Below are 57,814 nucleotides of genomic sequence, written 5' to 3' on the forward strand. Positions count from 1 at the left end.
CGAGTCTTAGTGAAAGAGTGTGGTGGAAAATCAAATAAACAATGTTAGAAACCTAGTTAACTACAGGACTAATGAATACTGAAGTTTAATCTTCAGCTCCGCTGTTTTTACAGTGAATTTAACAGCATCACAGGACGGCTCTGTCCAGCATTTTGGTGTGACTGAAAAACTTGAAGTCTTTTAACTGATGTCTCAATAATTTTATATTATAAAATCTTTGCAGATACCTTGCACTGCTGATTTACTCTACATAGGTGCTACCTGCAGCCCATTATTTTATACCTAACACAAAACTCCACAGCTCCTACACTGGCCTACTTTACTTGTAAAACTAAGCAGCAACAGCAGCAGTAAACTGCATTTGGACTGACAGCACAAGTGAGTGTAGGAGGTGTTGGCGACCTAATAGAGACCAGTGTGTTTGTACCCCGAGGGCTCAGTCTTAAGTTTAAATCAACGTGCTGTGAGTTTTGTTTTATTTCAGCAGCTTTTAAACACTATACAGTTTATTATTTTTTATTTCAGCATTAGGCCTGCATCAAAGACACACCGTTTTCTAAGAAAAAGCAGTTCACATTTTTCTGGTATTTCAACCGAGCAAGCAGCACATCAGCACGCTTTCAGCATTGATTATTTTTAGAAGGAACGCCATCCAGCTCTGTGTGTAAGTGGGACGTTTTACAAAAGATGACGCAGCCATCACAGCTAATGATCCCTCCAGCTTGCGCTCTTGCGAAGGCCAATTGGCAGTGTTCATAGGTGGGAAGCTGGGTTTCGTTGTCTTACTGATGGCTGTGGCACCTGCACAGAGCCTTAACAATACTTTCTTTCAGGCAATTATCAGAGAGGATCATGCTTTAACAATAGCAGGTACTCCTACACACAGAAGTTCAGCTACATCTGTGACTTAAGGAGTAAAACACAAAGAGGCTGTTTCCCTTCAGGAAGGGGGGTTAACAGGATAGAATAATGCTTTGATCCAAACTTGTCAGAAAACACCAGATGAGCATTAGTTTAGGTGCTGAGTAAATTCTTCATCCCCAAGGGGTCGAGCACATGAAGTAAGTAAAGTTTGTCTTTTGCACCAAACTTTAAGTTTGGTGTAAAAGTCATTATTTATTCAGGATTTATTCAGTTCAGTTTTATTTAATTTATTCAGTGCCAGTTCACAACAACAGCCACCTCAAGGGGCTTTATATAGTATGGTAAAGACGGTACAATAGAGCAAGATTACAGGAAGGTTGAGGATTTTGTCTGTGCACATTTGATAGCTGGCTGACTAATGCTTTCTGACATTTTGCCATAATAGATGCTTCTTGATGACTACTTAATGTCATTGCCTGTGTCTAAATTGCATAATTGTACTAAAAAGAGAGCAAAATGATTGGTATTGGATTTGACCTTTCAAGTTATACACTTTTACACTCTGAGCCTCCACTTGATGACAGCTTTACAAAAAAAGTCAGTATTATGAACTTTTATCTATTCATTTGTCCTCAGTTTCAAAGCCCTATTAAAAATCATTTTGCCCAAATGCAAAATTTTTGACCCATTTACTGTAGACCTATTATGCTTTGTCTTTTAATATACAATATATGCATACTACACATACTACTAATACACATTCATGTAAAAAGAAACGGTTTGCAGTCTTGTGAAAAACCATATGATTCAATAGGAAGCATAGGAATTAAGAGGGTAATGTGCAGCCAGGGGCTGGTAATCAAATGTACTTCAGTAACTGATCATCATGTAGAACAATGTTCTTTGAACAGATAACACCAAAGCAAAGCTTTTTAGTCATAATTTACACTGCCACGTTTGGCAACTGGAAAAAAAGACTTAACAAGTATGACTTGTTCAGAAAGGTTGCCAAAAGAAAGTCTCTTCTCTCTACAAAGAACATAACAGCATCTGAACAAATCACAAGATTTCTGGAACTGCTGCATGCCTTTTGAGACAGACACGACCAAAAAAGAGATGATAAGCCATAATTCACACTTCCATGTTTTGAGAAACCCAAACACAGCATATCAGCACAAACACTTCGTACCAACTGTCAAGCACAGTGGTGGAGGGGTGATGGTTTGGGCTTGTTTTGCAGTCACTGAGTCAACCATGAACTGTCTATAGCAAAGTATTATACTACTTCCACTTCCACTTCAGGTTTGAGGACAATGGTCCCAAACAGCAAATCTACAACAACAGAATCATCCAGACTTTAACCTGATTGTAATGCTGTGTTGGGACCATAAGAGCTTTGCTTAAACAAATACCTGCAATCCTCAATGAACTGAAGCAACATTGTACAGAAAAGTGGGCCACAATTCCTCCATAACAATGTCAGAGACTGATAAAGTCATACAAAAAACAACTGATTGATGACTGCATATGAAAACCCCTTTTTTCACATGACTATATATGTTATACTGATACAATGGTTGATGCGTAAGTTAAACAAGGCCAAACTCTGAAATAATGAGGTCAGTGTACAAGTGATCCTGATGTGCCACAAGCTGCTCGAAATAGTGTTTCAGACTTTCATTTAAGCTCCTTGATCTGTATGATGTCAGTAATCTTGGAGATCCTTCATATGGTTACCTCAGTAACAACTGTTGGGTGTAACGTATTACAAAGTAATGTGATACTGTAATCGCATTACGTCTTTCAATAACACACTAATGTAACATGTTACTGTCCTAAATTCCGTAATTCACTAAGCTGCAGTACCAGCAGAGGGAGATGTTTTATTTCAAGCCAACATTAAAATAATCACAGGAAAGCGTTTAAAGAGACATTACATTCAGTTCATCATAAACAGATTTACATGTAAATACATTTTAGCCACCTAGCCTAATTGTTTGTGACATAGAACAACGTTGGAATGTACTGCTTTAAATATATTATCTTCCTCTTCTGGTACTGCAACTTCTGCATGATTGTCCATTTCATGCCTCGAAGGGGCAAAGCGTGAAATGGACATGGTGGACCAGCGTATCTATTACATGCTTTGTCATGATATAGGGTTGGTCAAGTAATAATAACATACTCCATTACTTTTAATAAATAATTTTTCTTGAGTAACGACCACGGCATTGTCGGCTTACAGCTCCACACGGGCAGGCAGTCAAAAGAACGTTGACTTAAAGGGGATCATACGTAAAATGGCTTGTTGTAGATAAGGGATGCACAGAAAGGCTGCAATAAAACCCAGCATAAGATAAAATTATTTTGAAAAGTAGATCATGTGAAGCTACACTAGCAGGAATAGAATTAGACATTTTGAGCTGAAAATGAGCAAATTAGAGTCAAGAAAAAGAAAAAGAAAAAACATGCAAGGGGACTTTTGTTAAATGCTAATATTTCCACAAGATGATATATTACAAATCACAATGCTAAGATCTTGATTTTTTATTTTGTCTTTATTTTTCCAGCATTAAAGTAGAAATACTTGAGTCATACAGATGATTGCCTCATGTCACTGGAGCTGTAGTTGTGCAACTTGATATGGTGAACAGACAGCAGTAGCCAAACAAAGTGACTGAATCTAAAGCAAGTTTTGGTGAAAAGTGTGGCACTTCCTCTGTGATTACATCACAACCTGGATTAACTTTAATGTCTCATTAGCTTTTTAGGAAACACCTCACTCACATGCCACACAGCACTAGCAACAAGCAGGTAACATGTGCACTAGAAACCTGTCTTCCTCTCTTCTCATCCCATCCTCAGACGGTGGTGATCTGGTCGACAACTCTGGTGCTGTCATTCATTTCAACACACTCCACCTCCTGTCTCTGTCCTTCCCCTCCAGGTCCATGGCCCCGGCTCTTGGAGGGGGGCAGGAAGGTGAGGAGTGTGGGCAGGAATGCCAGCGTGTGCAGGGCCGAGCAACCAGCTGTTAGGGTGAGGCAGCGAAATAGTGTGCGTGTGAGGTTGGAGCGTATGGAGCCAACGGGTACCAGGGCAGCGCCGTAACAGATGAGAGTCTGCAGAGAGGGAACCCCGTGTCTCTCCAGTGCCACTCTCACCCAGCGAGTCCTGCTTTCACCCCGACCTGCAGCAAAGCCACAGAGGAGAGGGCCGCTGCAGTCTGCTGAGTGCCCCAAAGCTGAGATCAAACATAGCACAGACATGCAATCCAGCTCTACACCCCATAAGGTCATGAAGCCCAGGACGCCAAACTGGACAGAGAGCAGGGTGAGGCCCAGCCACACTGACACCAGGGGCTCCACAACAGCCAGAGAGGAGAGACCCAACAGGAAGAGCACCGCCAGCAGTGAGTGTCTAAGTGGGGAGCTGACCGCCGCAGCATAGCGGTCCAGGTAGACGAAAGAAGGGTTAAAGATTAAGAAGCGGACTCGTGAGGTCAGTGACAGGCGTCGCAGCGTGTCCAGCAGCACTGACATCTCCTCGCGCTTGTTCTCCGTTGTTTTGGCAACCAAGAATATGCGAGAAGCTGCCACATCAGGCTCTTCGCCCTGGCCGCGCTCTGCAAATATAATGTCATCCGCAAAGTGAGCAAACTGCGGCTCACGGAGAAAGGCGTGGCGTAGCGTGCGGGTGAAATTTTCCCGCGGCTGGCTGGTGGACTGGTTGCGATCCGACAGGTAGTTCAGGTAAGCTTCCAGCCAGCTTATTCTCTGGAAGCCTTTGGCATATTCCAGCAGATCCCGCTGCACTGAGGCATTCCAGTAAGGGGCACTTTCATAAATGTAGAATCCAATCACAGGAGAGTATGAGCTGAAGTAACGCTGCTGGGCTCGGGTGTACAATACTGTTGCGGTGTCCATTGCAACCAGTGCGCTGGGGTCAGAACCCTGGGTCACCTGTTGACGACAGAAACATTTTTATTACATGCCAAAAATAAAGACTTTATAATTCTGTAAAAGAGAAATCACCAGGTTTCTCACCTGTAGGAATCCCATCAATCCAAATGAGATGTAAACCAGATACAGCAGAACCACAAAGGGTTTAACATAAGTGTTAGTGATCCAGTCTCCATAGCAACGCCGCACACAGCCCAACAAAAGGTGTGAGTCCTGAGGATGAGGGTCCATGCTTGCTGTGGAATGTGGGTGAGGGTGTGGGTGAGGGTGTGGGTGTGGGTGAGTGGAGTTAGCAACATGAGCATGTCCACGAACAGCTGGGTTGTTCATTGTATGCGGGTGAGGGTGCGTGTGCGTGTGAGTAAGGTCAGGGTTTGGTGTGTGAGTGTGACCAATCCCGTGTGGAGGATTCGTCACTTGGGTCTCCTCCTGGTAACGAGTGTACATTAAACACCTGTACCAAGCCGGTTTAGAGTCCAAACGGTCCGGTTTGGGGACTCGCCGGCAGAAGCAGCCATGTCTGTACCCGGTCTCCAGGTAGCCTGTAAACACCAGACAGGAACTGTAGAAGGACAACATGTAAACATAGCTGATGGTAACGGCCAGAGCAGCGGTGCGGCAGAAGAGCCGGACGGCTTCCATGTTGGTGAGCGGGGAGGCGGCCAGGCCCAAGGTCATCAGGTGGATCATGGTGGAGCCAGAGAAACGCAACATAACATCCTCGAAGACACTTGCAACACGCTCTTTCACATGCTGGTCCTCACGGGTTCGTCTCCACGATGATAGCATCTCGAAGGAGCCGAACAGCCCATGACCTGAGGACAAATAGAACAGCAATGAGAATTTCTCTTGTATTAGACCAACAAATTTAAAAAAGGATTGTAATAGTATCACACTTACTTAGCCAGAAAAATTTACTTTAGCAGAACTTTGTTATTTCTGCTCTATTAGGCTTGTTTCTTATATAGAAACTAGAGAGTAAAACTTTAATAATTGTCAATGATTAAAAACAGTAGTCGGGTATAAACATACAGAAAAAGAAACGAGATGAGTAAAGAAATGTTCAGTGAATCACAGGAAACTGGTAGCTGGTTCCAAAGCTGGCCTGAAAGCTGAAGGCTATGCCTCACTATTTCTACATTTAAATACCCCAAGAACCACAAGGAAGCCTCCAATCTGATTAGATTGAGACAATTGCGGATAAAAAGCAAATCTGAAAATGAAGAATAAATAATATGTTTTGTTTTTTTGTTTTTTTTAAATCCCTTATTTTTTATCTAAATTATACAAATTAGATTCTAATTATTTATTTTAAATAAATTTACTATTTTAGTTTAGTAAGTTATTTTATTCATTTGCTGCAAATGATGTCTCTTGCCTTATCTGAAGAACCTTCACAGATCACCAGAGGATACTTAGCTCTCTGTTTTCCAAACTCCAACCTCTTTGTTTTTAATTCATGGTTCCCTTAGCAGAAAACCAAGGTAATTTACTGGGATGCTAGACGTCGCCTGTATTAAAGACAAATATTTTCTTGTAACTAAGCTTAAAAATAAAGCTCCTCTCTTCTTTACAAGGGGTCAAAACCATATAAGAACCTCCCAGGGATTTGTGTCTCCTCCCAGTCTCAAACTGGGGATCTTTCAGCCTTGTTGCTTCAGTTTATTCATTTCATCAAATCCCAATGTTGCACAAGGTAGTGCAATAGTGCTTCTGAATATTCCCTCTCTGTATGAGGCCACACCAAAATCCCATTTGAAGTGGAGATACATGAAATGACAGATGTAAGACACTGTGAAAATGCCGTTTTTTTTTTATTGTAACATGCCCAACGTGAGAAATACCAGAAGCGCCATTGCTCCTGCAGTAGCAAATACACCTTAGAGCCATTAGGCTTAACAATATAGAGACTAAGTGTCTTAAAACAACAGCACGATTTTCACATGATAAGTGAAAGGAATTAATCATTTTCAATTCACTAAAGCAAATTAGTGCCCATTTGCATGAATTTGTGGTTGTCCAGTCTCACGTGCTGCGCATACACATTGATTTAGGTGCAGCAGATGGTTTTTAAGGGGTTTTTTTCCTTCTGTGGTTGCCATAGCATCCGTGAGTCACCAGTAACACATGTACACCCCACCGCTACCACCATCACCCCCCTCTCCAGTGACCTCAGCATGGCGAAACACTTAACACCTAAGCAGAGGCGCATTGTACCGACACTTGAGGCGTGGGCGTGGAGTACAGAGAAAGTCTGCAGATCTGCGATGTGTGAGAGGGAATTACACAGAGGATGACGGAGAAAAGAGGTGCAGAGGTTAATGTTGCAGAGACAAGATGAGAGCAAAAAAGAGAGGCTGGAGACAGCACTTGTGCAAGGATATTTACCAGCATGAGACAGGCACACAAGCAGACACACACACACACACACACACACACACAGAAGCATTTAGAGGAACATAGAAGGATGTTTCTTTTTCCTGAAACTATGTCTGCCCTTGATACGACTACTGTGTTACAAAATTGGGTTTTTTTCAGATACTGAAAAGTCTTTGTCAGTTTGTTAACTATGGCAAAAACGGAGCAAACAGGCAGAAGAAAATAAAAAATCTTAACAAACGATCTTAACAAGTGAAGTAGTGCTGCTGGTGATCGTTGGGGGATATACTGTATGTAGAGTTGTGTTCAGAAGTTTACTTACACTCATCATAGTCATGAATGTCATGTTAATTTTGAACTCCTAAGAATTTAAGACATGAGAATTGGGTGCATAATTTTGGGTTTGTGTTGGATTTTCTCTAATCCACACAGGGTCAAGAGTATTAGAGATGGACCGATCCGATATTACGTATCGGTATCGGTCAGATACTGACCTAAATTACTGGATCGGATATCGGAGAGAAAAAAAAAATGTAATCCGATCCGAAGTATCACAAAATCACCTCACAAAACGCGTTACTTGGAGTAACCCAGCTCGGCGCATCAGAGCAGTATGTGTCATGTGATAGAGCGGCTGTTGTCTGCCAGACCTGTCGGTGGTCTGTTGGAGCATTTGGAGCCTTGCTACATGCTTCATTTCATCTCGGCGAAAACTATCCCAGAGAAGTAAAGCAAGTGTGTAAGTTCATCCCTGAATGTTTGCATAGTATTTCCACGTTAAGCTTAACAACTGATATATTGAGCCACAGCTGAACTGGCCTTCGGAGTTCCATATTGAGGTGAAAAGGACACGATTTGTCCCGTACTTCAGCTAGAATTAAAAAATAGACACAAAGCTGAAGTTATTGTCTTTGCTGCGCAGTTGCATCTACTTCTCTCATTCACTCCCCCTCCCTCTCCTGTTATTACTTCAAATATGAAACTGATCGACGATCAGCTGATCCGCTTTTCTGCCGCAAGTCCCGTCTCTCTTGTTTGTTTTTGGCCCACTTTGCGCTAGAAAGAGGAGACCAGCGGATAAACAACAGCAGCACGTTTAAGCGTGATAAGCTGTTGTTAGAATTTATTTAATATTACTTTCTACACCAGGATCTTTTTCTACGTAGCTGACGCTGGGAACTGTGCAGGGGCGGATCTAGCAAAGTTTAGCCAGGGGGGCCAATAGGGCACAAACAGGAAAAAGGGGGGCACAAAGACATACTTTTCTTTCTTATTCTCATTTAAAATATCTAGCTTTTAATAAATAATTATCTGAATCTTACACCCAGAATTTTAATCTGATGTAATCTGTGCAGTCTGCAGTTCTGTTAAAGAAAGATGTTGAATCTATTTAATTATTCTTGAAAAATAATTGATTTCTGTGCATTTTTTTTTTTACACTGCATCAAATTAAAGTTGATTTCGTCGATTAAGCATCATGAGGTGGGGGGTGGTTCCCTATTTTTTTTAATTATTTTTTTTGCTGGGAGTTTTCAACCCTATTAGTTATGTTGCTTACTCTTTAAAATACCAGAATAGGGAGGATGGAGTAGGTTTAAGTTTATTAGATTGATCAGTATTGCCGAACTATGAAAAATTTTGGGTGCAGTGTATTTTTTGCACACAGGTATAACAGAATAGCTTTAGTGTTTTGTTTTGTTTTTTAACTTGAGTTTGAACTTATACAAAATGCAGCAAGATATTTAAAAAAAACAAAACAGTTTTATTGATTAAAAAAAACACTATATCGGATTCATATCGGTATCGGCCGATATCCAAATTTATGATATCGATATCGGTATCGGACATAAAAAAAGTGGTATCGTGCCATCTCTAAAGAGTATACATACAGGCTCAGATATATGCATGCACGTTTTAATCTTTAAATAAGTGGTACTGCAGATTGTTCAGTGTCTCTTAAACTTCCCTTAGCCAAAGCTCATTAACTTCTCAGTAGGGATTATCATTTACTACAACTGGTAGTTTCTCTTTGTCAGCATGATGAATGATTTGTTTGACCAATAGTCATAACAATAGGGAAGTCCAAGGATCTCAGTGAAGATCTAAGAAGGAGAACTGTAGATCTGCATAAACTGTCCTTACCTACCAGCAATTGTAGGTAAGGACAAGTTAATTGGATTTATCAACACTTTGCCAAGATCTAGAAGAAGATGTAAATTTATACACCCAGATTAGAGGAAACTGGTTGTTGTTCAGGAACAATCAGGAACCACCAAGACTCAAGCCTGCCATGGCTGCTGGACACCCGTGTCACTGACCACAAGTTATCACGCTCCTGGGACGGTGACCCAGTGTTTTCTGTTTTGTATTATTTATCCTTGATTTCCTGATTTGTCTTTGCTAGTCTCTTGGTTTTGGTTTGTGTCTCAAGTATTCCTAGCTCCTTAGTTCTTTAGTATTTTCTATGGAAAGTGGTATGTCATCCAGATATGGGCCAGGCCTGGCGTAGAGGGGACTGTTTATGTGATGGCATGCCACATCTGGCCCAATTGTGGTTTGGTTTATGTGGCCCAGGCTCAGAGAAAACAGGTCCATACTGATCCGGCATCAAGCTGGCACCTCTGACCGACTGTTGTCATGGCAGGGTGTATGTCAACCAGATGTGGGCCAAGTCTGGCAATGATGGCACTATTTATGTGATGGCATGCCACATCTGGCCTGATTGTGGTTTGTTTTATGTGGCCCAGGCTCAGAGAAAACAGGTGTGGCCCAGATCCGGCATCAAGCTGGCACCTCTGACTGACTGTTGTCATGGCAGGGTGTATGTCATCCAGATATGGGTCAGGGCTGGCATAGATGGCACTGTTTATGTGATGGCATGCCACATCTGGCCTGATTCTGGTTTGTTTTATGTGGCCCAGGCTCAGAGAAAACAGGTGTGGCCCAGATCCGGCATCAAGCTGGTACCTCTGACTGACTGTTGTCGTGGCAAGGTGTATGTCAACCAGATGTGGGCCAGGTCTGGCAATGATGGCACTATTTATGTTCCTATTCTCCTAGTTTAGTTAGAAGACCCAAATGCCATGTTACAATACTATACTGCTATGGTAGCCAATGTTTCAAATGCAGGTTTGACAGGTTTGTGAGTGTACACTTTTCCAAACCCTAGTGAGGGTCTACTACCTCCTGGCTGTGGCTCAGGAGGTCACCTACTGATCGGAAGATTAGTGGTTCGATCCCTGGCTCCTCCAGTCTGCATGTCAAGAGTGTGAATGCGTATGAATGTAGTTAGGAAGCACTCAGTTTAGAAAAAGCGTGTGTGAATGTGGCATGTTGTATAGAGCACTTCGAGTAATCCGGGAGAGTAGAAAAGTGCTATATAAGAATCAGTCCATTCACTGTCTGAACAGAGTTTCGTCATGTCATGACGAAACTCTGTTTTGTCAGTCCTTTTGCACTGTTATGTTCCGGCACATGTTGTTATTACATGGCTTGATTAAGGTACACATTAGGCTGACATCTGGGGCCAGAGCTGAAACTGTTCTGGGCCAGCACAGGGCCAGCAGTGTGTCTGCAACTGGCCTTGTGCGGATTACCTCTGGCAAACCTGATCTGGCCCACCAAAGGGCCGTCATTCTTTGCAGTATATGGGCTATACGTAAGCACATTGTGTGGGCCAGATCCGGACCATACCAATTTTGCTATGTGGGTAGGTTTTGGTTCCATATTTCATGTATTTTAGTCCTCTGTCTTCCCCTGCTTGTTGTCACGTCGTACCCTCTAATGATGTGTGTAGTCTCCGTGCTTCCGATTCCCATTATACTTCCCGTCAGTGCTTAGTTTCTACTTTCCTAGTTTCAGAGTTGTGTTTCCTTGCTTCTAGTTTTATGTTTTGTTTCCTGCATTTGGTGTTCGTGTTTTTCCAGCAAATAAAGCTGCATTTGGGTCCTTCCTCCTGCCTGCCACACAGCGAACCATGACACAACTTTTATATCACCATGGACTAACAGGTTACCAAAAAGGAAGAAGCCCTTGCTCCAAAATGTAGCCCTTCAAGCTCAACTAATATTTTCAGCCGCCTATATGAACAAGCCAAATGTTTTATAGTCAAATGAGACATAGATTAAGCTATTTGACAACAATGAAAAGAGGAATATTCGGAGGCGTAAAGGTGAGGCTTATAAACCTAAGAGCACTGCTAGCTATTACGCAAGGTGGTGGGAGCATCGTGTTCTGGGGCTGTTTTGCTGGCAGTGATACTGGTACATTGTAGAATGTGGATGGAATAATGAAGCAGGAGGACTACCTGCAAATTCTTCATATCAACAGCTATATGGTTGAACCTTTGACACAACTCGATGTTCCAATGGGACAATGACCCCAAACACATATCTAAACTGGCTTTGAAATGGATAAATCAGGCTAATGGTAAGCTTCTAAAATAGCCTCCCCCAAAGCGCTGAGCTCAACCCTATTGAAAATCTGTGCGTTACACTAAAAATTTTGTGAAAACAGCTAATTTAATTGAACTCCACTACTTCTGCCAAGAAAAGTAGTCAAATATCCAGCGAGTATTATGCCAGAAGCTTGTTGATGGCTACTAAAAGCATCTGGTCAAGATGCAACTTGCTAAGAGTCATTTAGCCAAATATTTGTGGGAGTCTATGTATTTGAGCGTTTATGTATGGTCAATTATTGGACAAAATCCAAACCACTCAAACAGATATATGCTGTACAGTCATTCCACACTGGAAAAAGAACCGCTCAAATGAAAAATTAATAAAATGTGTAAAATTTTCCTGAAGCTCAGGGAGGCATTTTTTTTTTATATCTGCCAACTGTCTAAATAAATATGTGAAAAATACACAACTTACAATACTATAAAACAAATAAAGGCAATAGATTATCTCATGAGGTGCTTATATGACATTCTCTTAAAAACTAAATGATCCATTAATTTGATTTATACATATCAATTAATGCTGCTAATGATTGTAAGTGGACTGACTGAATGTGGAGATTTTTTTTTTTTTTTAGTAAAATTACAAAATAAAAGTAAATATGGGGAATTTAACAGCAGCTTGGTTTTATGAGTTTTCCTGTGAAATAGCAATAATTTCTTTATGACTTTACTAGTCCCCGACAGCATTGTGGAGTAATTTATGTCCACTTTTCTCTGCAACAGTGCTTCAGTTTATTTTCTCTTAAGGTTCTGCCACAGCATTTCAGTAAGGTTGAGGTCTGGATGTTGAATGGAGTGTGTCTTTTGAATGTAACACATTGATTCTTTTCTTTTTCAGCTTTTCTGCTTGGGATCATTGTTCTGGTGCCTGACTAAGTTTGCGCCCAGTTTGCTCTTGGATTGATGACCTCACATTTGACTCCTGAATACTCTGGAAAACAGATGAGTTCATGATCCAGGTCAAATCACCATAGTGTATGAAGTATTTGTCCTGCTTGTACTGTACACCTTTTTTCCCTGCAGTTTTGTCTGTAAAATAAAGAAAGCTTTCGATATAGCTGCAGTTATGTCCGGTAGGCCAATATTGGTGTCATGTACTGTGTCCAGGCAGGAATGGTGGACCCAAAGTGCAGACTTATGGAGGCAGAAAAGTGCACTTAACACAGGTATATTGCTAAACACAACAAAATAACTAAACTGAAAATACAAATAAACTAAACAGACCAGCAGACAAAACACACAGTACGGAATGAGGGAAATAGCAACACAGACCAAGGAAAACGCACAACGCACAGCTGGGACAAATCAGGTCTAATGAGACAAGGGAAGCAAAACTAGAAACACTGACATGAGACACGGACTTTCAAAGTAAAACAGGAAACATAACACAGAGACTGTGTTATGAGAATTGTATCCCATTGACAAGGGGATACAGCTGACAGGGGAGACAGAGCAACTATGGAACACAGACAGAAACCAGAAGACTAAAAACTCTAACACTGAACCCAAAAGACTAGAAATGATAAAAAAATGACAAAATCAAAGTTCAATAATCATGCAAAACTTCACCCACCAAGATACCCTAACATTTGGTCAACAAATACATCAGTAAAACTCTTCTGTAAAATGTCTGAAATTTTCCTAGAGCTCTGGGAGACATTTTTGTGCATCTGACCAACTGTTCAAGCATGAAAAATCCTTAACTGGCAGATTTATGAAACAGAAGAAAGCCTCAAATTAACTCATGAGATATTTTCTGTAAAAAAATGACGAAAATGGTCCATCAGTTATCAAAATGATTGCAAACTATTATCATCACTATCACATAAATCACTTGCAACTTTACTTTTTATAATACACGTTGTAATCCACGATAATTTAACTGATGACTTTTGAAAAAGTCCGTTTCCACCCCAAAAAATAAATAAATAACTGGTAATTGGGTCACCTGGAAAGTTAGTAATTTGGATTACTGAATTTACTTTTTGTTTTTCTGATAAAATTCTCAGTTTCAAACACTGCAGGAAGCTCACACTTGTCACACTGATGTACTGTGCACTGCGTCGCTTCTGTTTTGCGTAACTCCCCAAAGCTCCACAACAGAGGTGAAAAGTGCAAAGTTAGCAACACCCACGGAGCCACAACAGTGACACTAATGGCAGGCTGAAGCAGACCAGAAATATCCTTTACCGTTAACAATTTACCCTCGTTGCTACACAATCACACACCTGGTGAGTTAATGGCACAAAGTCATTACCCCGTCAATGTGCAACTTTTTCAATTAGCGAGCACAATGTGAAACATCTCTTGTGATTGATTTTAAAAGAGAAAGACACAAATCTCTGTCATTTTTAAGATATTACAAAAATACTGCATTCTTCCTTACTCCAAATCCAATCTTTCCCTGTAACAAAGCTTTCTCTCTTGGCTCACGCTGTCCTCCCACCTTTTTCTGTCTGCCCACTTGCATTCTGAGAAGATCCTTCTCCCTGCCTGCCTGTCTTCCTTCTAACTACAGTTTAACTTCATTTTCTGCTAAGAGAATCCTTATCTCAGCCTGCATTTGGAGTGATATTTCATATTTCATCCTCTCTGTCTGTTTCCCTGTACTTTCTGTTCACTCTGCAGTTGTTCTAAGCCTGACAGCAGCCTTTCCTCGCCCACTTTCTCGTTGTTCCTTCTCTATATCTTAGCCCTGCCCAACCAAATAAACGAATTTACGTAATTAATTTAGTGCCAAATGCAACACAAATGAATGCTCAAACACTGATACAACTTTATTGGCCCTTTCCACATGCAAGGTGCTGCATAATTAGGAATGCAGAGGCAATCCAATTACGCAGCTGAAATAGTCACTGATCAGTAGCAGAGGTTTGTTAAACTGCTGATTGATTTTTTCACTTTAGGAAATACACAGTAGTATAAATACTACTGTGCAGATAATGTTTGACAGAAACCCCAGTTACAACAATGAATGCATGTGGAAAAGTCATCACCAAATCAAAAATATGCTTGTATGTCTTTAAAATTTCCAGTTAAACAAAATCTCTGTTAATATTAGTAGTTGTTTTTAGCAATACCCCAAAGAAGTATTTATCCTTAAATTATATATATATATAAAATTACATTAATACCCAAGTTTTATACTATCTGTAAATCAGTGTTTTCACTGGCTTCCAAAATCAATTGCATGTTGGGGCTACCCGTCTAATCAACCTTAAGCTCTTTCGACACTTACAGAGGGTTATAAATTGCAGTGTAAATGTTTTTCCTTCCATCACTAGAATGTGGCATTTTTATTCATATTATATATAACCACCTTATTACATTAAGCAGTGTTGTTGCACAAGCAGTTTTTAAAGTGTCTTCATTTCAGCTGTACTAAATTTGATCCGACATAAACAAAGCACAGCAATGTCTTTTCACAGACTATAAACTTAAACTGTAGCAGGTTTAATTACAAGGAACTGATCACCGACTGGTGATGTATTTAAATTTAAAGGAATTTTTACCATTGGCTACCATTTTACTCCTTGAAACGAGTCCTAAGTGCAAGGTAGATCTTACTGAGAAACAAAGGACAACTGTGCACTTGTGCAGGGACTTCTCAATAACACGGCAGGCCCACCCTAAAGCAAACCATATTTTATCATCCTTCTACACACTAATTGGTGCCATAATTTAGACATCTTGTAATAAACAAGGCTTGAAACATTCATGCACCAATCAGGAAAGTGTTCACGTTGATCGCACATCAAGTGAACAGTAGGGTTATTTTCCTATAGACTTCTACGCAACCAGACTTGTTCCTGCAAAAAGAGGGGGCGCCTCCTGCTGGCCATTAAAAATTTAAGGTTTAAGGCATGGGCTTCACTTTGAAGATCTAGAAGATAGTCTGTGCACAATGTTATATACAATGTGACTAAAATCTTATTACATATGTGTGTATGTATCTGTCAGAACCGGGGTTAGGGAGTGACAGCCATCTGTCATTAATGGTTTGGGTGAGTAGAAAAGAAGAGAGCAGAGGGAAAGACACACAAAAGACACACTCTGAAAGAGAACCAGAGTTTAATAACAACTAATGATTAAATGCAAAGTGGTGAATAAAGACCTACATGGTGAGTTAAGTCAATGTTGTTAAAGTCAGAGGTCTTGTTGACATGTAAAATAACTTCCTGTTGCATCTCACAACTCATTCAAGACTCTTCTTCAGCTGCAACTTAAAACTTTTTTGAACCTTTAGTTTTAGTTTTTGCCACTCGTCAAAAAACATGTTGTTGTTACCATCATCCTCTCTATCAGTAAGTCAAGTTCATGCCCTACCACTTGTCAGTCATTTTGAAGACCTGTCTACTCTGAAATGGCATTCAGCCTGAGGCAGACATGTGAAAAATCTATTACAACAGGTACTGAAAAAGTAGGCTGCGAGGTACAGGCAAGCAAACTGCGAAGGAAAAGCAATGCCAATGTTCTGTGCGGCTCCCACCTGCCATGGATTAGCATCAGTTACTCTTTGAAAACGTCCTATACATAAAGGTCAGTTCCTGATAAATTGGAAAAAAAATTTCATAAACACTCAAAAGGTAAAATATACTTTGTGATATTATTTGTTATTTCTAAAGCAAATATATCAGAGTTAAACCTACCAAGCATGACGAACGGGATCCCCAAGTACGTGGAGTTGTAGGTGGCCCCAGTCAGGTTGAGTATCCCAGCAGCAGTAAGGCCTGATAGAGTGATGGACAGCAGAGCTAGCAGTCCCAGCCAGGGTTTGGACCTCACACAGTCCCTCATGGAGCAGCAAAGGACGACAAGCACCCCACACACTCCCAGGCTGGCCAACAGGGGGCGACGTGCCAGCACTGAGGAGAACTGGAAGTCTGTCCTCAGAGAAGATGAAGTAGAAGGGTAGAGGCCCAACTTTGGGTGCAACTCTGTAAAGTGCTGCAACTCAGCACAGAAGGCCTTTTCCCACTGACTGGCCACCCGGTCCATCAGGCCGCCTGGGGCTTGGAGGTAGTAGGTGAGCTGCAGCGCCCGGGCAGATCGGACACCTTCTCCCCTCACTCCCATTCCCTGAACTCGCATCGCCCCCCCAGGACCCCAGCCCTGCACACCACCCATCTGGTGGCCAATGTACGCTTGCCGCCCATCTGCCAGCTGTGTGATGGGGTACCTCAGGACGGGCACGGAGCGATTGGAGTTGCGAGCTGACTGGATCTCCTCCATGGCGCGGATGATGTCATCGATGATGCAGACATTCTTGTCATCAAGAAGGCAAAGGTTGGAGAAGGAGTAGTTGAAACTGTTGAAGCCTGTTGCTGGCACGGTTACCTGCATCTGGTAGATCCGTCTGTGGAGCTACAAGCAGACAAAACAAAGAGAGAAAGAGCTTTATTTGCTCAGCTTAACAGTGGCTTTCCTGGATAAACAGTGTGGGAACAGTGAAAAGTTTCACTACGCAGCACACAAACCGAGTGTTAGCGACTCATTCACCTACTTTGTGTTCCTGTTTGCGCGACTACTAGGGAGAGAAATTTGGGGAAGTGTGTGTGTGTGTGTGTGTGTGTGTATGTGTTTATATATTACTCAACAGAGAAATAATAGTTGTCTCAGAGTACTCCTCCGTTTCTATGGCGAGAGGACAACAGTGCCAGCATCCACGGTGCTGGTTACTAAGCAACAGGCCTGATGCCAGTCTCTGCCATGGTGAACATGAGCAAAGCTTTCTCCTACCTCAGAGTGCTGCATTGGCTTAAGAAAGGGAGTGTGATTCTGCAGGAATGTCTCCTGAAAATGATTTTTGGTTTAAAAGTTACTGTCCTGCAGCAACCTGTCCTAAGATTTATTGTAAAATAAACTTTTACTGCCAAATTCTTCCACTCTGTCATCATTATTGTCGACAGCTTCATGGCAGAGACTTAAAATTCCTGCTGTAGATGCCTCAAGTATGTACATTAACTTCAGATGCCTACTCTTTAATAGTTGAATACTGCAAGTGAACGTTAACTTCACTTCCACTTGCATGCATGTTATCTTTATCAAGAGTAAACCTACCATGCTCTATCAACATAGATTCGATTGTTTTCTTTTGATTATTCAACACGGGTTTTTAGTAATCATCCTCAATATAAAATTCATGAAACAGCTACTGTGTATGTGGGTGTATGAAGTGTGTTTATGCATTATGTGTCCAAGCAAATTTCTCTGTGGGATAATAAAGTCTTATCATGGTTGTTATATTAAAGAAACTAAAGGGACCCTGTTTTAAAATGTGAATATTATTTCAGATTTATAATCTCTGTGGATCAATAACTAGGTGGTGGTGAGAGTTAAAGAAAAAATATTCCTAAAACAAGACTAGAAACTAGTGCTGGGCGATATGGAAAAAATATTTATCACGATATGAATTATTTTATATCACGATAACGATATATATCACGATATACCACCTGACCTGTGGTCATCTGGAACGTATGCATTCTGTAAACAGCGAGTGGAGAGGGTGCAGTCTTTGTTTTGAGTTACCATAAAGCATGCCGCAAATCCAGGTGCACGTAAAGCAGCACCATGTCACAAAACCACAAGACGGAGTTTCTTTGCGAAAAATATCATTTTTTTATACTTTATTTTCTCTTGCATAAAGTTAAGAGTATGTATAGTGAGAAGACAACACTAATATATTTGCCACAGGCTATTTAACCCTTTAAGACCTACCATAGAACCAAGTCCGCCAGAGCTTATCTTTACATTTTACATGCTGTAGTGCCATTTGTGGGAGCATTTCAAGTTGCTATACATCAATACAACCGTTATAGCCCAAATTTTAATAATATGTATGCATTAAGTCCATAGTAACTATATAAATTGCAAAAAAGTGCAATAAACTACAAAAAAATTGAAAATCGTTTTTGTTTTGTTTTTTACATATGTTTCTAGTAAGACAAATTTAAGAGTCTTATCCCTCAAAACTGTAAATACAAAAAAGTTGCACAAAATAGTTTCCAACCACGAGAAATTTATTTTGAGTGTCTTCATAGTTTTATTTTTGAGATACACTAATTTTTATATACTACAGGAAAAATGAAAATAAATAAATGTAAATTTGCAAAAAAAACAGCATGTGCATCAAAATAAACTATTTCCAACAGTGTAATTTGACTTCTAAGCATCCCAGAAACGATACAGAAAAGCATAAAGTCAAACATGACTTTTAAAAACACCAACATAGGCTTTGAAGCTAAAAAACCCCCTACATTTTCCGCGAAAATTAGTCACTTTCGGTTTCGGACAGGTAATGGCGGACATGCGATAGTTCGCGCTGATTTATATTCCAACGTAGGAAGTGTTATGAACAGCTGATCGGATTGGCAAAACGTGTTTCTGGAATATTATGTTTTTGTTGCTGGAAGTGCTTTTTATGCAATTTTTGCAAAGCTATATGTGGAAGGAAACTGTGACCTAGGACAAGCTAAAGGAATAAGATGTACATGTATTGTACATCCTTTTTACACACGCTCTTTTCTACTCTGTAATATTCCTGTCAATAGTCTTGATAATTGATATATTCACCTCTGTTAATCCTTGATATTTATTATTGAGTGACTGTATATATTAGTGCTATTTCTTAAATTTGTAAATCTGTAAGATATTATGTTGTTTAAATAGTTTAGTCTGTTACTGTTACTGTATTGGAGCAACTGTAACCCACATAATTTCCTTAGGGATTAATAAAGTATGCTGATTCTGATTACTTTCTCCAAACATTGCTACCACTTTATGGTAAGTTAGCAAGTGCTTGCAGTCTTCCATGCAAACTACAGGCAGTTCCAGTAATCTGCTAGGGACTAAATCAATCACAAGGAGGTCATGGCGCAGAACCCTATTTGCAACTGATTTCACTCACTGACATCCAGTAACCACTCGCCAACCAGTCACTGTTTTCCCGTAGCGACCAGAGGTTTTCAGGGGATTGCTGGCCAGTCTCTAAGAGACTGAATAAACAGTAAAGAAAATGGATACATTGGTTGGGCTCTAAAACCACACTAGAGCCATGCTAGGAGAACTGTAGAGCAGAGATTTGTTCTAAACAATAACATTTGACCTAAACAGAAAATGCCTCAAGAGAAATTCAAATTTTTACTCGATAAACAGAGACTTTAACCTGCTGGTGGAAAAAGATTTTTTTTTAAAAAAACCACAATTAACACAGCGCTGTGCATCCTCTGGGAACCGAGTCTATATCCATAATAATATACTTCCAGTAAACAGTTGTTAAGAAATTTCTTGACCATGGTGTTGGCTCACACATGTGCCCCTGCAGTGAAATTATGGTATATATTTGCTTTGTCTTTTCAAAAACGACATGCAGTATCACATAACAGTAAAGTACGGGTTGTTTGAACACTGAACATTTTCCCACAAAGGATGAAAACCACCTCAAAAAAGAGCGAGCTGTAGTGAATCAGTTTATTTACCAACTACAGATTAAATACTTCAGCAGATGCAGTCAATGGGTGTGACTCAGAAATCTTACTCTTACTGCAAGTGGAAATCCCGTCTAGTTCTTTCTCTCGCTCTTGCTGATATCGCTCTCTCCACCGACGCATGCTTTAACTTACTACATGCAACAAGTTCAGACCCAAAGGGATGCAAAAAAGCTTCTGGGAAAATGCAAGAACTTATATGCTGAGGGCAGCCCAAGAGCAAGCAAAGACACAGGAAAAGGAAAATTACAGAGTCTTGAGCCTCACAGATGATATGCAACACTGTGAGATTACGTAACAGTGGATTTACCCTTTTACAGCACTCTCTTTTATGCACCAACCTGTTTCTCACTCGCTGCCCGTTGGCAGCAAAAGATGCACAGCTCTGAGCTCTCTAACTGTGGCAGTCCTCTGTGGACCAACGCTGAATTCTGCATGTATGTAAAGTGGGTCACAATAACATTCTTTGATAAACACATACACAGAAAAACATGCATGGATGGAGCTCTCACAAACTCAATCTCCTTAGCAGAGCTCAGCGTGTCCAGCATATGAGTCAGCAAGCTCTGATTGCGGCCTAATAACTTCATGAAATCATTAAACTAATTGCTCTAGGGGTGTCAGGCTGATACTCATAACACCATTTAGGTGTACCAACATAGAGACCTCTAAGCTCCAGTTAACGTGTGATTAAGATACCCTGCTTTATAACCTCAAAAGGCTGTCAGGGTGATTTGAAATAAGACTCCTGTTAATGAATATCAGTCACGGAGAGCGAGGAGTGAGGCAGCCTACAGATACTGACCTTCACCTCTTTGTGTTTCTGAATGAGAGCTTGTTTTTAAAGCTGTAGATGCACCTCGTTTTCTGATGTATACACCATGATTTAAAGGGCACAGTAGCTAACTTGTCAAATACTGTACTTTTCAAGTGCTGTGTGTTTTTGCTTGGCATTTCGCCACAGGTGCCTCACAGAGTTCTTAAATCCTTGTGGGTGGGTAGGCCTATATGTGCTCTCGAACTCTAAAAATGACCATTCAAAGGTTATAGGTCGGCTCACAGCGCACATTCCGTCCATTTCAATCTTGGCACCTACTAGTTGAAGCCTATTTCTTCAGCAGACACTCGTATACGTGTTTATTTGCTTCGTTGCCTTATTTGTGTTTTTATCATTTCTTTATTAATCGTGAGAATACTTTAAATATACTTTTACGTGTATTTTATTTTACATATCAGACTGCTTGTCAGCTGAAATCCATAATTACTAAAGAAATGAGTTGAGAGTTTGTGCCATGTGTGCACGTGCGTACCTTTAGTACGGCGTCCAGATGAACCGGATCCAGCACGCTTCCCTTTCGGGTGGTGATGATCACGCGCCCATAGCGGCCCGGCGTCTGCAGGTCAGAGTAGAGCGCGTGCTTGGAGCGGTTCACTGGGAACAGGCTGTCCACGAGGTTGCCCTCTATCTTGGCCAGGCTGTGCTTGGGCGCGAGCAGGCTCTCCACGTCCTCTTCCACGCGGTACCGGCTAAAGCTGGAACCCAGCAAGATGGAGAGGAGCACGGGTGCCGAGGCGAAGAAGACCGGGTGGCTCGCCACGAACCGACCCAGCGCGTGGAACGAGGTCCTCAGGCCCGCGTGCAACACCTGGCGCAGCATCCTAGCGCGCGGCCGCGGCTCGAGCCTCTCCCACCGACCGGAAAGCCCCGGAGCACTGCCGAGCATCAGGGGCTGCCGGACGCATCGGTGGGCTCCGTGGGTCTCTGTCCGGGGTAGAGGAGGTGATGCCCGGTGCTGGGAGGATTTGTCCCCCGGAGCAGGAGGTCACCAGCCGGGGAGAATCCAACCCTCCTCCGGTCACAGGGGCGCCCCTTTGCCGGGGTTCTCTCATCCGCTGGAATAACGCAAAGGACAGAAGGCTGCAAAATGAGCCAGCATTTCTCTGCTTTGCGTTCAGAAATTATATCGCCAGCTCTACTTTAAATTTAATAGTCAGTACCCCGCTGCGTTCCGCGCCTTCTGTAAACTGCAGGGCTCTGTGCGCAAGAGAAAAATCGCAGAGCCCAAGTGATCTCATAATTAGACTTGTTAAGCGTCTCCCCCCAAAACTGTCTAGTAGTTCTGTTCGCAGCGTGCGCCGAACACACGTTGTAGTTGCACTATACCAAAGCCAGGCTGTACATACCTAAAGAGGAGAGCGGGGGTACCGACCCGGTGATGACGGAGATCATCTAAGACGCACTCAGACCGAGATATTATCCTGCCGGCTGTCCATGCGTCCAGCTCCACCCTGCATCACCAAGTCAGCAGACAGCCGGATGGGTGGTCGAGGTGGGTGGGTGTGTGGGTAGGTGAGAGTCGCAAGATAAGATAAGGTGAGGCGTTGTGCATGCAGTGGGGATGCCGGTATAGCTGCGTGTGAAATCAGCCTAATTTGGGCTTTTTTTCTCTGCGGCAGAAGGCTGCCATCCACCCTCTCCTCTCCGCGTTGCTCCGGTGGTATAGCGGAGCTTCCGTTCATCTGCCACTAATTACCGGCTTTCAAACTGGGGACCGTCTCTCTCTCTTTCTCTTTGCTTTCTCCCCTCTTTTGCACCGCCCTCACGACCCGCTCCAAGCCCCCTTTTTCGGCGCCGCCTCTCACCGTTCCGCGCCGCTACGATGCAGAGAAACGACGACGTGAGTGGAGAAGGATTTCTAGGAATTCAACATGTTACAAGTGTTTACACAGGCTGTTCTGTGATGTCTTTATATCAGAAAAAGAAGAATTAGAGTTGCTCGGTGCATACTAATATTATGGTACTGCTGTGATTGTTCCCTCAGTTTTGGGAGGTTTTCAAGCTTGAATGATTCTTTTATAAGAGAAACGTGCAACTGTTACAACATATTTGTGTTTTTACTGCAGGGTTAAATAGAACTTTTTTTTATTTTTTGCGCAGACACAAAGTATCTCTTAGGTTTGCTGTTGTGTAGCTTGTTACCATGGAAACGGAACAATTACTGTGTTGTTTTTTTATATGCTTTCGTTCCTATGGCAATGGTGATGCCACCCATCCCCCCCAAAACATACACACACACACACACACACACACGGTCACACACCTGCTGACTCCCAATCTGCTTATGGCTTGGTAGAGGTGTCTGATACAGTGGCATTAAAGCCATAAGAGTGAAGGAGAAAGCATGAGAGAGAGCAGGGAGCAGAGGAGGAAATAATGAGTGCAGACAGACAGAGATCACTCTCTTCTTGTCTGTCTGTGTGTCTTTGTATTTAAAGCCCTGAAATCAAATAGTCAGGCAGGCTTTGCTCTGTCTTTGTGGGACCACTAATGGCTCCCTGTTCTCCCCAGATATCATACATCAAGGCTGTTTGGATTTAACACAGACTCAAAAGACAACACAAAAAAATGAAAAGAAACAAACAAAACAACAACAACGACAAAAATGCTCTTTACTCACCATGTTTGGATTAAATGAAAAGAAACTGCACCGCTTTAAACTAAAGAAAGAAAAGACGTTTGCAGCAAAAGGTTTTGTGCAGTGTGCAAAAACCCAAGGTTTACTGTTAAACTGTCATTTTGTCTTATTGCATTTTTAAACCTAGTTTGATGTTCAAGTGAATAAAAAAACCCCACACATTTTAGTCAGAAATGTACCATTCTGAGAACCCAAAGACTACGCAGCCGCTTGGAATAACAGTCAGGACAGTTTTTTAGGGCATCCAGTGTAGTGAAGATATCTGGTTCAAGATGCCAGCCATTGTCCGACTATAAGTGATTTCTTTTGGTCTCCACGTGGTCTGCAACCTAAGCCTGCTCAAATGTGAGTGGTCAGTAACACTTACAAACTGGAAGGGCTGAAAAGTGAAAGCAGAAACATTTACATTGCATAATCTCTTATAATATGTCAATTTATGGAGATTAGAAATTTCTACGTTATTTGAGCACTAATAGAAGTCTAGGTTTGCCATCTGTTACACCTGTGATAGATAATCTTTTAGTGCCAGTCAGTGCACACATGCATCTCTGTTATGCGTTAGTATTAGCCAGTATAATTAGTTTATTTAATAAAAATGATGCAATTAACCTGTGAAGCATCAATACCTCTAAATGGCTTTTCTCCCAGGATGTCAGAGGTGGTTCGATTATCTGGTGTGTTTGATTTGAGGTTATTTAACATCCAAGATGAAATGTCTGGATATCACAAATTTTTCCTGTTAGCACATATAAAGACCCAATTCGTCACACAGTAAACGGCGATATGCTGGTAATGTGAGCAACTGATCGGAATCGTGAGGTCTGATGAATGGATGGAAAAGCACATCTTTCCAAAGGCACCATCAACCCTCAGTTCAAGGAACGGCCATCTCAGTGTTATACGCTTATGTAGTTGCTTATTAGAAGATCTTGAGCTACTAAACCCACAATTGCTCAAAGGGACAATCTTAAACATTTTCATCTAGTAAAATTAAGCCATACATTTCATTTTTTATATCGTATTACTTATTTGTGTCCAGTTCATGGGGGCAGCAGTTAAGCGGAGATGCCCAAACTTTCTGAGGTTCTCTTACACTGAGGCATAATCTCTCCAGCATGTCCTTGTTCTTTCCCAAAGTCTCCTCCCGGCTGAATATATCGAGAACATCTCTCCTGGAGATACCCAGGAGGAATCCCAATTAGATGTTTGGTCCACTTCATTTGGCTCCTTTGGATCCAGAGGAGCACGTCCATGGAGATGCTGTGCCAATCCATCTGTTAACTTGCTGGCGGACTCTCTCCCCCACTCTTGAACAAGAACCTGAGATACTTGAACTGCTCAGCAGCAATAACTCATTCCCAACCCAGAATGGGCAAACCACATTCTTACAACTGAGATCTGTGATCTCAGACTTGAAGGTGCTAAATATATGGCAGTATCCTTGATCAGGTAACTCAGTTATGACTAAACCGTTGGCCAAAGTATGTCCATAAGGTCAGGTCCAAGTATTCGGATGCAGGTTTTGTAATTTTATTTTTTTGCTTCATTACATTGGATCATGATTCATGAAGTGTCAATGGAATTTAAGTAGGCCATAATTAGGCTGGGGGAAAACGCGTAGCAGACCCCCTAAACGTTTGGAGTGGACAATTTAAAACATAAAATCTTAAAACAGAAGAAATGCAATACCAAGCTCCGCAACATCAAAAAGACCTGGAAGGCTACTAAGGTGAATGAAGTTATCCTGATTTCTTTTAATTGTAAAAAAACAAAACAAAAAAAAAAAACCCTTCACCACATGTCGCTAGAAGATTTCTCATTAGAAAAACGTTTGACGTGGACAAAGTACCAGCTGACTTTTTAAAGCAGTCAAATGCAACAGGTTTGTTAGAAAGAGTAAAGCTTACCTCTGTCGTTCAGGGAAAATGCCTCTACAAAGTAGGATTGCTGTTTTTTTCAGCACTTTTGGACAGTGGATTGGTTTGAAATATTACAAAGAGTAGTTAATGGAAGAATACGGAGCAGCAGACATTAACCATAAGATGAAAGGATGGAGGCAACAGGCTGCACATCTCCAACTTCTCCACAAGGTCACAGATCACCATTTCTAATAAAATGATGGAAAAAAGAATTTTAGTTATATCCAGACTACTTTATCACAAAAACAAGAGTTTGTTTGTTTTTTCTGTGTCTTTGTTGTTGTTGGTTTTTTTACCCACAGAATTCTATCTCCTGTAACATGAAATCTTGGTTACCACTATCACCTGGATCTGAAAGATGAAGCTAATGCTGAGCTGCCATAAACTAAACAGACTCCCATACTGAAATGCTAAACATCATTAAAAAAAAAAAACGTGTTCACAGCCTGGTGAAAAGATTGGGGCGTGGCTGCTTTGACTGACAGGTGCACAAACAAATTGAGTTAAAGCAATGATCTGCCTGCTCTCACTGTGATATCTTCTATGCTCACAAGCTGATAATTTAGCACAATATCCTGAAGCTTCACAATGCAAATTCCAAAAATGAAGGCTATGTTCATTTTTAACATACAGTTTTTAGTCTCCATTGACTGCCGTGTTAGAATGTCCAATATTATGGTAGAAACCTCATCTTTGGATGCTGGCTTTTGTTCAGTTCTTTGTCAAGATGATCCCACAATGCTTCAAAAATGTTGAGGTGGAGGCTTTTGGGAGGCCAATCCATGACTGGTCCACTCTATGTTTTTCTGTCCAGGTATGCCTTTACTGTATGTCATTGTGTTTGGGATTATTGTCATGAAAAAGAAGCCGTTTTGAATCAGATGCTTTCCATATGGTATCACATGGTAGATCAAAATCTCACTGTACTTTCCTGCATTAATAATTACATTAATTTTGAAGCGATCCCCAATACCGCTGTATAAAGTGCAGCCCTTACCCATGGCAGAGCCTCCAATGTGTTTTACAGATAATTAAAAAAATAGAAGAATGTCTGGTTCCTTGGAAGCAAAATATAGAACGACATTAGGGGTAGCTCAAGACTTTTGCACATTAATTAAAAAATATGGTTAGCATACAATTACACATCCTGTCAATTCAACCAGGATTTCAACAGTTTCCATGCACATGTAGCTACAGGTAAAGCCTGCTGAGACAAACAGCATGCCATGATTTCTTAGAAAAAGTTCAATAAAACTGAAAAAAACAACTATGTTCATGTTCTAATCCATTATTCAATTAAGCCCCAATTAGCCTTTAATCCCCATTAGCAGTCCAGCGAGAGACGAGCAGTGAAGGAATGAATAAGTGTCTCCCCGGGGAGGACGGAAGAGCAGAATAGAAAATGAAGGACTGCGGAGATATAGGGGGCTCGGGGCAGTTTCTGATAACAAAAGTAGTAATTAGTGTCGCTAAAAGATTTATAGAAATCAGAATAGCGTGTGTGAAGGATAGAAAGAGGAAGGTGGAGAGAATGAATGGAGTCTTTTGAAAGTATGTAGCCCCATTTTGTTGTCAGGCTATTTTCTGCACCTACAGAGTTGAAGGAGGGAAAATCCTCCAGGGGTTAAAAAGTGCAAGCCAACACGTACACTTTAAAACATGCACAAGATGGACAGATGAGGGGAATATGGCACAGGCTGACAAGAGGACAGTACCTCTAAGGATTTTACATCTAGAGGCCGTTATGTAGTTTGTGTCCATATTTGAACTATGCCTTTCATTTTGCCTCATGTTTGCCCATCTGCCTCTATCCTCCATTAGTAACAAAACCTATATGGATGCCGGGCAGATATTCATGAATAGGGCTCCACTCCGAGTTCGTACTTATCCAAACCCTCCCGTCCTCCTCTTCTTCCACCCCTCCCATCCCCCAGTCCATCTGTTTTGGTGGAGGCCATCCATTAATAAAGAGACTGTCTTTTCGTTTCTATTTCCCATCCTTCTGTATTATTTATTTACTTATCTATCTCCAGTTATGGTGGGAAGATATGTGTGCCAGAATGGGACGCAGCAGATCTACCCACTTCTAAAAACAAATGACTAATCATGTTCAATCTTTTAAACAGCCATAACAGCAATTAGTATAGACTCTGATTGACAGCTCTTTCAATTTACATCTACCAAATCTGCAGATTGTGGGTGTTAACAGGTGCTCGGTGGTGTTCAGATGAATTTTACATTTCAACCCAAGAGAGACTTCATGTGAAGGTCTGAAAGAAGTAAGTCTAATTAAAGTGTTTTTTAAAAAGTGACTATCTGCAATTAAAGTCATCTGAAAAAGAACATTTTATCAGGACTCAATACACTCATTTGATAAACTAAATACAATCTATGATTCCGCTGGAGTGATTTTTTTGTATGACTTTATCAGTCACTCATATTGTTGTGGAAAAAAGTTAGCCCACTTTTCTTTAAAATGTTGCTTTTGTTCATCAGGATTTGCAGGTATTAATTTATGCACAGCTTGACATTTCAGTTGGGTTGAGGTTCGGACTTTGGGACATTAGAACACATTCTGTTTGCTGCTGTGCTTAGGATCACTGTCATGTTGCAAGACCCAGTCTGGGTCTTGTCCAGATTTTTTCCTGGCAACCCCTTCAAGAAAGCCAAACTTGTTCAGTCTTTTTTTTAATTGCAATGTTACAAACCTTAACCTATAATATGTTAATTGAGGCTTATAGAGTCTGAGATAGCTCTGGATTTTTCTGCTGTGTCTCTGAGCAGTCTGACCTTGGGGTGAATTTGCTGTCCACTCCTGGGAAGATTGGCAATTATCTTGATTGTTTTCAACTTGTAAATAATCCTTCTCACTGTGGAATGATGGAGTTCCGTTTGTCTGGAAATGAGCTGATAACCCTTCCCAGATGGGCATTAACAATGACTTCTTTAAAATAATTTCTGATATCGTTCCTCCTTGACAGACACCTGAAAAAACTGCCAAAATGTCTGCTTTTATAGAGGTGTTCACACTTGCTGATGATCAGTTAATCAAAGGCATCTGACTAGAAGCACTTAGATGCTACTAATCCTATGTAAAAGATATTTTTTTTACATGACTGAAAGTGATCAAACCTTTTTTGGTGAACCATCTTCACAATACAATTTACATCTATTGATTGAGCCCTTTGGAGGACCGTAAAAAGGGGGAACTATTGATAAGTGCCACAAATTCACTGTCCAACCAACCAAATATGCCTCTAGGAACAGACTGTTTATGAAAGTATGTAGCTTTAGTTTGGTGGGAAGATGATCTTAAACACTAGTACAAACAATAAACCCAAATCTGATGAGTTTATGCCCTATGCTGCTTATCTTACATCACATTCAGTATAATATAATGAGCTTATATAAATTATGATCCTTAATAGAGTAAAAAAGGAGGATAAAATAGGGTTTTCTTTAGGCCAGGTTAATTTTGCAATTGAGATTGGGTGAAAAATCATCTGCACACTCATATTTCAGAGTCATCCTTCGTTAGTCACAGCTAGTTTCAAAACACCACGAAGGCTCCTGTGAAAACACTCAGCTTGAGGCTTCATAACAGGACTTCACTAACCAGTGGGTGATAGCTGCGTCAGTCTCATGGTTACTCCAGGATAAATAACTAATCTGTTCAAAATTAAACTTTTTGATGCAGAACAAAAGTTTCTGACTCTTTACATTTTAAATAACATTTTAAATAAGATATCTTCATGAAAGTGATGTTTAAAATTTTAAGACACCATACTATTAGCGTCGGTTTCTGCTCATCAAACCCAGCGTCTCATTTAAATGTCTTCATTTTAACCATTTCCACTATCTCCATCTCCCTCTTTCAATCCATCTTTATCATATCCGCTATTTCTGTCTATCCAGTCGGAGCATCTTCTCGGTGGTCAGCAGCATCTGTAATTTCTAAATGTCATTTGGGCATTAGCTCATGAGGCCAGGCAGGATGCTGTAAGTGGGGGTGATGGAAGAGGGAGGTCAAAGGGAGGAGCATGGGTGGAGAAATACAGTAGAGTCGTTTTCATGGCCTCTTAGAGACTCAAAGATTTGATTACAGTTACCGGACAGAAACAGAGAAGATTGATGCAGACGGATGCAGATAAAAGGCGTATCACATGATCACGCTGCTTCTCTTTACGATTGCAGGAGAAAAGGGCAGAACAAAATGATTGAGACAGGTGATCATAAATTTAATAAGAAATACTGGAAGAGGCCCAGTGACTTCGGCAGTTTCTGAAAAAAAATCCACTTGCCTCAAAGGTCAAAGTGTAATATCTTAGAAGAGCTATTTTCATCTATCAGAAAGGGAGTTTAATCTGTACATCAAACAAAAAACGGCCCCAGGTTTTCCCTGCCCTCTGCTGGACATGCTTTAGCTCAGCAGAAAAAAACTGTCATTTTTGTAACCTTTGCTATCAGTTCCACTTAGGGAGAATGTAGCAAACAACAAAGGCAAGGTGTTTGTTTGCCAGCCTAGACATCAGACCGTGGCTGAGCCTCTGGCAGCAGAAAAGCTGATGTTTTGCTAAGCTGACATCCACTCAAAAGCCTTTTGCTGTTCAGTTTGACAAATTAGGAGGGCTGATTACCATGCTGAATAAGAATGGATCAAATCTGCATATTTTGACATAGCAATTTTCACCAACTGAATCTTAAAATTTGAGACAATACTGTTCACATGCTATTACTATAATCTATTCACAATGGGCAAAATGGTACCATAGCTGTATGATGAAACCAACCTCTTCAGAACTATCTAGACGGGAAGGACTGACAATTATTTTGTACCTGGAGTGCAGGATGAGTCAACAAAATCACTGACTCTTTATAATAAGAGCACAGATACTTACATAAACATCAGAAGAGGTCCCTCTGGACAATTCGAGTATCTAATTAACAAAGCCCAGCTTTCAGAATGTAGATGTTTATGAGGGCAAATGTTTGACAAAAGGAAGCTAATAATGACATCAAACAAAGCACAGCTGTGCTTTGTTATGAAGGCAATAAATGCATTTTCTGTGGTGAAAAATACACAGGAACTCAATTATCCATCCATTCATTTTCTTCTGCTTATCCAGATCGGGGTTATGGATGGGCTGGAGCCTCTCCCAGATGTTCTAGGGGCACAGACGGGGTACACACTGGACAGGTTGCCAATCTACTGCAGCTTACTGATACAACTCAGTATTTCATTAGGACCCGCATAGAACTTAAAAATATTTTTTTTAAAATGATGACATATCAAAATATGTAGAGGTTACAATTTCTTTTTACTTTTCACTTCAGTTTTCCTTTACTCTGTGGAACCTGCAGAAGTAAAGAAAATAGAAGTAAAAAATCTTACAAATTAGATGCTTTCATAGACAGTACATTGCCTCCAGCCCTTTTTTTCAGTGGTTCTTGGGGTCAATGTGTCAGTTGATTTACTCAAGTGTACAGATTAGTGTGGTAGTGTTTTACAAGGATAGGCTCCAGGTGACAAATCAGTGGTTTAATCACCCTAGATGTCATTTTTACACTGGCCACTAAAGTAGATTTATCACAAGTCAGTGATGTAATGGCACCAAGTCAGGTATGGGTTTATTACTCATAACTGCTCGACAAACACTGAGAGAGTCAAGCAGGGGTGATTGTGCTCTCTTACATACTGGATAAAAGCGACCAACAGAGCTCAGAGCTTCTCTAATCACAAATATAGGTAAAATAAATGGAGAATCGAAAACTCAAACTCAAAAATTAGTCCTTGTATAGCTAAGTTGAGTCTAGCTATCAAATGTTGGAGCTAAAACAAATCAATTATAAGTATTTTTTTTTTTTTTAAAATACAATAGTTGGTGCATAAGGAAAATGTGACTCAGCAAAATATCTATTTGACAGCTAACTCTAATTTAGATAGTGTTATCGTGAGCCCAGCTAATAGTTGAAATCACTTAGCTCTTTGGAGTCAATGTAAGATTTATTTATTAAAAAATAAATATATCTATAAAATAATCTATAACTATCTTATAACAATTAGCCTTATAATTAGGGCAAAGCAACATGCTCTCTCATGAACCATTTTTGAACCTTTTTGTGGAGCCTTGTGAACCATCTGATTGAACAAAATCTATTCAAGAGGGATACTTAAATTTTAAACAAGCTGGCAAAAAGAAAGTTAGCTCAGTGTTTCCCAACCACTGTGCCGCGGCACATAGGTGTGCTGTGAGAAATGATCCAGTGTGCCGTGGAAGAGTATCGGGTTTCACCTGGCAAAACAATTACATTCTCTTCCACTAGATGGCAGTGCAATTTCTTGCTCCAATTAAATGGGTTGCCAACTGCCGGTAAAACAGAAGAAGACAAAAGAGAATTTACATCAGGGGTGTCGAAGTCCAGGCCTCGAGGGCCGGTGTCCTGCAGGTTTTAGATAATGCCCTGGGTGAACACACCTAAATCAAATGAGTAGTTCATTACCAGGCCTCTGGAGAACTACAAGACATGATGAGGAGGTCATTTAGCCATTTGAATCAGCTGTGTTGGGTCAAGGAAACATCTAAAACCTGCAGGACACCGGCCCTCGAGGCCTGGACTTCGACACCTGTGATTTACATAGTCATGGTGCAAGTGAAACAACGCAGCGCATAATAGCAATAGATAATATTTGAAAAGAAAAGGTATTCAATCTGACCTGCGTCCTGGAGAAAATTCCGACCCAGATGAATTTCCTAGCATGAGTAGTAAAAGGTATATTGGGGACAAATCAAGCTAATTCCGCTATGCCTGGTGCGCGGGGGAAATTTATCAGTTTGCTTTTTGTGACATTTCTGTTTGTGCCGTGTGAATTTTCTAATGTGAAATAGTTTTGAAGACAAAAGGGAGTCTAAACTGATTCTAGGAAAGTTAGTTTTCTACTGCTTTACTTCGTATTTCATGATGTTTTTCTGTATACAAAAGTTGTGATGTCTTAATCTATAAAATAAACTCAAATGTTGAGTACAAATGCTTGACAGGGCTCGAGGAGACAAGCAACAATAAAAGAAATAAAAAGTAAAAATTTCCGTTGTTTGTTCTGATTCTTGTGTAGCACATTGGTAATCGAAACTTCCATTAGAAGACAAGAATGCCTGCCAGGTGCTTGATGCATTATATTGCTCGTAAAAGCATCTCACTTACTTCTTCCCTTTGTCTCTTAATCATCTAAACACCTCCCAGCACACACACACATGCACATACATACACACACACACTAAGAGACAGACTGGAGCAGTGGACTGTTTTTCTAATTGGTGTGAATTGATGAGACTGCCGCTGGTGTTGCCACAGATACAAGTCATTAATGTTACCCCCTGCTGGACACCACAAGACTAACTGAAAACCACACTCACAAGCACATGCACAGCACCTCCTGTAACACAGAACAAGTTGCCATGGGAACTGTTGACATAAATGAATGGGATGTGATGTGGTGTAAGTGTGTGTAATAGCGAGTCCGGAGGAAAATCAATAAGGGGACATGCTTTCAATCTCTTTATGTCTTTTGTCCACCATCCATCAGCACCCTCCACCCACTGCTCACTACATCACTTTGGCTCTCTCTCTTGTTCGCACACATATTTTTTTTTTATCTCTTCTTATCAATCACAGCAAAATTGGAGGTACAATGTAATTTCTCAGGAGTTTTATTTGAACCTAAAAAACAAAAAACTGAAGAGCAGAATCAGTGGACCATTATGACGGCATACAAATTTATAATTACAATGAAAAGTTTGTCACATATTAACTTACAAAAACATTCGAAGAAAAACAGAAGACATAATAATAATGAAAAAAAGAAGGCAAACACCTGTAATGATATACACTGGTTTCAATCTAATCATTTCTACAGTGGATATTGTACTACTAAAATACTGACAGTAAAGTTACAGGACTAGGGCTTGCCCATTCATCGCAATAAATCTGATCTGAAATCTGCCTATTTTCTATTTCAAATTGATGTTATTTACAAGTTAATCCAGTTTTATATTATTTTGAATTAAGTATCAAAAATTTTTCTTTTAGTCCTGACCCCCTGAAAACCTTTTTTTTGAGTGTAGCACTCTCTATGTAACTAATTTAACAGACACTTAAAAAAATCTGTAAAAATACAGCACAATGTACTATTTTAAAATAAGAGAATTTATTAGGAATTTAGTTATTCTTTTTCTTTTTTACCATTTGCTGTTTACAGAAACAAACAAAGAAAGAAAAAACAGATAATGTACTGGCAGAAAATTAACAGCACATTTTTTCATTTTGTTTGTTTGTTTGCTTGTTTGTGTTTTATTTAAATTTTTTACAGTGTAGAGACTGCTATCAACTGTTCTCCAGTCAGATCAAAAATACCCATTTTTCCTTACTAACCAGTTGTTGCCAGGGGGGTTTACCAACAGGTCTCAACGCCTGTATAATTGGCAGTGAATCAAACAATAGCACTACTGTTTGGCAGTAACACTAAAAAAAAGCTTTACAGAATTTTTAAAACTCAAATAATTCAATCAATACTTGTTTCATGATTTTAATTGCTAGATTTAATTCTAGAATGATAAGTGTAATTTCATTAAATACAGATTTCTTTATCAAAAACAAAATGCTAAATGAAGAAAAAGATCAGCGGGCTGATACCAAGTCAACAAATCACAGCCAAATCATTACAGCAGATACTTCTTTCCCATTTTCTGGCGAAAATTGAAAATTAGGCATCATACGGTATTCCTGTCATTCCAAAGAAACATCATGTTGGTGTGTGAATGCACCTCAGCGGTGCAGTCCACTGACGGAGACACAAAGACAAATGAGAGCGCATGCTGCAGTTTGAGTGCTTGTAATTCTGTAAGTTCATTTGCCTCAGGCTGAACTGCAGCGCAATGAATATAAATGTCTGACACAAGATTGAAACAAAGCAAAACAGAAGGCAAGACTGCCAAAGGAAAATCTGGGCCCACACACACACTCACACACACACTCAAATTCCAACTCACAGACAAAGTACCTGATCTAGTTTGCTAGATGTTACATTAAGATCACTTTGCTTCTATAATACTGGTTTTCAAAATAAAATAATATTAAGTAGCATAACTTTACTTAAAGAACTAATCTTTGGTGTACAGTGTTCAGAATTTGGGCTGCTGACATAAAAATGCGAGCTGAGCTGATATATCTGTATCCTACAGTCACAAAAAACAACCTGGAATATATTTTTGTAATCAGTAGAAAAGTCCTCATCATTGTACATTTACATTACATAAATTCTCAGAAGAAATGCAGTTCATGTAAATGCAGTGCTTTTATTTAGCTGCATGTACAGCACATAGAGCTGTGTTGTTTTAATGTCACAAAAACATGTTTGTCTCCAACCCTGTAACTGTGGTCCTTTATAAGAATCTTCAACCTTAATTTATGTGACATAAGGAATAAAGATGACTGTAAAAAGTTACATTTTTCTTGTTAGCCAATTGAAAGCAGCTTCAGTTCAAAGATCCACACTTACCCAAACGCTGTGTATGTGTTAGGGTGTTTCAGTGAGAACAACTCTATTTCATTTTTATGTTGTTCCCTTATCATGTAAACTATGTTGGATAAATCCAGCATTATCAGCCTTTTCGCGAGTATCACGCTGAGGTCGAAGGTTACCACACCCGGCAGGATTGTGCTCCTCTGTTCATAATCGACGACTCGGAACACTTGAATGCTTTCCGAAATTCCTCGTAGTTACTCATCGCTCCAATAACTCTGCAGGACACGAGTGATGATAAAGGTCAGGTTGGAGGGGTTCTTGCTATGTGTGTCCATGTGTGTGTCTGCGTGCGGGCTTCACCTGTATTTTGGTGGACTGTGAGCTCCACTTTGGATCTGCTCCCTGGCCGCTTCTGGTCTGTATGTGTTACATCTCACCTGCGCATTACAAACACACCGATTAAATGCTTTGCTAGATACTCTACATGATGTATGTGTATTCATAAGTTTCTGACTAAACATGTGCCATTGCATGCAATATTACAATAAAAATCCCGAAGGAAAACTTCTGTCTAGCATTCCATTTGAGGCCATTCCATTTCATTGTTTCCACAGACAGGAATGCATTTGAATGCAAAATCACACATGCATGCTTCTATAAATGCAATAATTCCGAGTAGCCAGACATGTTCCACACATGGAAACAGTAAAACACGATGATATCCTGTTTGGCTAGACAGCGTGAAAGGGGAAGAAAGAACTCTAACAGCTCAACTAGAGCAGTACCCAAGATGTGGAACACAGCATGAAAGTCCTGTGACAGATTTTCAAACCTTTCTCATCTCTATGGTTTGGATAGCATTAGAAATAGATATGTTCAACTGTATTTTACATTTGTTTCAGTAAATGACAGCGTGAGAGGAGCAACATTGCCTCCTACTGACACTTTTAGGAATTACAAGAACCGACTCTTCAAATTTGCATAAACTGTAGTTAAGAAATGAAGCACATCAGGGATGTGTCCACAAGGGGGCCATGGGAAATACAATTGGATTCTCCAGCATGGATAGAACCAGCTATAGAAGGTTACTGAATACATTTACTCAAGTACTTTACTAAACTACAATTTTAATGTATATACTATTTTTATGTAATACACTTTAATGGTTTATATGGTTTGGTTTATATTCAACCATTATGTTAAAGTGCCCAAACATTACATTTCCCATAGGAAAACGCCCAAATATTACCTGTCTATCATCACTTTACTATGCAGACCTGCAAATCAACTGAAAGTCTTCAGATCTAACACACACTGGCAGAAAAACTGCATTTAGAGCATAGTGAAAAATAGTGTGCAAAAGTGTCTTTACATGCGCGTAGCTCAAGAAGAACAGTTGGTTGTTGTTCAGTCCAACTCCAGGCAGCAGAGGCTCCTCCACACCACCTCTGCTCTCATCCACCCACCGCCTGTACGCCTACACAAGAACAGTGAAATAAACATTCTCTCATCTGGATTGCTTTACATGACATCGTTAAATCTTCTTCATCTTTTTTGCTAAGGGAACAAATTCATTTAGAATTAGGAAATTGCTCTTTTTTTTTTAAACAATAGCTCACAATGTCCGAAGTAGACAGCTCCTGTGGCAAACCATTTCTTAAATCATAGATCATACCCTGAATGCTTCTCTTATTCCTCCATTGTCTGCTATGTTTTCTGCCAGGGTCCTCTTACCCCGCACCTGCAGGGCAAAACATTTAAAAAAGAGTAACAAAAGCAGTAATGCATCAGAAACATCTGAACTGAACAACAGTCTTCAGTTATTTCTTGACTTTGATAATTATCCATTATACACAGACATTTTTTAGACAGTTTCTTAGAAAAGTGGTTTAAATTCATTCTACATCTGCAGTTTTTTCTTTTTTATAAATTTTTGCACATTCAGACTGTTTCCTTACATTTAGGCCCGCCTCCTTCCAGTGATAACCATTATACTGGTCAATCATACACTGGGTCTTCTCATTGAAGGCCTCTATAGACGAGTTGCTCCACCACTGTTCAAGATTGCCATTTTTGTCATATTTGCGACCTGTTCAGACCACATAATTCATTGTGTCAGGAGTTTGTTATTCAATCACAAATGTTATATTCTGAAATCATTATTAGCAAACATTATTTACCGTTATTGTCAAAGCCGTGCGTTAGCTCATGTCCAACTATTACCCCAATGGCACCGTAACTTAAAGATCTGTAAATCAAAGGAATGCGGGTTAGACATTAGCCCGAGTCAGAGCAGCATTTAAAACAACATAGATTTTAGTGTGGCACAAGTCAAAGTCTTGTGGAATTTCAAGACAGGATTAGATTCTATCAGTGGTGCTCGATCAGGGGAAGTATGCAAGCAGTGCCTGTCCAATGAAGTCTAAACACAGACATCTCAAACAGAATTCTGTCATAATTATTCTTGTTTCGCCGTATCCATTCTTTAAATGATTGACATCTTGAGGCTGCAGCCTCTGTCTTTGAAAGCAGATTTGACTCTGCTTGACTACGATTCCATTGGAATGTGCATTGTGGATAAACCTCTGGTTTTTGATGGGAGACTGAGGGAGACTAGCAATGCTAAACAAGTTGCTGCTGGCTGTGCGTTCAAGGCTCTGAACACAGTTAACAGTTAAAAGACTTCACCAGTACTTTCAGATTAGCATGCATGAGAACTGTCTATACTGAGTGGATCATCTTTAGACAGCTGTTTTGTTTAATACACTACCTTATTTCTTCATTATTAATTTGAATCTTCCTGTAGATATTGACAGTGCACAGGCCTTTTAATTCAGCTATAATGGTCCTTAGAACAATTACAAGTATATAATTGAGTACCAAGTAGGATATATTTAAATATTTAAACCAACCTCAAACATAAACAGCAGTAATATTGATTTATACTGATTGAATTTACATAAAAATAATACAGCTTTATGTACAGTGTGGTACATAAAGTGTGTTATTACTTCTACTAAAGGAATGGTTCTAAAATGTTCCTCTGGCACAGATCATTGTCACCTAAGGGCAAATATTTTTTTATGATAACTATAAAAGTAATAACATTTAATAATTCTTCAGCCAGCAAGAGGTGCACAAAGATGAAGATGACCACACAGAGTGCAGCAAGATGCATGACATGCATGAAATCATGAAACGGTATGTCATAGTCTGAAACAACAATTTGTCTTGTTAAACAGTGGAAGATAATTTCTTTTTGTTTGTCAGTCTCTGCTTGACTTTTTGTAAAAGTCACCACACACCACTGGATCCTATCATACACGAACTGTGTGTAGTTATTTTTCTATTAGCGGCCAAGCTAAAGAGCATTAAAACTGACAGCTAGCAGGCAGTTAATGAGCTATTTTCTTCATTCAGTAACTTTTAGTTTAATAATGTAAAGTACTACTCAGAGAACAAAATACCAGGAAGAGGAAAGAACACAATAAAAAGAAAACAATAGAAGCTTTGGAAGCCTTAAGTGAGTGAGCACCATTCCAGCTGGGCAGGCTGTTACATAGCTTGTCATCCAGTCTCAGATATCATAAAAAAAGAAGCATGGACAAATGTTACTGTGCTGTGTTGCTGTGGGAAATTGCTTTACAAAATAAAATCAAGCTGTCAAGCTAATGTTTAATATAGGACAGTTTATAGATCTGTTGAGAACAATAATGCTGCCCAGGCTGTGGTTCTCTAATAGCAGGTTTTTCTTTAAAATAAAGTCAACTCTTGGGTGGGATGACTCACCTTGGATACTCTTTTCCCCAGAAAAAGGGTTTTTGAAGCTCTCCAGCAGGAAATCCTAAACAAGAAGAACAAAAATATTTTTTCTTTGTGTGTATCTTTAGTTCTTTCCAAACAGGATATTTTACTGCATAAGGTCAAGGCTTTTCAATCTTATGTTTGCTAATAAAAATAATAAAAAATGGAAATCCCACAAAATCTTGATCCAGAATTGGTGCTTTACTCTGTCTGGTCAGGACTTAATTGAGTGATTAAAAAAACAAAATGTAATGAATGTATATCTTACTGATTTGATTTGTGGATGAACTATAGAAGGCGTTCACAGTTGTTGGGTTTGTAAACCATCTGAAACATAAACACACATTAGGCTTTAATAAGGACATAAAACCATAGCCTGATTACAAAAGATCGCTGGAGCTTCAGAAGGCAAGAAAGGAAGTGCCGCCTTCTTTCCAGTGGCCAACAGGGGGCGACTCCTGTTGCTGTATCCCTAATTTCAAGTCTCATTTAATACAGCACAATGTCTATTTTATAAATTATAACGTCCATTAGAGTCAAAAAGCAGTTGAAGCTACATATGCTTTAGGACGGAACTAGTGTCAACATGTATCTCCTTATCAAACGGATGATGTCACAGTGCCTAATTAAGCATTCACACTTGCCACTCACTCTGTGCGTGGGACGCTCTTTCGTAGCCAGGAGAGATCAGATTGAGCGATGAACTTCAGTGTCTGCATCACGTTGCCGTAGTAGTCATTCTCTTTTAACTCTAGCTGAAGCAGACACAAACACATCACACATTACTTCTAAATAGCGACATTCCTCCATCTTCAGAATGAAAAGGGGAAAAAGCATTGCAGGAACATGATGCTGTGCTAATTTAAACAGACCTGCTTCAAATCTTCATTGAGGTAGGTGTCATTCAAAATAAATTCTGGGTAGCCAACCTTAGCCAGGACTGCATGTGCCTTTAGAGAGAGATAAGAGAGTTTAAATAAAATCTAAATTAAACATAAAAAGGTGTGTCAGACTCTCATTCAAACTTAATTGGCAGTGAGTGCAAATATAAGTTTGAATGAGTAAGTTTAAATGATATTAAAGTAATAAAAAGAGAGCACAGTGAGAGTCATAGGCTAAAGTGCCTTCACAGAAACATCGCTGGGTCCCTACAGTAAAATCCTTTTTTATTATGAAGGTCTATATGTTGCCATAAAGTGGACCCAATTTCTTTAAATGGTTTCAGTATTGTAGCTTGAGCAAAGCTGGTGAATGATAAGTAGCTCGGTTCAAGCTGAAAGGCATCAAAAAACATTTTAACAGTGAGTGGAGCTGAAAACAATTGTGTTAGGAATAAAATCCTGGACACATTTGAGTCTGACTTTATGAAAACCTATGATAATGTATTTTCTCTCAATCATTGCAGTTCCAGTGAGAACACATGACAATTGCAATCAATGAGAATGTGACGATCCCTGTCAGCCAAAAGCTCAGGTGACACGCTGCTCTAAACACTCTTTTTTCCTTCAGTTTGATGTCAGCAAGAGAAGATATCCTTTTACGGTCACAGCATAAAAGGCCCTGAACCACACTTTGGTTCGGGGCAGTCAAGTAGAAGAAAGTTAAAAGTTAATAAAAGGAGACGTGGCTTCTAAGAGGGAAGAGATAAAAGGATGGATTAAAGCATCACTAACATGGGTTTTTGAACAGGAAGCAACCCCCCGGAAAGCACTGGCCACTAGGGGAAATGTGTATTCCTTGACTGACTGGTGAGTGGTTTCAGTCACAAGGTGAAATCAGTCACAAAGAGTGTGCAGCACCAAAAACATCCTTGTGACTGCTTTGGGCCCTAACAGATCAATGCTGTTGCCTGTAGTTTGCAGGGAAGATGCTGACTTATCTGCAAAGACTTACTAACTGCTCGTTAAGTGGTAAAAATAAAAAATATTGAGCATCATATATCTCTTTGTGACAAGTTTCACCTAGTGACTATCAACCACCTCCTTCAACCACTTGCCAACTGGTCAGGGAATAGTCATTTTTCTATGGTGGCAGGTGGTTGCCAGGGGATTGTCCACTGGTCTCTGGCCCGTATGACTTATGCCTAAGAACCTCACCAAGGCTGACTATAAGATAAATTAGGATTATGGTGGATCACGTAAGAGATACTGTTGTTGGGTTGTTGAGTAAAGGACTTCTTCTTTTTTGCGTATAAATATTCTTTAGTGGTGTTAGTAAATACTAACAGATTTCCCGAACCGATAGAACAATAGTATCTGTTCTAGCTTGGCAGCTGTTTCCAGCTGCTGCAACTACAGTAAGGTCAGACTTTGTTTTAACGGTTAGATGTGACTAACACAGCTGCTTCAGAAAGGGGGTTGTTTTCACTATTTAATGCACTGCTGTATTTCATTCAATTTTTTGGGCCAGTTTTGGATTAAACTGTTTGAAATTCACATCACCAATCCAAATATTTTTTTATATTACAGTTTAGATTAGAAAAGATGGAATAAACTGTGCCTTTTCCACAGCTCGCTTCTTGGTTAAATCATCCATCCAGTCATTCTCCTTCTCCAGCATGTCGATGAACGCCCAGCGGATGCCGTCGATCAGCTCCTCCATCTGAGAAACAAATTCAAGTACGACACAGAAGTTTAAACGTTCAGATTTTCAGACGTGAACCAAGAACGTTCTCACTTATAGCAAAGTGAGACTGTTTATAAAAAATGCAAAAAGGCCCAGCATCATTGCCATCTAAACACAGACACACACACCTACAGTGATGCAGACATCACGGCTCAGCACTCATCTGTTACACAGCTACAGAAAACTCAAATAGCTGAGCCAGGATTTAGGATATGATGGGAACACACACACCATGTGTTTCTTGTCCTCCTGGAAGTGTGTGTTGACAAAAAGGCGGCCGGTGGCATAAACAAGTGAGTTCTCCACGTAGTTAACACACTTATCCCAGCGCGGGGTCAGAGAGGTGGTTCCTGTGGTTACCTAATGGGGGCGAGAGAGATGGAAATTCAAGGTGACATCGCTCCAAAAAAACAACTTCCATTAACAAGCTTCCATTAACGAGAGTGTTTAAGACCTCACGCTGAGTCACTTTAGGTGGGGAGGGGGGATGATTTGTTTAAAACATTTGAAGCTATCTGCTGGTAAAATTAGAAAATCTTTCCCCAACTCACTAAGTACTGTGACAAGAATTTTGGGACCTAAAAACAGAGATTGAGAAAAGCTGAGAAACCTTCAAGTGTAGTTATTTTGAAAGATTTAGGTTTAAACATTTAAAAAAGAAAAAAAAGTGTACATTAAGAGAATTATGAGCAGCTGCTGCTGCTCATGAAATGCACTCAATTAACTAATCATAAGCAAGTTTGAGCACCTTTATAAAAGCAGAGATTTTTGGCAGTTTTGCAGGTCTGGAAGATTTTAGTGTGTTAGCACAATGCCAAGGAGCAAGTACATCAGAAATGATCTCAGAGAAGCAACAGTTGGTGCCAGCCAATCTGGGAAGGGTTATAAGGTTATTTTCAAACAATTTAAAGTCTATCATTCTGCAGTGAGAAAGATTATTCACAAGTGGAAGACATTCAAGATAGCAGCCAGACTTCCAAGGAGTGAATGTCCTAATAAATTCACCCCGAGGTCAGCCTTTTGCTCCGAGAAACTGTGAAAAACCCAAGAGCTACATCTGAGATTTAACAGGCCTCAGTTAGCACATTAAATGTTAACGTTCAAAATATTGCATTTTTTAAGCTTTTCTAAAATACAGTTGTTTTCAAAACATTCAAAAGTGATCATATATGGACATAGATTTTCCAAACACGCTTTGTGTACCGACCCGAGCGTAGTCAAGGTATCTGTAGAGGAAACGACGGCTCAGAGCGGTTATCCGGGAAAAGACTGTCCTCCACTGGACGTAGTTGGCTACCGTCCTGGAGAGCAAGAGACACAGGGACATTAATTAAATTCCTACATGTAATCTCATTATACACTGTAAAATACTTGTAATGAGCCACAGGTGCCCTCGAGCCCCAGTGTGGGCTCATGTTTGTGCTTGTGTGTGTACATTATATCCGTCCCTTAAGAGGACTGGGTTGAGTTTAAAGGGGACTTGAATGTTTAACTCAGGTGCCAATTCTTCAATTTTTTTGACAATACAAGAGTAACTTTGCCTGATATACATTACAAAATAATCCTTATTTTTCTTTTACTGAGCCCCTCACTCTTTCTTTAAAGCCATCCTGCCATTAAGCCAAGCATCGGAACTTTGAGGCTGTGTAGCTTTTGCACCCCTTTTATTGCCTATTGCTTGTAGATTTTGCATCTGCATTGCTGATACCCATGTACATAAACAACCCAAGGCAGTTTTCTACACAGTTTAGCTTGCATTGGGACCAAACAATTGTATTTATTAATAGGGTGTGTATCAAGAGTGTCTTTAAGGTATTATTATTATGTGATGTGCTGGATAGAGAAGCTGGGTCTCTATCCAGCACAGCACAGCACTCGATCTTGTATCAACAAGGCACCATGATAGAAAGCAAGTCTGTACCGGGGATCTGTGGCCTCGATGAGCTTCATAAGTTCCTTGAAGTACTGTGGAACTCTGACGATGACGGGCTCAGAGGAGGAGATGGATTGATCCGGGTCGCCTTTAGACTCCACCACAGTTTTTACGAAATTAAGCCAATCGAACTACAGCGATAGAGAGAGAGGGAGAAAGAGCACAAAAGGTCTTTTACAACATATAGAACTATGCAGTATATTCACTAAGCCAGCTACTTCAGTTTCTGGGCATCGCAACACCTGCACGCATTGCATTTTGGGGGGATTTTATTTCAATATAAACTTCAACTTTTGAGAACTACATTTTCATGCGCAGGTAAATAAAAAATATCAGCAGTTCTCATTTCTAATTCAGTTCATATAGAGGTTAAACATATCATGAAGCTTGTAGTTACATTTCAGACAAATCCAATAAAAGCAGTTTCCCTGACTTGCTGATTGAGTTTCTGCTCTCAGTAGCTACAAATTCACCATAAGAGTGGTACTGATCTTTCTTCTGACCTTGGAAACAAAACAGTCCATAAAAAAACAGGAATGTTTGGTACTATTGAAGTAAGCCCTGCTTCTTAGGAAGACTTCTCAGGAAAAACAGCACAAGGACATCGTGTACGACGTGGTTGCGAATCAGTCTCAAGTAATGCTAAGGTTGATTTCTTTCTGGCGGTTTTTCTGCATGCTTTTAAAGTACCTGAGGTATTGAGCGCTGCAGGCGAGACAGCGTGTATTTGTTGTACATGCTCTCACTGGTGCGGTTTTCATAGGGAATCAGGATCTGCAGACACAGAGAGCAATTGTCATCAGCATGACTGATCCTAAATTTGTCCAAAAAACGATTTCCTGTTATACTGTTGGCAAAGCTGATGAATCAGCAGCCATATTTCACAGTGAATAATGCAGAGTTTTAATTAGCTTTCGAGCTACAGAGACCTATTTAATAATTTTCATACATTAAGCGGGATTATATTTATCTGACATGATGTCCTTACATGAGCCACTTTGGTCTCAAAGGCGAGAGCCTTTTCCATCTGGGTCAGAGCGTCTTTCTCTGGGGCGCCCAGCATGACGGCCACATCCACCATCAAACTGAGCAGCGCCGCACGATACTGGAGAGAGAGACAGAGAGATTTCATTCTTTCATTGCTCTGAGCTATCGGACATCATCAGACATCAATCAAGCGCCTGCATCTGCACTCACATACCCTTGTGCTACTCTATCAGTATTCAGTAAAATGTATTTTTTTATTATTACCTTTTTTGAGGGAGAGACACACAGCAGCAGAAAAATATTCAGTGGTTTAAAGAGTAACTGCAAAAGGGAATCCAATCTGTGCTGCTCTCTGATGATGTTTATAAAGCATTAGAAAGTTTAAATATTAGTGTGTTAAAGTTAGCAGACCAGATAAACTATTAAGAAGAACAACGTTTAGGCTCAAAAGAGTGTTTTTGCATTAATTAAATGATTTATAAACAGCAGACAACAGACTTAGCTGACTGCAGATACCATGATTTATTTACATTCAGAACTGTGACTTTCACAAACCAAATATAAAGAAACCCAAAACTGTGAATTTAGGTCCTGCTAATATGTATAAATGCAAATGTATCCATTTATCAGTGGTTTTGAAATACTTAAACCCAGATCAGTACAAAAAAGAAACAAACAATAAAAAAAGAAAGTGATACAAGAGCGGTTTTATTCAAAAAACATTTTGCTATCCTTACATTACATTTCTGCGATTTTAAGTTTTGCATGAATAACTTGAACTACTCTAAATTCAAAGGCTTCAACAGGTCTTCACTCATAAATGTTTAGATTTGAAGTTATAAAAAGGAATTTGCATTTATACAGATTATAAAAAGCCTTTTTTGATATCTTCAATTCCATTTAAATGTATAGCTTCTAAAAGTGCTTTATGAGGTCTTTACATGCCCTTTTGAGTGAGAACTCTGTGACTGAGATGAGGAAGAAATCTCTTTTTTAGAGGAAAACACTGAGAGGGATGTATTGAGTCTGAATAGAAACTCTTGTTCCGAAGAAAAGTCTATTTTGCTACCACTCATCCAGGACAGGGAGTTTTGGTTAAAAGGTAAGATGCATGAAGGATGAAGCGGAAACTCACCGCCTGAGCAGAGGAGGTGTTGGTGATGTAGTCTTCCCTGGAAGGCAGAGACAAGGATGCCTGATCGAGCTACATAAAGACAGAAAGCGCTGGTTAGCCTTTGCTGCTTTTTACGCTGCTGTCTTTCAAAACAGTTCCAAAAGGTTTCAGACACATTATATTCTAGTGAAGGTAAGATAGATACATAATAACTCACCTGGCTTTGAAACATTGATCTGTTCGCATGACCGATTAGCTTTTAAATTCTGGTTGTATATTCAAAAATATTGCTCTTATTCACTTTTCAATGTCATAATTTGGCACAAAGGGAAATTTTTTTAATAAGAATAGCCTGTGCATGCACACATCATTCTTATAAAATAAAATAAGAATGACCAGCCCATTTAAACTGTTTTTGTGCCTTTTGATTGTGCACACAATCATTGATTATTACAAAAATGAAGTAAATGGATAACAGCATTATTTTTTTTCTTTGTTGAAAAGGTACTTATCCTGTCTGGTCCCACGAAGCCTGGCAGTTTTTTAACAATGAAAATTTCTAAACCTAAACTTTAAGTCCTTCTACAAAATTGGAACCAAACGCTGTGTATAAAGGATATATATAAAGCACTGACCGTACATTCTATAAAGCAGCCTTGTTTTTGCCTCGTGCGCGACACTAAAAACAAAGCAAGGCAATTCTGTACTGGTTCGATTTTTTTTTTCTTTTTTTTGATGTCCATCTTTTATTTTACAGTCTATGGGATTGTGGATTTTGTACTTCAGTACAAGCAACTAAAAAAATGGGATTAATGTAATTTGATAGTGAGATGAAATGGACTTCTATTTCTCCAGGTTTTTGAATCCAACAATGCAAGTGCAATACTATAACATGGGCTTTACAGTGGAGTTATGTGATGGGCTATGAAGGAAAAATGTCTGACCTTGATGATGTAGTGAGAGGAGTTTTTGTCATCAGGGGACACGTACAGGCGAATCAGGACGCTCTTACTGTGCTGATTCCTCATCGCTGCCAGCGTCTTCAGGAGGTTCCACTGACTCTCTGACCACTGATATTCCCCACCGCGCCCGTCACCCACAATAGGCCACCGAAACTCAGGCTGTTTAAGTGTTTTCAGCATTGGTTTGGCATCCAGCTCCTCCAGTAGAGCTTTGTACACAGACACACAACAAATGGTATACACAACTTTATTGATTTTTTTGTACTATTTTTACAGCTCATGTGGCTATTTTTTCTAGCTTTGTGCTGCACCCATGTTTCTTATTGCTTTTCCATTACCCCAGATCTGTCGTGTGGATCAATAAAAGCTCATCCTACCTTATTTGTTTTCAGAGTCACTGTGTCTTTGTGTAAATAATTGACTTTGTAAGGACATTTAATTGTAGGGTTTGAATTTTGAGGGTCTCATATAAACACAGTCCCCACAAATCCACAGAGCAAACATCTGTGTTGTGACTTACTTTCATTCAAACAGGAGCGGTACAGGGTCTTTGCTTTGGTCACTGCTTCAAGTTCGTCAGGGTCAGAAGGAGCTTGCAGTAATTCTGATGGAGCAAAAACGTCTGTGTCATCATTCAAAGATACCTCTAATGCCCAGTCATCATCTCTGCTAGAGGCTAACCGCTCAGGGATACATTAACCGTCACTAGGATAACACACTTAGCCATACAGGATGCATAATGACTGATGTTTAATGTAGAATTGAAAAAAAGAATGTATGGATTGAAATGATGACATGCTTCCTGTATTGATTTCAAATTTTTAATCTCCTTTCTTAAATTTGATGTGAGCTTTGCAGTGTTATTGGAGCACTATGCTACTTTCAGAGCATACTCTGAGCATACTCTGAAAGTGAGAGTCCAGTGAATGGAAAGACTTAACCTTGTTCATGACCTTTAATGAAATTCCTATTAAGGAAAAAGGTTGCATCATTGCCTACTTCTGCCAGATGTTTCTTCTTGTTAAAAGGGTGTTTTTCCCTCCCACTTTCACCAAGTGCTTGCTCACAGGGGTCACCTGTTTTCAAGGCACAATATAAAGCACCTTGAGGCAAATGTTGTTGTTTGGCGCTATATAAATAAAATTGTACTGAATTGAATATCTAGCACTATTCCTTTTCTGTTTTGTAAATCCAATAATTTCATTTATTATTATACTGGATCTTATGCTTATCTTGTGTATGAAATAAGCCATTATAGGTCCTGTCTTGCTAAGCTACCTCACCCTAAAAGAGCACTCTTAGCTGACTGGCTAACTTCCTGTGTGCTAAGCAGCTTGGGTGTGCTCTGTTTGTACCAGATGACCATATAAAGACAACTGTAGCAATGTCCAAAAAGTAGAAAAAATTGAAAACTATTCAGAGCAGTCTGCAGCCAAGAATTTAGCTTAAAGGAAATACATTTACATACAGTACATTACATGCATTTTACATCCATACTTCATTATTCCAAACTTCTGAAACATTGTAAGAAAACCAAAATGCTTATTAGGACACTGATGAGGAATTTATTCTCAAACCTTTAAGCCGGATGTCAACATGCTGCCTAAGCCAGGGGTAGATGCCGTAAGAGGACGAATCTTCAGGAATCGGGTTCTCCTTCAGCCACCCACCGCAAGAGAAAGCATAAAAATCCTCGCAGGGGTTTACAGATTGATCCATTTTACTTAGAATAGACCCCGCTACAGAGATTAAAAAAACAAAACAAAAAAAACACCTCCATCAATGACATTTAAGCATAAGGTACTTACTGTCACAATTAAGACACTTCATATGTAACCCGCTAAACGTACAAGATGGACTGTTTAGCGCGTCTTCTCACCTGCTTCAATGCATTCTGGGGTCAGACAGAGCTCCGCCTGACTGGATTTTTGAGACACTGAGGAAGAGGAAAAGAGTTGCTGGTGAACTGAAGGCATGCGCACAAACGTCGAACAAGTTCAGTTCTGCAACAGATTGGTGGAAGTTGAGACTTTCACAAGGCTTCACCTTGAGCAAAACCAGTTCTAGGGTAAAAATCAACTGTGACTCAGAGAGTTATTGTTATTGTATATTTGATGCATAAATATCTCTTTGAAATTCTGCCTCATCTCAGAGATAGATATCCTGAATGCAAGGACGAATTATTAGCAAATGTATAATTTTGAAAATATTGTGCTAACTTGACTTTTCATGCTCGTTGTAATGACATACATCATAAAAAAAGCTCTAGAAAATGAACTCAAGAGAAACAAAATTACTATATTCTTAACTGTATAAACATACAGTCTACCCCTCTTTACGGGGGCTGTAAAATTTTGACTGCATGACTTCCACCTTGGAACACTGCACTACTATACTGAAGCATTATTACATATATTTAAGCCCCTGAATACTCCTCCACCAGTGATTATGCAATAATTACCCAAAAATGACAGTAGTTATTGGAGAAGGATGTAGTCGAGGACATTTCTACTATCTACTCTTTAGGAAAAAGGGTCAAACCGAGATAAACAAGCAAAGCTGATACAGCTGGAGAGCGCTCAGACAGAGTAAACAGTCATGCTTGCCCACACTGTTGAAAGACGCAATCAGTGTGACATTACTTGCTCGCTTTTGCGAAGAGCAATCAAAACACCACAAAACAAACAGAATAGGGAAGCCATTGTTTAAGCTACTTGCATTGTAACTGGAGGTTTACCCATTCACTTCCCTTCCTAGAAGGTGAGCAAAAGCCTGCCTTTCTAACCTCCTGGCAGAAACCGCTGTTTTGTGATGTGGATCCGTGGACAGATTTAGAAACCAAATCCTCATTGTGAACGGATGAGTGGAGCGTTACGGTGCTGCGCCGCAATGTCTGACCTCTGAGGTCCACCAGTCTTGTTGCCTAGTTAGAGCTGCTTGTTGAGAGTTGTGGCCACTTTCAGAACAGCTTCAACCCTGCATGAACTGCTTGGCCTGGAACAAACTCAACAAGGCGCTCTCTCACCCAGAAGCCCATACACAGGGGTTTAAACACCCACACCCACACACACAACTGAGGCTCCAGTGTCACTGCTAAAACCAAACTTATGTCCATTACTGAGATACCAAACAAGCCACCGACACAAACATGCAGATACACAAGCACACATTTAAGACTCACACTCTTTAAACTCATTAAAAATATCTGGAAAAAACAAATCAAAGCAGCATTCCTGTGTCTGGTCATTCACATGGATGGGGACATGCGGAGGGTGTTCTATTAGTGTGGGTGTGTGGGACTGCATACATAGGCTCGTAATGTAATTACACTTCAATGAAACCACAAGAATTCTGCCTTCCCTCAATAACAAAAAAAACAACAAACAATACTTACTCCCGCACCCCTCCCTGCTACAACCATCCTCACAGCCATGCACCACTCACACTACTCAAATGTTCTCCTCAAAATCTTGAAGGGAGAGTTTTACATGACTGATGCTAATCCAAACTACAAGCATAGCAGAAAGGCTGGGAAAAAATGAGCATACAGCTAGTCAGGCTCTCTTTAAAGTTCCTCTGGAGCCATGCTGCAATATTTTCCTATAATGTAAAAACCACAACTTTCAAACAGCAGATAGACATATTTGTTCACTCCAGACAAAAGCAAGCTAGCTATTTGGTAAATGGGCTGATGTAGCGCACACATTCATGCCTAAGTGCTTTTAACAGTCACACACTCACACTCCATAGGTGCAAGATATTGAGGTTCAATATCTTGCGGAAAGGTACTTTGAGGATCCGAGGATCAATCCACTGGCCGTCTAATTAGTAGGCCACCCATTTTACCTCCTGAGCTACAGCTGCCCAGTATTTTTGACCATTTCTAATATTTCTAAATATCAGAGTGAGCATGCTCTGATTCTCCAAACTGTTTCTTTTTAGCAAAAATTGAGAATTGGACCATTATAGAAATACATATAATATAATACATTTTTTTTTTTATCATGAGTAGAGACTAATCTTTCTGTTGAGAAAGAAGGTCCACATGTTCTGTGCAGAGGGAACTGACTGCAGTGTTTCAACAGAAATAAAAAATGAATAAATAATAATTAATCAGGAGGAAACATCTGGAAAAGTCCAGCTAAGAGTGCATACAGCACTCTTACACAGTCCCCAGACATGGATTAAACCTACTCCCAGAATAAAAGAACAGTCAAAGAAGCTCTCCAGCTCTAGGATTGTGTTAATCCATGGGAATCCATCAAAATAACAGCCCTCAAAGTCAACTCGGGTTTACCCAAGCTTTATTGTCTTTTTAATTATATTTTATATATTCCCATGTAAGCAATAGGTGTTAAATATATTTGTTTAAACTCATCTTACTCCTTTTTGCCCTCTTTATTGTAGTGTTATGTGGATATGTGTGAGATCGCTCTTTCTTTAGCTAATCTAAAGCATGCAAATTACTGGTTTAGCACGCCTACCAGCACCTACGATCTTTTACAGCACCAGCTTAAATTGATGTAAATAAATAACTTGCAATCCGTTACACATGTCCCTGCTAAAAATACTACACTCTGCAGGAAGAGCTGTGAAAAACACATTCTTTTCTGTTCCACTAGTGTCCAGATTTGAGTCCCACTGTGCATTACGGAGAGCACAAAGTTGTGCGTGTGCAAGTGGGCGTGTATGAAACCTTACATGAACCTAAAATAGTTCTACACAAGTTACCCGCGAGGCCTCCACAAAGACCTTTGCTCCCACTAGCATGGTCATGTGTTATTTACAGTCTGCATGTACTATAATCTGAGGACACCATGCATACAATCCCATATGTTGGATTCCTAACTAATTATAATGTAGGATGAGCAAAATGTGTGCATATATAAATATATGTGTGTGTTTGGGGTGGACTTACCTAGTATAAGAGCAAGAAGCAGAGCGGCACAGAGTAACACACACATGGCCAGAGCTATCTTGTAGAGACGACTGCTGTCCCTCTCGGGTTTAACCCCCCCGCCGCCTAAATGCTCCAGTTCCATGGTTTAGTATATCACACACACACACACACACAGATAAAACACTACTCCTACAGTATAAAAATCTTGAGAGGTGAAGTAGGCATCAATCATCTAATTACAGACAAAAAAATAAAAATAAAAATCCCAAACTATAGAAAAATATGCCCCAAAAGTCTAATATCTGGGGAAAAAGGAAATCCCCAAAAGTTCTACGAACATCTCTGTAAAATTTCAGAGAATTTAAAATCTCCTTCAATTTAACAGCCCGAACTTGGATCACTTTCCCAATCTGTCTTGCTCTCTCTGCTGCTATCTGTCTATCTGCAGCTACTCAAACTTCACTCTGGCTCTTCAGACTGTTCCTCCCTCCATCCCTCATCCCTCCTCCTCTCCTCCAGCACTCCTCCCTTGCCTTGCACCCACCCTCCCTTCTGCCCTTCCTCCTTCCCTCCAGAAAACTACAGACCAGTCTTCCCAGTGACATGAACTGAGGTCATATATTAAAACAAAAAACAAACAAAATCATTGGCCAGAACCAGGACCTTATCTGTGCATGTGTCTGCACTGGCAGCTGCACTTCTTCTTCATGACACACATGTGAAACGTGTGTGCCTAATCTCATGTACAGAACAGCAGGGTGCTCTGCTCGAAACATTTATCAGATCAGACAGCCAGTGAACTAGAACCAAATTATCCTCACAGGACACCGATTATTGCAGATTAATCTGATGATGAAGATGATGTTGCTGCTGTCTGTAAAGATACATCACTGTTTTTGTCTACTTTCTCACTCTCTTTGACGGCCCAGAAGTGCAGATGACCGTGACAACACAGACTCCTGATTGGCCTTCAACTTCACCCCCTTCACTGTGGTAAGAACTCTTTCTGCACGTGCTCATTAGGGTTTGGGGCGTTGGCCACAAAGCCCTTATATAGTTACGACTTCCTGTGCTGCTAAAAACACCCATTCATCAAACACAGACCACGATGCTATTGTTCACCACTGTGACTAACAATCACTTGTGTCCTGTTTATATCTCATTGTCTCAATTCTCAGCTGGGACCCTACTCATAGTGTTTTGATTGCCTCTGCTCCGCTTTTAGTCTCTGATTTGTTCAGTTGCTTTACAGATTGGCAATCAAGAGCTGGTTCTGTTGCTCCAGCTTTAAAAAAAATTTAAAAAAATCTGCTAATAAAAACAGTTTTGCCTTATATTGATCGGATACCACTTTATAACATCTTTTAGCACCATTTGGATACTGGAAAGGCTTAAAGGTACAGTCAGGGTGTGACTGCTTTGACTGACAGCTCCTAAACATCTTGAAAGACTTATCTGACAAATAATATGCCTTGTTCTGTAGAATCAACTGATCAAGAAGAACTGGTTTAGCTCTGGTGTAATTTTAGTATTTTATTAGACTGTTATTTATCAGGTTTCCATTTAGCAGGTATCTGTGTCTGTGAATTGCAGAATATTAATTTGCGTTAAATTCTGTTTAATTCTTATAGCACTAATTCACGTAACAGTCCCCCCCAAGGCACTTTATATTGTAAGATAAAGACTGTACAATAGTAAGAAGAAACCCCCAAAGTAAGCAAGCTCTTGACGACTGTGGGAAGGGAAAAAAAAAACCTTTTAACAGGAAGAGATCTCTGAAAGAACTGACAACTTGCTAACCACCCAAGCTTTGTTGACAGCACTACAGCACTCAAACCCTCTTGTTCAGGTACTGCATTGTGGGTTATCTTCATTGATGGTACCTGATGTTTATATATTCATAGAGTAGAAAATATCAGAAGATATTTCTATAAACTAGTGTTATTTTTTTGTTTGCAAATACCAATCCAGACATGGCTTAAAAGCCTGCAACATCACTTAAATATAAAGTGTTTCCCAGTGGGTTTGGTGTTTCTTTCCCATTTACTGTTACTGGACTTGTGCCACCACCCTTCCCATTGGTGGTTTATCAGTTACCAAAGATCAAGTTGTGCAGAGAGAACCACGACCACCTCCCTTTAGAGGTCTGTCCTTCCCACAGACCACTTTACTGGTCTCTGATAGCAAACTACAGTCATGAGGCAGCTATACCTTCTTGTTCAGATTGTCCTCTGTTAATCATGCTCTTAAATATAGCCTAACTAAATCCTAAAACTTAGATAAAGGTCATAGAAACAACTATTACCTGATATCCTGGGAGGAGTCCTCCGTGGAGAAGAGATATAACAATTACACAAAAGCAACATTAAAAAAGTTGATATCCAAAAATCCAAAAGATGTACCTCTCAGTACAAGCACACCTGCAAGTAGCCAGTCACGTCCTGTTTCTGTGATCTGAATTCATTCTCAATATTATCTTCACCATCAGCACTAATAGCAGAAGCATATCCTGTGGTCCACATCAATCAGCAATTCATACACTTAGTGTTGAGCACAAAACCACAAATGCTACTCAGCAGTAACAGTCTGTCTTTAAGGAAAACATTTTTCCGCTAACTTAGCAAGAAGGAAGATGACAAGTGGATTGTCATCATTGATTTTCCTGACTCCTGTCCATAAAACATGACATTTTCTGTCATGTCTAAACACAGAATAACACAAATATAGTTAATAAACAATTAAGAGCTCAATATCTCAAAACACACAGCAAAAGAAATGTTCTGTATTTTGCAAATGTCCAACAACCTGTTGGGTCAAATCTTTTTGACTTAATGTTTCATAATGAGATTATGAAATTATCATTAAACAGGATTTATCAACTGCCATCGTACAGTTTCTACTTTTCACTCAAAACAGATCACATACAAAACAAATATACATTGCTGCGTATCTATTTTGAGGGCAAGTGATCACCAAGGCGAAGTAGTTCACGGGGCGCAGCATGTGGTTACTTACTGAAGTCTCCATATACTCTTACAAGCAGAATGTGCAGCCAGCTCCAGAACTGAAACCTGATCCTAGAGGCCTAAATAAACCTAAAGCAAATTCCATTCACAGATAAGGCTAGATCTGTGAATCTGTGTAAGACAGCAGAAATTACATCTTAAGATTTGGACATTAAAAAAGAGCTGTACTCACTTGTGACAAAGAAGCTGTTTTAAATTACTGTAGAAGCTGTCAGAGGCATTACCACTGCAGTGGAGCTGATTTGTCTAACCTACACTTCATGCTCGACATTCCAGCCTCCAAAACTGAAAAAAAAAACAAAACTAAACTGTCAAAAGAAAAGAAATGAAAATCAGAGTTCTTCTAGATGCAAGTCTGTACACATAGCAGCCAACCCTGAAAAGCCTTTGAGCTGTAATTTGTAACTAATATGAAGAAAAATCTAAATTAACTTAATTAAAATGGCATATAGAGAATCACCAGTCAAAGCTATATTTTTGCCATCTTTGTGGTCCACAGAGGAGTTGTTTTGAATATTATCAGTTACTTTAAGGAGTGGTGTGAGATTGATACAGATATTTGTGTTGCACATAGGATTAAGTTACAACAAGTGCTGAAAAATCTGGATAGACTAATGTGAAATTTGGTTGGTATATTAATAGTCCCCAGATTCTGAATCCTACAGATTCTGATTATCAGCTCTCTTTTTCTTCTCGTGTCACCATTAACTGTCTTTGTGGGTATTTTTTTTTAATTTAATGTGAACAACTACAGAACAGACTGTCAAGAATTTTAGTTCTGACATTCATCAGTTCTGACTGTCTTACTTTTCTTTTAAAGCTACCATAAAATGATTATTTATGGTTTTTCATAAATAAAAAGAGTCATCTTCTGCTGTATGGATTATTTTGGAACTGGTTCAGATATTCATGGTCCCCAAAGCAGTAAATCTTTACACTAACTGTTACAAAGCACCCTTCAATTGTCATAGCAGCATAATGCAATTGTTGTTTGTAGTTTGATTGAGAAATCTGAACAGCGACTTTAAGGACTGATGTGAGAGATTCATGGTTCCCTAAGAACTTACTCTACAAAGTGATTATCACATCACTTTATCTTCTAGTATCACCATAAAGTTGTGTACTGTTGATCTTTTTTTGAATAATTACAGAATGAATCGTTAACATATTTTGTGTAGACGTGTGTTCCCCAGAGGGTTAAGTTGAAAAACTTGATTTTCTATTAAAAGCACTGCAAAATTGTAATGCAGGGTCTTTCCTCTTGCTGTTTTTGTCGTTGTCGTTTCACAGCTACAGGATGAATTATCATTAAATTTAGCACAGATATCAGTGTTCCCCAGAGGATTAATAACCTAGCAGCAGCATGAAGTTGTGTGCATGTTTACATAAACATTGGGACAACTACTGAACAGATTTTCCTGGGAGTTGTTACTCATTCAGAGTCCCCAGAGGTTTTATTCAGTTTGAGACTGTCATTATTTTAGCATTTTTTCCTCTAGTTTAACCATCTAGTGTTCTTTGTGTTTTTATTGGAGACACTGAATTTGAACAGCCACAAGATAGGTTACAGAGACACTCAGCAGACATTTAAATTTGATCTCACTTTAATGACTTTCTTCTGTTAAAGCCTACAATTTATAGAGCTGTAGTGGGGAAAAAAACAAAAAAACAAAACAATGTTATGATAGCTTGTCATGGAATTTGGTGAAGACCATAGAAAATGAGTTGTAATAAACACTGGTGATCCATTCATTTTATTCTGTCTCATCATGGGGTCAAATTTTCAACTCGTCCAATAATTTGGATTATAGCCAAATACTTAATGGCCCATGACATCCCCATTAGTCGCAGCCACATTTGTATTTAGCCCTATCAAACAAATGTAAGAATAATAATACTAAAATATGACAGCAGCCCTTTAGTATAGGTAAATGGGGGAGATTGCAGCATTAAATTAGGGGCAATTTCTCACTATAAACCAGACAGGCAGAACATGCCTCTTTTCTGCCCTCTCCCTCACTACTGTTCATCATCCTCCCATGTCTGTTTACCCAAGCATCCCTGCAGGCTGTCATTAGTGCAAGATAAGCAACAGAAGCACACACGCAAGGGCACATAAGCAATCTGTTTGCATAGATTGGCAAAAAAAATAAGCTTCCAATGTGCCTTATCAGAGGACAAATGTACACACGCAAAAGACGCCAAGTCTTCAGACTCATGCGTGCAACATGGTCCGATCTTCCCACAGACATACGCTGCACTAATTATTCAGTGATAAGAGTCTCCAAAGTGGCCTCAATGTTGAACCTGCTGACAGAGGTGTCTGCTCATCTTACTAAACACACCTCTGTGGCTAAGCTCAAGGCCAATCAGTATTTACAGTCTGTGGGAAACACCCTTTCAAATTACAATGTGTCAATCCTCTCGCTCACGCACTCAAGAAACATAATCACTGCACGGCTCTGTGAAAACACTGTGGTTTGGCGCTGTTACTAAAAGTGTAGCTTGTGTGCTTTTGTTACAGTATCTGAGAAAGACAATGGGCCAATATGCTGGGAACATGCCGCGTATAAAGTTAGAAAGGTGCTCTGCTCTGCAGCCTCCTGAGAGAAAGATCAGGCGTATGACCTTTAGCAACCCTAACAGACCACAGCGACCACAGCTTTTACTTGTAGCAGAGTACTCCTACACAGTGGTATGGCTGTTTTTACTACAGTAAAAGATCTGAATACTTCATAGTCCACTTCTGATGAGCTATACAACACTGGCTCTACCAAACTATGTAAGAAGAAGAACAAACATCACTATGTACAAATGTTTTATTGCACGGGAACACTCTGTATTAAGATAACACGTATCATTGCCAAAAGCATAATAATGAAAAAGGCCACTTGTTCATGCCTTCCAAGCTTAAATCTTAAACTGTTTATGATTATTTCACACTATGTAAATTCTTTTATTTTAATATTATTCTTTTTACACTTACGGATTCAACAAGGTGCTGGAGACAGTCATCAGACATTTTGGTTCCGTATCGACATGATGGCATCACACAGTTGCTGCACATTTGTCAGCTGAACATCCATGATGCCAGTCTCCAGTCCCACCACATCCTGCTGCTCTATTGCATTTAGAACTGGTGACTGTGGAGGCCATTTGAGTACAGTGAACTCATTGTCATGTTCAAGAACCCAGTGTGAGATGATTTGAGCTTTGTGATATGGGGCATTATCCTGCTGGAAACAGCTATCAGAAGATGGGTACAATATGGGCATAAAGGAACAGACAGGGTCAGCAACAATGTTTAGGTAGGCTGTGATGATTTATCAATGCTTAGTTGGTACTGAGGGTACTAAGATATACATATAAGATATACACCATACCATTACACC

At 39.9% G+C, this 57,814-nt stretch overlaps 2 protein-coding genes across 5 annotated transcripts; both read right to left on the reverse strand.

Annotated features, from left to right (window-relative positions):
- Positions 1–3,403: 3,403 nt before the first annotated feature.
- ptchd1 (patched domain containing 1) lies at positions 3,404–23,549 on the reverse strand. 4 transcript variants are annotated; one of them, XM_025910525.1, is made up of 5 exons: positions 22,341–23,549; positions 21,467–22,049; positions 16,317–17,031; positions 4,911–5,641; positions 3,404–4,826 (listed from the first exon to the last, which is right to left on the reverse strand). In XM_025910525.1, the coding sequence occupies exons 2-5, from the start codon at positions 21,878–21,880 to the stop codon at positions 3,726–3,728; spliced, it is 2,961 nt and encodes a 986-aa protein (XP_025766310.1). In that variant the 5' UTR covers positions 21,881–22,049; positions 22,341–23,549; the 3' UTR covers positions 3,404–3,725. The 4 variants fall into 4 exon arrangements, with proteins under 4 accessions (XP_025766310.1, XP_005449139.1, XP_025766312.1 ...); XM_005449082.3 differs by having other exon boundaries at positions 21,467–23,549; XM_025910527.1 differs by lacking the exons at positions 21,467–22,049; positions 22,341–23,549 and adding an exon at positions 20,498–20,725.
- A 9,692-nt stretch (positions 23,550–33,241) lies between these two features.
- phex (phosphate regulating endopeptidase homolog, X-linked) lies at positions 33,242–51,864 on the reverse strand. Its single transcript, XM_003439174.4, has 22 exons — positions 51,415–51,864; positions 48,376–48,432; positions 48,074–48,235; positions 47,017–47,100; positions 46,479–46,705; positions 45,556–45,624; positions 44,422–44,538; positions 44,124–44,207; positions 43,422–43,564; positions 42,708–42,801; positions 41,732–41,860; positions 41,375–41,476; positions 39,748–39,825; positions 39,527–39,630; positions 39,144–39,202; positions 38,861–38,915; positions 37,252–37,319; positions 37,030–37,160; positions 36,747–36,812; positions 36,444–36,548; positions 35,432–35,508; positions 33,242–35,346 (listed from the first exon to the last, which is right to left on the reverse strand). The coding sequence occupies exons 1-22, from the start codon at positions 51,536–51,538 to the stop codon at positions 35,244–35,246; spliced, it is 2,238 nt and encodes a 745-aa protein (XP_003439222.1). The 5' UTR covers positions 51,539–51,864; the 3' UTR covers positions 33,242–35,243.
- Between the last annotated feature and the right edge of the window lie 5,950 nt (positions 51,865–57,814).

The sequence above is a fragment of the Oreochromis niloticus genome, linkage group LG9 (assembly GCF_001858045.2).
Source record: "Oreochromis niloticus isolate F11D_XX linkage group LG9, O_niloticus_UMD_NMBU, whole genome shotgun sequence".
Taxonomy (NCBI): Eukaryota; Metazoa; Chordata; class Actinopteri; order Cichliformes; family Cichlidae; genus Oreochromis; species Oreochromis niloticus.

Bases quoted from the DNA above. Each gene is read 5' to 3' on its own strand.
- ptchd1 (XM_025910525.1), bottom strand. From the start codon at position 21,880: ATGCTCGGCAGTGCTCCGGGGCTTTCCGGTCGGTGGGAGAGGCTCGAG. The intron at 17,032-21,466 runs GTACGCACGTGC...GTCTGCTTGTAG, and splicing joins ATCTGGACGCCGTACTAAAG to CTCCACAGACGGATCTACCA. The intron at 5,642-16,316 runs GTAGGTTTAACT...ATTTGTCCTCAG, and splicing joins GATCCCGTTCGTCATGCTTG to GTCATGGGCTGTTCGGCTCC.
- phex (XM_003439174.4), bottom strand. From the start codon at position 51,538: ATGGAACTGGAGCATTTAGGCGGCGGGGGGGTTAAACCCGAGAGGGAC. The intron at 44,539-45,555 runs GTGAGTTTCCGC...CTCTCTCTCCAG, and splicing joins ACACCTCCTCTGCTCAGGCG to TATCGTGCGGCGCTGCTCAG. The intron at 41,861-42,707 runs GTCGGTACACAA...CGCCCCCATTAG, and splicing joins GATACCTTGACTACGCTCGG to GTAACCACAGGAACCACCTC.